Raw genomic sequence first — 72,089 nt, forward strand, 5'->3', positions numbered from 1 at the left:
CCAGATATGTTGATACTTTTTTTTTTTCTCTTCTGAAATGTGGTAAATTTCAGATCATATATTAGAGATGTCACAGATGTTTCCAAGTCGTCAAAGTTTGAGAAAAAAAAACATTTTTTGGGTAACCTGTGAAATGGGAGCTTTGTAGTCTAATATAACCCATCAAGGGTGTTTGGATGCTATAAAGATGTATTTTGAGAATGATATATGCCAGACAAGCAGAAGGTTTATTTATTGCAATTAATCAAATTTATTTAGCATCATAACTATTTTAGATATATAGATCATTTTTTTTCTACAGGTCAAGGGTACTACCATGGGCACCAGGGTTGCCCTCAGTTTGATTCTCAAAGGAAGGCAAACCTGGTGTTTTATGGCAGATATATAGACGACCTTCTGTTCATCAGGCAAGGAGGTAATTCATATGTTCCCATGTTCTTCACATAGAAAAATATGTGATTTATTCATAAATACATATTTCTATATATCTTATGGTATTTTGGTAATGTGTGTGTATATATATATATATATGTGTGTATATATATATATATATATATATATATATATATATATATATATATATATATATATATATATATATATATATATAAGAATACACAAATATCCAGACAGGTGCACTCACTGTGACATAAGACATCCGCCGGGGTGCTGCGCTGAAAACATATAGCAATATCCGTTCAACCCCTCAAGGTAGAAAAACGCTTCACTCTCCGGTCTCTTTCAAAATCCTTTATTAAGTATCCAACATCCTATGACAAAATTCCCAAACGTTTCGATACCAATTGGTATCTTTTTCAATGGGTAATCAGAACATATCTATCCCAAAAGAAGATTCCTAATACTAACCACAAACCACTCACCTATATACACCTGTAAAGCCTCTCTGTCACTTCCGGTACATCAGAAAACCGCCCCACCATGCGCATGCGTCCAGGAGTTAGCCAACCGCATGGCTAATTTGCATATTCAATAACGTAATGACGTTTGCGTTCCAACCACGCATAGTTACTCCTTACTGTTTTGGCAGCTAATGCGCATGCCCAGGTGGCTGAAGTTCTAATGATACCGGACTAACTCTTACAAGTATAACTACTCTAAAGTGTAAAAAAACTATCTATACCAAGTTAAAATCTAAAATCTATAATAAGACTACCTGAGTTCTCAGAACAGACTTTATTCCTTTATATTTATAGAGTATTAGGTAAGATACTTAGCATTTTTATATACAGTTTGCTAAGTTAATCACCGCCTCCTTAATTATCTTATCCACAATCTCCAAACTGTCTATTATCTAGTTAAAGTATGTTATACTATAATTATCAATATAACATATAGCTTCTATGCCAATTGGAGTGCAGTGAGAGACTTAGTTGTGGCTACCGCAATACACTAAACACCATATCTTCAGAGACTTTGTGAACCCATATATTCTGGACCAGTCCATCTTCCTGGGTGTTGATGACCTAGACCGATAAATCATGGACATTTCACTTAAAGCAAGACACCAAAGTCCATCTGTACATTCAGACCCTTGGGAGCCACTGTGTCTAAACGATAAATCCAGGAGGTCTCAACTTGGAGTAGTTTCGTGTTCCTATCTCCACCCCTTCGTAAGGGGGGCACATGATCAATCAACATAGTCCTTAAACTTGCCGCTGTGTGCCCAGCTTGAAGGAAATGTCTGGCGACCGGTTGATCAGATGTTTTCTTGTCAATCGCTTGTCTAATCGCATGGCGATGATTGGCCATTCTATCTCGAAATGTAGTAGAGGTCTTCCCCACATAGACAAGCGAACATGGACACATTAGTATGTATACAACATACGTACTCATACATGACAATCTGTGTAGGATCTTGTATTTTCTCCCAGTGTGTGGGTGGTGAAAGAACATCCCTGTTAACATACTATTGCACGTAGTGCAGTCCCCACATCTATAGCAGCCAACTTTTTTCCTGCTGTCCAGCCAAGTACCTTTTTCATAGCACTTCACAGGGTCATTCTGGACAAGTAAATCCTTCAAATTGGGTGCTCTCTTATAAGCCATCCGTGGGGCTGATGTGTGCAGGAATGGTAGTGATTTATCAGTATTGATAATGTCCCAGTTCTTCTTGACCGATTCAGACAATATTTTGGACACGGGGTTGAACGTGGTAACAAAGTTAATGATATCGCTATTGTTTTCTACTTTATCAGTAGGATCATGTGGTTGTAGCAGGGATATTTGATCATCCCCGGCCAGGTTGGTTTGCACCTGTGTTATCAGTTTTCTTGCATATCCTCGTTGCTCCAATTTCTTAATCATTTCATCCTCCTGTACTCTTCTAGTCTCTCTTAGTGTGTTATTGCGGGCCACCCGCGTGAGTTGAGAGGATACCACACTCTTTTTTTGATGTTCAGGGTGAAAACTTGTGGATAGCAACAATGAGTTTCTATCCGTCGGTTTTGAATATAAGGAGGTAGAAAATTTGTAACAATCATCCTCTGTATAAACAGATATGTTTAGATCTAGGAATGGTATGCTCATCCTGTTATGGGCCACTTTAAATCGAATAGTTGACTCAAGCTGATTTAAACTGTCAACCCACTGTCCTAGGGATTCCTCTGACCCTCTCCATACCAAAAACACATCGTCAATATACCTGACGTACAGTTTAATTTTATCAATTGTGCGAATGTGCATGACCATAGTCTCATACCAAGACATATACAGATTGGCGTATGCGGGAGCCATATTTGAACCCATAGCAGTTCCTGATATTTGTAAGAAGAATTCCTTCTCAAATTTGAAAAAGTTTTTTTCCAAACAAAACCTCAATAGTTCCAATAGGAACTCAATGGGTGGTCCCGCATACGCCAATGACTCACTTAACATGGATCTGACCGCCTGTACACCACCATCATGCGGGATGACAGTGTACAAGCTGTCAACATCCATTGTAACAAGTAGGTCATCTGGACCAAGTTCATTCCAGGCAAGTAACCTCCGAATGAGTGAGGGAGAATCCAGTATAAAGGAATATGACTCCTTTACAACTGGCTGTAGGTGATGGTCTATGAAAATGGCCACATTAGAACACAAAGAGTCCCTGGCAGACACAATAGGTCTGCCAGGCGGTTTAATCAGAGTCTTGTGTACTTTGGGCAATAGGTATAGTACCGGAATAACCGGAAATGCAGTAGTCATATATTCAAATTCATTTTCATCAATCATACCTGATTCTAGCCCATATTTCAATATAAGATCCAATTCCTTCTTAAATGTATTTATTGGATTTCCACTTAGTTTACAATAGATGCGATTATCAGTCAGCTGTCTATAGGCTTCCTCTCTATAGTCAACATAATTTTGAACCACTATAGAGCCTCCTTTATCCGCCGCATGAATAATGATCGTGGTGTCATTTTTTAAACTCTTTAGAGCCTCCTTTTCCCCTTTAGTGAGGTTGGGGAACAAATTTTCTACTTTTGCTCGTTCACACGTATCATTAATCATGCGTGAAAAACTACGGATAGAAGGGTTTAAGTTAATTGGATCAAACTTGCTCTGACTTTTGAACTTGTTGACACTTTCTTGTTCACTATTTTTAAAAAAATCCTTAATCCTAAGCTGTCTCTGTAATTTGTAGGTTTCAACATTCATTTTGAATTTGTCTATAGCTGGAGTGGGGACAAAGGACAGGCCCTTATTTAGCAAACTTTTCTCATCTAAACTTAAAGCTCTGTCACTTAAATTGTAGATAATATCTATTTTTTCTTGCCCGTTTTTTTCTTTGAATCCTCCCCTCCTCGTGTGCGGTCTTGCTCGTTTTGCTTTACTGGAAGCGGAGGTTTTTTGGAGGATCTGGTGCTCACCCCACCTAAAGGGTGACCAGCATTAACATTTGGGTTGGACTCATCATTATCTGGCCCAGATGAATCGCCTCCACTACTGTCAACAGTGTCAGCAATGTTTCTATTATTAAAGCGTCTCCTTCGTCTAAATTGTGGTCTATTGTCCTCCTTCCCATAGAGCCACCTATACACTCTTCTCTCCCTGTAATCAGTCTCTACAGTCATTAATTTGTTGTTCTTAAAGGTTAACAAATCGTTTTTATATTTGTTAACTTGTCCCTGTAATTTGTTAATCCAATCTTCCCCTGTATCTTCCGTTAGGATCTGGTAGCTCGTCTCTTTAACCTCATTGATTTCCACTCTAATTAGATGTAATAATCTATTGGATTCCTCAATTACCAATAAAATGAGGTCATATGAGCACTTGTTTAAGATTGAGCACCACTTCCTACAGAATTCAGGGTTTGCCCTACCTATCGTGGGTGTATTCTTAATACGAAAACCCCTTGGTATATTTTTATTGCGATGGTAATTGGACAAGTACACAGTATGTAGATGGTGATCTACCTCTCTTTTCTGTAAATTCAACAATTTATGATAAACATCAAGAGGTGTCTCCCCTCTCAACTCACGCAAGTCTGTACTTGCAAGGATGCGCTCTGCATCTGCTTCTGTAAATATAAAGGATTCCCTATTGACAGTGTCATCACCAATATTAGGAGTGTCAGTAGCAGCGGGTCCACTCACTTCCATGTCGGTTGATAAAATGATTGTATTGTATCCGCTTATAGGTTCAGCCTGTCCTTAATAGGTTAACCGGTCTATTGAAAACCCAGGTAGTATTCACCACACCATGTGATTTAAAAACAAACACAGCAGTAAACTTAAAGTCAGTATAGCTGCAAGTGAAGAAATGGCACTTCACAGGGATACCTTAAGCACAAGTAGTAATGTAGTTGATAGTAGTAATCATAGTCACTTATTTTCAGTCAAACAGAATTCACAATGTGCAGGGTGCAAACCAAATTAACAATATACAAATATCCAGACAGGTGCACTCACTGTGACATAAGACATCCGCCGGGGTGCTGCGCTGAAAACATATAGCAATATCCGTTCAACCCCTCAAGGTAGAAAAACGCTTCACTCTCCGGTCTCTTTCAAAATCCTTTATTAAGTATCCAACATCCTATGACAAAATTCCCAAACGTTTCGATACCAATTGGTATCTTTTTCAATGGGTAATCAGAACATATCTATCCCAAAAGAAGATTCCTAATACTAACCACAAACCACTCACCTATATACACCTGTAAAGCCTCTCTGTCACTTCCGGTACATCAGAAAACCGCCCCACCATGCGCATGCGTCCAGGAGTTAGCCAACCGCATGGCTAATTTGCATATTCAATAACGTAATGACGTTTGCGTTCCAACCACGCATAGTTACTCCTTACTGTTTTGGCAGCTAATGCGCATGCCCAGGTGGCTGAAGTTCTAATGATACCGGACTAACTCTTACAAGTATAACTACTCTAAAGTGTAAAAAAACTATCTATACCAAGTTAAAATCTAAAATCTATAATAAGACTACCTGAGTTCTCAGAACAGACTTTATTCCTTTATATTTATAGAGTATTAGGTAAGATACTTAGCATTTTTATATACAGTTTGCTAAGTTAATCACCGCCTCCTTAATTATCTTATCCACAATCTCCAAACTGTCTATTATCTAGTTAAAGTATGTTATACTATAATTATCAATATAACATATAGCTTCTATGCCAATTGGAGTGCAGTGAGAGACTTAGTTGTGGCTACCGCAATACACTAAACACCATATCTTCAGAGACTTTGTGAACCCATATATTCTGGACCAGTCCATCTTCCTGGGTGTTGATGACCTAGACCGATAAATCATGGACATTTCACTTAAAGCAAGACACCAAAGTCCATCTGTACATTCAGACCCTTGGGAGCCACTGTGTCTAAACGATAAATCCAGGAGGTCTCAACTTGGAGTAGTTTCGTGTTCCTATCTCCACCCCTTCGTAAGGGGGGCACATGATCAATCAACATAGTCCTTAAACTTGCCGCTGTGTGCCCAGCTTGAAGGAAATGTCTGGCGACCGGTTGATCAGATGTTTTCTTGTCAATCGCTTGTCTAATCGCATGGCGATGATTGGCCATTCTATCTCGAAATGTAGTAGAGGTCTTCCCCACATAGACAAGCGAACATGGACACATTAGTATGTATACAACATACGTACTCATACATGACAATCTGTGTAGGATCTTGTATTTTCTCCCAGTGTGTGGGTGGTGAAAGAACATCCCTGTTAACATACTATTGCACGTAGTGCAGTCCCCACATCTATAGCAGCCAACTTTTTTCCTGCTGTCCAGCCAAGTACCTTTTTCATAGCACTTCACAGGGTCATTCTGGACAAGTAAATCCTTCAAATTGGGTGCTCTCTTATAAGCCATCCGTGGGGCTGATGTGTGCAGGAATGGTAGTGATTTATCAGTATTGATAATGTCCCAGTTCTTCTTGACCGATTCAGACAATATTTTGGACACGGGGTTGAACGTGGTAACAAAGTTAATGATATCGCTATTGTTTTCTACTTTATCAGTAGGATCATGTGGTTGTAGCAGGGATATTTGATCATCCCCGGCCAGGTTGGTTGACGATGTGTTTTTGGTATGGAGAGGGTCAGAGGAATCCCTAGGACAGTGGGTTGACAGCTTAAATCAGCTTGAGTCAACTATTCGATTTAAAGTGGCCCATAACAGGATGAGCATACCATTCCTAGATCTAAACATATCTGTTTATACAGAGGATGATTGTTACAAATTTTCTACCTCCTTATATTCAAAACCGACGGATAGAAACTCATTGTTGCTATCCACAAGTTTTCACCCTGAACATCAAAAAAAGAGTGTGGTATCCTCTCAACTCACGCGGGTGGCCCGCAATAACACACTAAGAGAGACTAGAAGAGTACAGGAGGATGAAATGATTAAGAAATTGGAGCAACGAGGATATGCAAGAAAACTGATAACACAGGTGCAAACCAACCTGGCCGGGGATGATCAAATATCCCTGCTACAACCACATGATCCTACTGATAAAGTAGAAAACAATAGCGATATCATTAACTTTGTTACCACGTTCAACCCCGTGTCCAAAATATTGTCTGAATCGGTCAAGAAGAACTGGGACATTATCAATACTGATAAATCACTACCATTCCTGCACACATCAGCCCCACGGATGGCTTATAAGAGAGCACCCAATTTGAAGGATTTACTTGTCCAGAATGACCCTGTGAAGTGCTATGAAAAAGGTACTTGGCTGGACAGCAGGAAAAAAGTTGGCTGCTATAGATGTGGGGACTGCACTACGTGCAATAGTATGTTAACAGGGATGTTCTTTCACCACCCACACACTGGGAGAAAATACAAGATCCTACACAGATTGTCATGTATGAGTACGTATGTTGTATACATACTAATGTGTCCATGTTCGCTTGTCTATGTGGGGAAGACCTCTACTACATTTCGAGATAGAATGGCCAATCATCGCCATGCGATTAGACAAGCGATTGACAAGAAAACATCTGATCAACCGGTCGCCAGACATTTCCTTCAAGCTGGGCACACAGCGGCAAGTTTAAGGACTATGTTGATTGATCATGTGCCCCCCTTACGAAGGGGTGGAGATAGGAACACGAAACTACTCCAAGTTGAGACCTCCTGGATTTATCGTTTAGACACAGTGGCTCCCAAGGGTCTGAATGTACAGATGGACTTTGGTGTCTTCCTTTAAGTGAAATGTCCATGATTTATCGGTCTAGGTCATCAACACCCAGGAAGATGGACTGGTCCAGAATATATGGGTTCACAAAGTCTCTGAAGATATGGTGTTTAGTGTATTGCGGTAGCCACAACTAAGTCTCTCACTGCACTCCAATTGGCATAGAAGCTATATGTTATATTGATAATTATAGTATAACATACTTTAACTAGATAATAGACAGTTTGGAGATTGTGGATAAGATAATTAAGGAGGCGGTGATTAACTTAGCAAACTGTATATAAAAATGCTAAGTATCTTACCTAATACTCTATAAATATAAAGGAATAAAGTCTGTTCTGAGAACTCAGGTAGTCTTATTATAGATTTTAGATTTTAACTTGGTATAGATAGTTTTTTTACACTTTAGAGTAGTTATACTTGTAAGAGTTAGTCCGGTATCATTAGAACTTCAGCCACCTGGGCATGCGCATTAGCTGCCAAAACAGTAAGGAGTAACTATGCGTGGTTGGAACGCAAACGTCATTACGTTATTGAATATGCAAATTAGCCATGCGGTTGGCTAACTCCTGGACGCATGCGCATGGTGGGGCGGTTTTCTGATGTACCGGAAGTGACAGAGAGGCTTTACAGGTGTATATAGGTGAGTGGTTTGTGGTTAGTATTAGGAATCTTCTTTTGGGATAGATATGTTCTGATTACCCATTGAAAAAGATACCAATTGGTATCGAAACGTTTGGGAATTTTGTCATAGGATGTTGGATACTTAATAAAGGATTTTGAAAGAGACCGGAGAGTGAAGCGTTTTTCTACCTTGAGGGGTTGAACGGATATTGCTATATATAAGAATATATATTTAAAAATACTTAGAACATATTCTGCTATGTGCTTAACATTGGAATGTGAAATATTTACAGTAAGTACACAGTATAACACTGAATATTGCATAAATATGCTTTTACATGTTTTCATCTACTTAACTGCTAAGGGTTTCAATGCACTTATTTTTATGTCTATATATGTATACATATGTACTTATGTGTTTAAATGTGTATATATGCCTGTAAATACATATACACATATATATAGACATTTATATATACCTGTACATACATACAGTATCTCACAAAAGTGAGAACACCCCTCACATTTTTGTAAATATTTTATTATATCTTTTTATGTGACAACACTGAAGAAATGACACTTTGCTACAATGTAAAGTAGTGAGTGTACAGCCTGTATAGCAGTGTAAATTTGCTGTCCGCTCAAAATATGTATATATCTCTATGTTAAAGCCCTTTGCCTGCTTTTTTTTTAACACCTGAGATCTCATATGCTTGAGCCCTTATCACTTTTTTGTGCAATATTTTTTAGAAATATTTTTTTAGATAGTTTTATTATAAATGTAACTGTACTTTGTAATGTATTTTTGATGTGTTTTGTAACACTTTTTTGTTTCGCGAAACAGTTAACCACAGCATTGAGGACACATTAACCCGACGAGTGTTAACTTAAATTGTGCTCAAGCGATCGTGTTTACTTTCAACTTGTAATACCAGCACAATTTAACATGCGCGAAAACCGATGTCGATCGCACGCAAACGCTTGTGCTCCACTTGTAAAGAAAATCTATGGGGTTATATCTATTTCTTAACTCTGTATGTTTATTTTATAACCTTTTTGCTGTGAAGAAGAGGCATGAATATTTCTGCAGATTCAAATTCAAAGTTTTGAGAACTACAGTACCCAGAATGTGTGATATCCTTTATCTTACAGAAACTTCTGGCAGAGCATGACATTCTGGATGAAATAATGGAATTAATTTACTAATAAAGTTTAACATTACATCCATGAATATACAGCCTCATGCCTCAAAATTAAAATGAATCCTTATATCAAGATGAATAACCTTTTAAATCCGAATATATCTTAAAGGGACACTGTACCCAAAAAATTTATTTCGTGATTCAGATTGAGCATGAAATTTTAAGCAACTTTCTAATTTACTCCTATTATCAAATTTTCTTCATTCTCTTGGTATCTTTATTTGAAATGTAAGAATGTAAGTTTAGATGCCGGCCCATTTTTGGTGAACAACCTGGGTTGTCCTTGCCGATTGGTGGATAAATTCATCCACCAATAAAAAAGTGCTGTCCAGAGTACTGAAACCAAAAAAAAAAAGCTTAGATGCCTTCTTTTTCAAATAATGATAGCAAGAGAACAAAGAAATATTGATAATAGGAGTAAATTAGAAAGTTGCTTAAAATTGCATGCTCTTTCTGAATTACAAAAGAAAAAATGTGGGTTCAGTGTCCCTTTAAGCAGTTTAAATTAAAAAAAATCTGATTTAAAGGGACACTAAACACTAAGGGCTAGATTATAAGTGGAGCGCAAAATATTGCTTCTGCAAAAGCAATATTTGCGCTTCACTTAGTAATACCAGTACACACAAATGTGTTTTGGCATAACAAGTTAGGCGCAATGCGAAAAGCGCCCTCCCATTTGCATTGCACGGAATCTTTGCGCTCACAAGTGCGCACTTCCATAGGCTCCAACTAGCGCAACGAAGGGGGTAAGTCATGCAGCGATGGGCAGCAGACTGTAAAGGCACCTGCCAACTTTAAACCCTCATAACTGCTTCATGCAGTTATTTAATTAAAAATGCTATTTTTTTTATTTTAGAAGCTAACACTTTATTTAGGGGGTAATTGGGGTACATTTTGAAAATTAACCAGAGGTCTGACCTCTGGTTAATTTTCTGAGCGCTAATTGCTACCACAAGCTTGCGGTAGTAATTATCTTGCACCCATTTAGGGGTGCGATAAATTAGCGCTCCACTTGTAATCTAGCCCTAAATAAATGCTAGATAGAATGATGCAATCAAAGAATGATGGGAGCAGCCATGTTGTAACTTAGGATACCTTCTCTGCTGTGGCCAATTAGGGACCGTTATAAATAGGTCACTAGAGTGTGGAACTGAAAAGTTCACAATTTCAGAATGGAAAAAATAAATAATGAAAGTATATTGCAGAGTTTTATTTAGGTATACAATTTATCATTTTATATTACCATCTCAAAGTATTAAATGTCCCTTTAAATATCCAAAAAACATTTTTTTTTTTTTTGATAAAAAAAAGTAATTTTCCCCACCCTGCTTATTTTTCAGCACATTATCAATGTAGCTGCAGTGCAGGAGTCTGTCAGCAGGGGGAGCCTGCAATGAGCAGTCATTATCATCAGTGCTTTACTGTGATCTCATGGTATTTCACTGAAATCTCACGAGATTTCATATTCATAATAAACTCTGACTAAAACTGAGGAGGGAACTAAATAACTGTGCTGTGCATGCCAGATGCACACTGCCTTGTAATTCCTGGGGCAGGCATCTTAAATTCCCTTTACAATAGAATGTAAAAGCTAAATATTTGATGTAAAATATCTTCCATTTTAAAAAGAGATGTTCTGGTGATATTTTCCAGTCAGTTTTTCATAGCTATGCTGCAGAGCAATAAGTTTCAAGTGATTCAACATAGAAAGTAATAAAGCTCTCTGGGATAGGGAATCTAACAGGATATAAATTCTTAGTTTGCAGCAAACATTACTTTTCTGACATATTGTGAACTCTGAATAAACTTCATCTGCATACAGCAACAATTTTGCTTATTCTCAGAACTTGAAATGCACCCTGCAGACTTCTCAAGGCTAAATATCTGTCACTAATTGGTTTTATCAGATACAACTGCAAAACAATGCACTTTATTTTAACTTTCTCACAGTGATTTTCCTTATTGTCTGTGGACTGAAAACTCCTCCATATAAGGCAAATGTTGGGTGCTGTTTGGTTATTGAAAACCAATTGCAGTAAAAATTATGTTAAAGGGACATGATACTCAAATGTTGAAACACTAGAAAGTGATGCAGCATAGCTGTAAATAGCTTAGTGGACAATATCACCTGATCACCTCTATGTGAAAAGGAATCTTTTTTTTTTTACCTCAAAATGTCCTCAGTAGCCGCATCCCATTGTAAAGGGATTTTCAGCAGCTAATCAGGAGGCTAGTCCTGGGACTTGCAAGGGAGTGTGAATCTGGCATGTGTAGGCACAGTCATGTTATTTTCCTATTCAGTTTAAAGAAGTTTACTATGTGATCTCACTAGATTTCAGTAAAATCTCATGAGGTTACAGTAAAGCAAAGCACAACCTCAACACTGCTGGTGCTAATTGGATATTGTTTTAGTTTTTTGTTTTTTATTTCACTTTGCAGCTGGACAGTAACTGAATGATAACTGTTCACAGAGCATGTAAAGGGATTTTAAACTATTTGAGATATTAATATAAAATGTTTAATTGTATGTTGTAAAACAACTTTGCAATAATATTTATTTTGTTCCCTTTTCCTGTTAAGTCATTCTGAATATTGTGGGTAGAAGTGTAGACATAGCTGAATTCTACACAGTTATTGGTTGCACACTCTAGTAAGCCATTAATAACTGACCCTAATTGGCCTTAGCAGAAAAAGAAACCTACGTTATGCCTATTTTTCAATATTTAAACAACTAATATAATTTTTATTATTCATTATTCTCAGGCTAATCTTTGCTCTGAAAACATCATTCTAGCAATGATTTTAGTCAGGGGTCAAGTCCTACAAAAAAAAGTGTGGGAACTCGCTAAGACTTCCACCCCCCTTCATAATTAATATTGTTTTATATACACACCCACACTGTATTTATATGTATATAATATATACACTTGGGTTATTGCAAGCAAATTAAATCCAATGAAGGGTTGAATGGTTCCCTTTGGGCCTGAGAATCCTCCTCTGTCACAGAGTGTCACCCACTTAAGGTGCATTAGTCCTATTTTTGCTGAGGGGAGATAAATAACCCCAGAGCAAGCCACACGGAAATGTAAGCACCATGTGTTACACACAGTGTGGGTGATCACACAGCAGGACCACTGACAGGCTTGCATTTAGTGTATTGTAGGAAGTGTTACTACCCATTACTAGAGGATCTCACTATCCCTCTAAACAGACTGTGCTCCAGCTCCTCTCACCAGCAGTGTTTACTGAAGCATTTATGTTCTCTGTCCAGAGGGAACTTAGGTTCTCCTGCAAAAATAGTGCAAGAACTCCGTTTCCATATGTTCCCGCCCGACTTGACCCCTGATTTTAGTGTTTAATATCCCTTTAAGGGTCATAAAACCCGAAATTCAGATAGAAGTTTCCAATTTACTTCTACTATCAAATTTGCTTTGTTCCCTTGTTATTCTTTGTTGAAGAGATATCTAGATAGGTAGCGTGCACATGTCTGAAGCACTACGTGACAGGACATAGTGCTACCATCTATTGCTGCAGACACATGCGCACTCCTGAACTTATCTTCCTACTTTTCAACAAAGGATACCAAGAAAACAAATGAAAATTTGATAATAGAAGTAAATTGGAAAGTTGTTTAAAACAGTATGCTCTATCTGAATCATGAAAGAAAAATTTGGGTTTTATGTCCCTTTATTATTGTGAGATGAAGATATTTTCTTGTTAGCTTTTTACAGATATACTGCATCACTTTCAAGTAATTTAGCACATAAATATTATGCTGTTTTAAAAATGTTATGACTTGGCTGATATTGTATTCTATAGCAACACAACAGAAATGTCTTGTGATTACAAGGTGTTTACTGTTCCTTTAAATCAACGAGACCTGGAGATGTAAAATGCTTAGACAATTGTGAGAGAGTTTCAGCAACACCCACATAACTCCTCTGTCCAGAGGCGTATTTAGGTTTTGTGCTGCCCTAGGCACTCAAAATTCTGCTGCCCCCTCTCCCCCCAAAAAAAGGTTCTAGGCCTGTTTTCCCATTAATATTTATTTGGGTCAGTGTGTAAAAAAGGTTTATTATTTTTTTTTCATAATAATTCAAAAGAAAATGGCTAGCAAAACACTTGCATACAGGTGGCTTGAATTGCATGCATCACATACCATTTTCTCACTGAGAGAAGGGAGAGAAAAGAAGGGGAGGGGAGAAAAGGGAGGGAAAGGAAAGAAGGAAGGGAGGGAGAGAGAGAGGAGAAAAGTGGGGAGGGAGAGAAGAAAAGGGGGAAGGTAAAGAAAGGAGTGAAAGAAGGGAGCAAGGAAGGGAGTTGAGAGAAAGAAGGCAGAGTGGGAAAGAAGGGAGGGAAATAAATAAGGTAAGCAGTTGAGGGAGGAAGGGAGTTGAGGGAGGAAGGAAAGGAGAAAGGGACAGAAGGGAGAGAGGAAAGGAGGGAAAGATGAATACACTTTGAGACAATCACTGCCCTTCACATGCAACAACATACAGTAATTACCATCATTCAAGTAATTAAACTTTTAAGTGTCCGTTTACTATTTACTCCATGGGTTCATGAATGCAGAGAAAGCTATTAGTAGCTAACATAAATTAGCGCTGAGAGTTTATGATTAGACATCACAAGCTGATCGAAGCAGTGCACAGACGCAGCCAGTCTGTTACTAAGACCTGCAATAAGCACTTTGCTTGAAGAACCACCACAGCTCACAATGGGAGGCAGCATATCGGCACAAGGTCTTCTCCTCCAGCCTCACCTTGTAAGCATAGCCCCAGGCAAGTTTCTCAACAAGAAAGCTTCCACTGCAAAAATGCCGGCGGCTCTAAATGAAGCAACGGTTTAAAGGAGCACTGTCTGTGAAGTGCAACCTTAATCAGTGCACGTGCCTGGTTTTCTCTCTAAAAGCCTGCATTTTATCGCTCACTGTACTGTGTGTGACTTTTAGAGAGGATAGGGCAGATGTGCTGCCCCTCCCAAATCTGCTGCCCTAGGCACCGGCCTTGTTGGCCTAGGCAATAATACCCCCCTGCCTCTGTCCCTTTTGTTGATTCCTATCAGATATTTGCATTCAGTATCCGAAACCTCCGAATGCACATACCTAATTCCTATCTGCCTTGTGGCACAGTAGTGAAACATCTTAGGTCTGCCTTTAGCTTGAAATGGCAGTTGTTTTATATACAATCATCCTACTAACCTATATCCATATATATATATGATATACTGTATTAGTGCCGCTTCTTGCAGAATAAAATAATTTTGTTATTCATTTAAATTTAAAAAAGACGGAAATAGCATTTTTTTTCTAAAACGTATATTTAGATTATATTTGTTTTAAATTCTTAGTGAAAAATAAGGAAATACATTTTCAAAACAAAATTATGTTAAAGCCAGACTTTGTTTTCTATCAAATGTGTATAATCATGGAAATTCCTAGCTTAAACTGTCCCCTTTTCCCTTTAGGAGCTTTTTCACTGATGACATCACACATGACATTGTTGCTGACATTAACATCACTAGTAAAAACCACCAGTACTGAGCAAAAGTCTTAGGTCACCATTAGATTTGTTGTTTTAGCACAGTTTTAATGACCATCTATATTTATTTTTCAGTCTCTTTATTAAAGGGACACTGAACCCAAATTTTTTCTTTTGTGATTCAGATAGAGCATGCAATTTTAAGCAACTTTCTAATTGACTTCTTTTATCAAATTGGCTTCATTCTCTTGGTATCTTTATTTGAAATGCAAGAATGTAAGTTTAGATGCCGCCCCATTTTTGGTGAACACACTGGGTTGTTCTTGTTGATTGGTGGATAAATTCACCCACCAATAAACAAGTGCTTTCCATGGTCTGAACCAAAAAATAGCTTTGATGCCTTCTTTTTCAAATAAAGAAAGCAAGAGAACGAAGAAAATTTGATAATAGGTGTAAATTAGAAAGTTGCTTAAAATTGCATGCTGTATCTGAATCACGAAAGAAAAAAATTTGGGTTCAGTGTCCCTTTAAGATACAAACAGAAAATACATTAAATATGTACACAAAATATAAAAAGTCAGTATTTAGTGTGACCTCGCTTGGCACTAAGCACATCTTGAACTCTTTTGGGGAGACTGTCCTGAGGATTTCTGAAGTAATCTTCTGGTATATTATACCAGGTTTCTTTCAGCACTTCCAAGAGTTCTTCTTTAAATTTAGGTTGTCTTTTATCGCTGTCCAGGTGATCTTCATTCCAATCTATGTGAGGTTTAGCATATCTTAGCCTTTTCACCCTGTTCCCCTTCCGAAAAAGTGATTTTTTTTGGCTGCTACCCTTCCACAAAGACCATTCCTGATCAAGCTTCTTTGGACTGTAGAAGGGTCAACTTGGCATCCTGATGAGACCACTGAAAGAAGAAACTCTTAGACGCTTCTCATCAGATTTTGAAAGTTTTCTGGGCCTTCTAGTCTTTTTTGTCCTTGACCACTCTTGATTCTTCAAATTTCTTTATAACAGCTAAACTTCACAAAGATTGTAATGAAGATCAGCGGAAAAGAGTATTATCGAGTGACAAATCTAACTTTGAAAATTTTGTGTCCAATCGTCGACAATATGTTAGAAGAAAAGTTGGAGAGAGAAGAATGAGTGCTTGCGACCTTCAGTGAAACATGGTGGAGAGTCTGTCATGGTTTGGGGCTGCATTTCTGCCAATGGTGTTGGCGATATTGCCTGAATTGATGGGATCATGAATGCTGAAAAGTACAGACAGGTTTTAATTCATCATGTCATTCCTTCTGGAAAGCGCCTGATTGGAATTGGTTTTATTTTTCAGCATGAATAACGATCCCAAGCACACTGCTAATGCAGTGAAATCGTATTTGGAAAGAAAAACAGCTGCTAAAACACTGAAAGTCATAGACTGGCCTCCACAGAGTGGATCTGAATATTTTAGAGGCAGTATTGGATCACCTGGACCGAGAAAGAAAGAAAAGACAACCTAAATCTAAATAAGAACTCTGAGAAGTGCTGAAAGAAGCCTGCTATAATATACCAGAAGATTACTTCAGAAAACATCAGGACAGTCTCCCCTAAGGGGTTCATGATGTGCTTAGTGCCAAGAGAGGTCACACTTAATAATGACTTCTGCCTGAAAAAGCCATTTTGTTCTGAAAATTGTGGGTTTTTTTATATTTTGTGTACATATTTACTGTATTTTCTGTTGGTATCTTAATAAAGAGAAAATATGGGTGGTCATTAAGACTTTGCTAAAACAGCAAATCAAACAGTGGCCTAAGACTTTTGCACAGTACTGTGTGTATGTGTATATGTGTGTATATCAATATATATATATATATATATATATATTTTTAATATTTATTCTTTTTTATTATTATATCGGTCTTTGGTACAATGAAACAACAATGCTGTTACAATACAGTTATTTTCAAGCTAGTACAGGTCATCACATTGTAACGTGGTAAATCACAACCAGCTGCAAAGTCTGTTCAATCTGAATGTCCAAAGTGGTCCTACCTGATAACAGTAGGCTCACAGCGGTGATAAAAACAAATTCAATTAGTCTGTGATAAACAGTATCACTAAAATAACAAATAAACATATAACAATAACCATAACAATACAGAATCTCACAATGCAAGAAAATTTAATTGCATACATCTTCAGCTCTTCCTATACCCTTCAGACTTATCATTATGTATATGTAAGTTAATTAATGTGTCGGTCTAGGGATTAGGTATGGTGGGCGGAGGTAAGATCACCACATGCGATTCCCTCAATAAGCTCCATTGCAGGTATCAACTCCTCATGTCACCCCAGATATATATATATATATATATATATATATATATATATATATATATATATATATACACACACTTGTATGTATGTATGAATTCACATGTATGTACATTCATGCATGTATGCTTATGTATGTAAACACATGCATGACTGTACATGTATGTATATGTTTGTACATGTATATATGTATATTTAATTATATAAATGAAACATATATAGAAAATAAAACATACTAGAGAATACACTCAAAGAAAGAAGAGTGAAGTTTTTAATAACCTGGAAGAAATAGCAAATCAAGGGATTAGTGACCCACTGGACAATGTTGGGATATACATTCCATTGTAAAATAATAGAGCCTTTGAAAAGACTATTATCAAGAAATTTTATGAAAAAAGAGAAAAAAATGTACTTATAATTAGCACTCTTGCCACTAATGAAACACCATTAGTGACCGTGATATAAGAACAACTGTCACTCACAATGCCAAGGACTCAGCCAAATACAAACTATATCAACATCAATGCCAAATAATATATGTGTATATTAGCAGTCTCACACATAAAAAGAAGAATAAGTTACAACTTATCTAACAATCACCTAGATTACGAGTTTTGCATTCCGGCTTTTAATGCTGAAAAAATGGCAATTTCAGCATAAAAGCAGTAACGCAGCTATTGCGAGTCATGTCGGTATAGCTATACCGCAAGCATTTTAGCCTGTAACGCAACGTCCATTCCGCACTCAAAAAAATTAAGTTTTTGCGTGGGATTTTCATAGCGCTGGTATTACAGGTTGTGCGTTCAGACTAAAAAGCTGGCGTTACAGCCTATACCGACACGATCCATACCGCCATCTGAAAGCAGCAGTTATGAGTTTTGTGCCACAAAAATGTTTCACAAAACTCATAAAGTGTTACAAAGTACACTAACACCCATAAACTACCTATTAACTTCTAAACCGCCACCCTCCCGCATCGTAAACACTATATTAAACCTATAACCCCTAATCTGCCGCTCCCAACATCGCCGACACTAATAAAAATTATTAACCCCTATTCCACTGATCCCCGACATCACCGCCACTATAATAAAGTTATTAACCCCTAAACCTCCGGCCTCCCACATCTTCGACACTAAATAAACATATTAACCCCTAAACCGCCAGACCCCCACATAGCAAAACACTAAATTAACCCCTAAACCTAACGCCCCCCTAACTTTAAATTAAAATTACAATATAATTATATTTAAATAAATAAAAACTTACCTGTGAAATAAAAATAAACCTAACATTAAACTATAAATTAACCTTACTATTCTAATACAATAAAAAATACTACCAATTAAAAAAATCTAAATTACAAATTTAAAAAAACCTAACACTACGAGAAAAATTAAAAAATCTAAAATTACAAAAAATAACACACTAAAATTGTGAAAAATAAAAAACACTAAGCTTACAAAAAATAATAAACGAAATTATCAAAAATAAAAACAATTACACCTAATCTAATAGCCCTATAAAAATAAAAAGCCCTCCAAAATAAAAACACCCTCTAGCCTACAATAAACTACCAATAGCCCTTAAAAGGGCCTTTTGTAGGGCATTGCCCTAAGTTAAACAGCTTTTTTACCTGTAAAAAAAATACAAAGTCCCCCCCAACAGTATAACCCACCACCCAACCAACCCCCCAAAATATAAAAACCTAACTCTGAAAAAACCTAAGCTACCCATTGCCCCTAAAGGGGCATTTGTATGGGCATTGCCCTTAAAAGGGAATTCAGCTCTTTTTCTTTGCCCTTAAAAGGGCATTTAGCTCTTTTTCAAAAGCCCAAACCCTAATCTGAAAAAAAAATCCTAACACTAACCCCACAATATCTACTCACAGAACAATCTAATTTTACCATGTTTAACGCATGTAATGCAAGTGCAACTGAATTTTGCACCAAATTTGATGCAAAACTACGCACCAAATTGGACGCAATACTCAAACTCATAAACAACCCACAAACTAGTGAAAGTTTCCACCACTTTTGATTGGGAAATGCATAATTACATGATTTATTACATCAGCCAATCTGATTTAAATATACATTTTCTATTTCTATCACTACATTTTCTATTTCTATCACTAACGAATCAAATTGCTTGATACTTGTGTCATTGATCACTCATCAGAACTTGTAAGTGCCATTTGTTACATTGTGCATTATACTTTGAAGGTATGTATATGCGAAATTAGTATTAACGTTAAGCATTGATGATGATATTAGGACACACAGTGTAATATTTTTGACAATGATTTTAAAAATCGAATGATTTTTGATTCAATATAATCTTAAACTGATAGCTCAAAGGGATAGTCCACCTAACATTAAACTGTCATGAATCAGATACAGCAGAAATTAAAATCACCTCTTTACTGTCATGATATTTTCAGTGTTTTTCTTCCTTCTCTTGAATTTCATTTTCATTGGGAAATGTCATCTTATATGCCAGCCCATTTTGTAACACCTGTGTAGGGGTGGTGTTTAAAACTACACTGCAATCAGGAAGGGTTACACAGGTGCAGAGAGAAAACTGGCCCAGCTCTTAAACTATCCATTGATTGCAAATAAATACATATGATACCCTGATTAAATGTTATATTCGTAATTATTCTTGCTCAGAATAATAATATATTTACACTATATACATATTGTGGTATAAATAAACACAGAGATATGAAAGACAACATTGTTTAAATTAAAATAAAATTTAGGGACATGTAAATATGTTTGCAAAAGATTTCTGACATAACACACACACACACACACACACACACACACACACACACACATATATATATATATATATATATATATATATATACATATACAAGTATGTGCAAAGATATATGTGCAAATTCTAGCATTAATAATCATTTTTAAAAAAAAGAAAAAAACATGATATAGGCATATCCTGATTTCTAAAAAAATACAAATAATAAATAAATAAGTAGAAAAATAACTTTCTATAAGATATTATTGTGTGTTCAGGTATAACTCTAGCTATTTCTTGGAGATTAACAGATGAAAAATAAAAGATTAGCTTTAGAGAAATGTGCTTGTTCATGGACAGTAATGAAATGGTATAAATAAAGTTGGAAAAAACAGAATATCCACAATATCGATGACTCTTATTTATCAACAGTCTGATGCTCATCGCTCCGTACTTGATGCGCGTGTTTTTGACAGACTTTTTAATAAATAAGGGCGTTGTATGTAGATTCGCGGCAGCGATGTCTGGCATGCATATTGACTCCAGTGAATGCACCGAGATCGACGCTTTGATAAATCGGCCCCATTTTCTTTATTAGATACTGTGTTGTTCAGCTGTATGATGTACTGAAATGATCCACAAAGTTCTTTTAAATCAACTTATTTATTATATTTAAGCCATGACACCTGAGCTGCTTTCTGTCTACTGAGCTCTTCCTGACTGCTGCTGAACTAAGCACTTCCTGGGGCATCAGCTCCCTTCCTGTTATCTGACCCTTATGCATCTGCATTACAGGCTCAGCTCAGCACATCTCTCCTTTTCTAAACAAAATAAACAGCAACACAAACATTCATAATTAACAATAGAACAAGTTTTTTGCAGAAACAAGATGTCTACATTTTCTGGCATGACAATCAACCTAGAACAACTAAACTAAGTATAACACAAAATGCAGTAGCAATAAGTTAGTGTCAAATGCAGTTAACATTCTTCAATGAGTCTTTGTGGCCTTCTGACAGCTCTGCCACTTGAAGTATGTTGGCCCCCTTGTGAAGGCTGATGTAGTGTTCCTCATGGATACTGTACCGGGGCAGGAATGTCCTCTGTACTGTCAGTATCCTCAAAAGATGACCCATCGGGTTCATTTACCAGAAATGTATCCCAATCAATTACATTCTGTTGCAGTTCTTGACAAATCTTTTCTGAATCCTCAGCATTGCTTAACCAATCCATGTCCAATGACTGTGTTTGGTTCAGAGAATGATTAGGTATCTTTAATAAATGTTTCTGATTTCTTCAACACCACTCCCTGTTTTTTTTTTACTTCAAATGACCTGTCTGCAACTTTACGCAGCACTGCAGCTTTATTCATCCAGCGTTGACCTGTCCAGATCTTTACGGTGTCCCCAATGTGCATAATTTTTGCATTCTTTGCACTTTTGTCATAGTTCCTTTTCTGACGTTCCCTTATTTCTTCCTTCTTTTCTATGTAGGAAGTATGCAAGTTTTTTGGTAGCTTTGTCTTTATCTGCCGCCTGAAGAATAATTCTTCAGGAGATTTGCCCCCCTTCCAAAGGTGTTGCTACCTGTGGTTTCTCACCTGAGTGAGTAGCCTTGTAAATAGTCTCTTAATGATTTTAACTCCGCACTCGGCTTATCCATTCCCTTGAGGATATTTGGGACTTGAAGTTCTGTGAAGAAATCCAAACTCTTCAGAAAATGCATTAAAGTACCTGCAGGAAAACTGGGGTCCGTTGTCTGTTTTTAGGATTGTAGGGATGCCAAACCTTGAAAATATAGCTTGTAATTTCCTGCATACATGCTCTGATGACGTATACCTGAGTTTGGCAACCTCTGGGTACAATGAATAAGAGTCCAGTAATGCTAGGTAATCATGTCCATCAAGTGAAAACAAATCTACTCCCACTGTATGCCAAGGAATCTTCACCATATCTTCCTGCAGTAAAGGTTCTTTTGGACTGGCTGGCTGAAATGACTGACAGGTGGGACATGAAGCGACTGCAGCTGCTATATCACTCACCATTGAAGGCCAGAAAAGAACTTTCCTTGCTCTCCTCTTGCATTTTTGTATCTTAAATGGTCTTCATGCATTTTTTGAAGCATTTCTTGTCGGAGAGAAACTGGAATTACCAATCTCCTGCCTTTCTAGAGTACATTGTCAAGCACGGATAGTTCATCACTGTGTGCAAGGTATTGTTTTGGCATGTATATTTTCTTATTTGTCGAAAGTATGGCTTGTATCACATTTTGAAGAGTTTCATCTTCTGCTGTAGCCTGTTGCAGTTTTTTCCACATGACTAGTAAAATCACTCCCGACATCACAATGCTGTTAATATGCACATCCACATCACCATCCCTGCCATCATCCAGAAACCTGGTCCGCTCAGACCAAATTCTTGACAAGGTATCTTCGATTAACAGATGTCTGCCAGGGGAAAACTCCAATATATAGTCATATTTTATCAGCTTGAGCAGCAGTGTCTGAATTCTATGTGGAGATTTCCATAACTCCTTGTGAGAAATTGTTATTAGGGGCTTATGATCCGTTTCAATTACAAATGAAGTCCCATAAACAAAATTGTGAAATGCTTCACAGACAAACACTATGCCAAGTGTCTCCTTTTCTATCTGAGCATACTTGTATTCAGTTTCTGTAAAAGCCCTGGCCGCGTATGCAATAGGCCTCCACCCTGTGCCATCATGTTGTAATAGGACTTGCACCAAGTCCATCTTTGGATGCATCTGTGGAAATGTTTGTTTTACGTGAAGCATCAAAAAACTAATCACTTCCTGGGGCATCAGCTCCCTTCCTGTTATCTGACCCTTATGCATCTGCATTACAGGCCCAGCTCAGCACAGATACACACATACAAATAATTGAAAAATAATGGTTGAGCTGTGTGACAATATAATTTACAACAGAGCTGAGAGGGACAAAGCAGTCTGGCTACTAAAAGTTAAGTATTTGTGAAGTAGTGAAGCAAGAAAACATTTAGCCTTGATTTATGGCAGGTTATGGAAGCAGTAAGGCTCTATAATGATTTATAAATGCAGAGCAGAATAGGTGGAAGTAAACTCTGATGCTTGTGGAGTGTCAGGCAGTTCAGTCTGAGGGACTAAAGAATGGAGCTTTTATGAAGACTGAAGTAACTCGGAAAGTGATTTAAAATCAAAACTAATGAGATAATGTGCCTGGTCCCTTGAAGAGGGCTTCAGTGGGTTACTGTTGATAGTGGGAGTTAACTCCCTGGGATGCATAACAATTTGCTTGCAAATCAGAGCTGCATGAAAAGGGCGAATAACGAGCTCAAGGGAAAAAACAAGTCTTAGTGTGCTGATTTACTGTAGTAGTGTGTAGCCTCAACGTTATAATAGCTGACACACACCTTAAATCTCTGAAGCACCGTCTGTTTTCCTCACAACCGTGCTGGACTGAAGGGATCAGTGGCTACAGCACTGAGGGGGAGAGGCTGCCGAACAACAGGCAGTGAAGGAAATGTATACACGAACACCAATTATGTGCAGTTTCAGAAAAACTCAGAGTTTTCATTGTATAGTGACTGCTCCCAGTTTGCCACTAAATGTATATGGCTCTCCTGTCAGTAGACTGATTTGCCTGCCCCTTAAAACAGCCGTGGAGATGGCTCTGTTGTATAGGAGAACTGGATGCACATTTACAATTAGAGCGGCACTTCCCATTTTTTCCTAGTGCCTGTATGATCGTGCGGCCACCAAGGTTGGATGAATTTCCCTTTTCACGGCTTGTTTCCCTGCAATGTGTGGAAACAAGCTCCACAGTATAGCATATTTAAAAAAATAAAATAAAAATAAAGCTGCTCTCACTTTGGACCCACTGAGCCCTTGTGCAGTTGCACCTGTTGCACTGCTTATAGTTCCGCCCCTGGGCCTTGCGGTAATGGTGGGTGGGGGTAGGCTAAGGGAACAGGCGGGCCAACAGCCGCACCGATCAGGTAAAAATAAATAAAGAGCCACAGTGTAGCACTCTGTGTGTGTGGTAATCGTGGGCGAAGCTAAGGTAACAGGTGGCCCACCGGGTATGCCCTATGGTCAGTCCAGGCCTGCTCTACATGGTGGGTTTTCTGCTTCCTCTCTCCGCTTTGCTTGCCACCCTGTGCCTGCTCAGATGTATCCACTTGACTGTTGGAACCAGATGGTGCAGGAGAACCATAGATGGCATTTCATTCATATGTTTCCATGATATTGTATGAGGAGCGGACAAAGATGGTGAATTCATGCAGGAAATGGTCAGTGTAGTGGAGCAGAAAAAGCCTCAGGTCTGATGAGAACACTTGGCTCTCCATATCATACCTTGTCATGTTGGTTGTCATTATGTCCTGAATAAGGTTACTAAGGGAACCATTTGTAACAAACAGGACTTTCATCTAGCTCCCTCTTAAGCCAGGGAAACAGGCTGTATTTCTCTGAAAGAACTGTGCTGTAATATCATAGAAGTGACCTCCCTCGTCAGAATTCCTGACACGATGTCCTGATCGGTAGAGGTCCCTTCTAAGGTTAATTTTTTCCTGCTCTCTGAAATCTCTCATGGACTGGAGAGGGCGGAAAGATTTTTTGCATAGGGGCACACAGACTTGATTTTTGCCCACTTCTGTATGCATGAAACAAAACTGATGTGCACATCTGTCTAGGCAAGTTGTATTTCTACATTGCCCCATATAGATGGGCACATATCAAGTCTGAAGACACCTGTGCTGATGTCTTCATTCTGGTATCTGTAAAACAGATCTTCTGATGAAAATATTTTAAATACACAAAGCATGAAAGAAAACTGTAACTAGTAAGTAATCAGTGAGCATCACAAGTCTTGTGAACTATTATGGGGTAAAAAAAAAAGTTGTTTAGTTTTGAGGCGTTTGCTGGTTTGGAAACAGTTCTATATTAAATGTATAGGTTGCCCTCAGTTTATGCTGATTAACATTCTATGTTCTTATAGCAATCTGTAATTAATAAGAATTAATAAAACAAAAAAGGAACTAGCTTGCAGATTAAGTTCATCTGGTACCTTTAAGGTTTGAAGGTGCTACAGAAATGAATGGGGTGTAGACCCTAGACCAGAGCTCAATTAACCCAGGTGCCACAGCTCCAATGATGACTTTGAGATTTGCCCTGGTTCCCTGAAAATTACCCCAGCTCGGTTCTTAGAAGGAGAGTTGCAGGGCTCAATTATGCACTACTTAAGTTTACAGCGCTTACACTTCTGTTACAGCCGTTCCTCACTTCCACCCGGTTACTGCTTCCTCCCTGCAGTAGCTAACTCTGCACTCTCTTTACAGTACCATCCATAATTACTAACGTGACCATCACCTGGTTGCTGCATTTCCATTCAGTAGACAGAGTTGGTGCTCTATTCTCAAAGTTTTCTTTCTGCCTGGCTGCATTAGTGGGAGCAGTACTCGCCTTGTTCCTGAGGATTCATAGTTTCAGTTTACAAATGCATACTGATAATGTGATACTAGCATACTTGTCAACATTTTAAATATTTTCCAGGGACACTTTGCAGCAGATGCCCATTTGCAGTTTGCAAAGCTCCTCCCACTCCAAATCAACCCAAAACAAGCACATACAATTCTAGTAGTACAATTTAGCCATACTGATTTCTTAAAGGGATACGAAAGTCAAAATGAAATAGACATGATTCAGATAGAGCATGTTATTTTAAATTCACTTCTTTTACTAAATTCACTTTGTTCTCTCGGGTACCTTTGTTGTAAAGAATATGTATATATCCTCAGCAGCAATTCACTACTGGGAGCTAGCTGTTGATTGGTTGCTACATACATTTGTCTTTTGGCACTGGCTGTGCGCATCAAGTTAGTTAGTTTTACTTTAAACTTGTAATACACGCTCCACTTGTAATCTGGCCCTAAATGTTTACTCTTCACAAAAACAAAGTATTTTTTAATGAATAAGATAGATTAATAAAAGCTGTGTTTTTTTTCTCTTTTTCTTTTATTTAAAGTTTTTATTGCTGAAATCAAACAAAGAAAACATGAATGGTGAACAAGTATAGAAAAAATGGGGACACGCAGGTCCAGTTACAAGAACGGATGAAGTAGGGACACACAGGTCCCTAATAAATGTTATGACATTGAAATAGTTAACAGATGCTCAAAATTCCTTATGCGCATAGATCAGAGGGTTCAAGGCAAAGGATGGAAAATAAGAACCCAGTTATGTTGGTATGTTCCATTTAGGGGGAGGGGAAGGGAGAGTTGCGGGGGATGCAGAGTAAGGGAATGTATTCTGTTAGATTCGTGCAGTTAATTAAATGGGCGACAAGGTGGCAGAGGGTGCCCAGAATCTGGATGGGCTAGTGAATCAGAACACTCATGATGGAGTTGGCAACCACAAGGTATTGAATTTGTCTTTCCAATCAGCCCAGATGAGCTTAAACAAGTCAGACTTGTTAAGCGAGTAGAATATATATCTTTTCATTGAATATAGGTAGGCCATGGTATTTAAAATCACAGGCCATGCTGGGGGTGACTCTTTTTTCCACGCTCTAGCTATACTGGTCTTAACTGCTGAGAGAAGGAATATGCAAAGAAGGCTGTGATGTTTGGGTAATGTGTGTGTACCTATGTGTAAAAGGGCCAGGGCAGGAGATTTCTGGATTTGGATTCCCATTTTAGATAAGGTGAGAAAGCTTATATTCCAGATGGGTTTGATCTTGGGACATGCCCACCAAATGTGGAGCAGGTTGCCTGGGTGGCCGCAATTTTGCCAGCATAGGGGTGAGGAGATCTGGTACATTCTGGTTTCCTAGTAGGGACAAAATACCAATGTGACATGAGTTTATAGTATGTCTCATATATCGTAACGCAGTGTAGGGTTTTCTTTGTGAGCATGAGTGTGTGCTGCCAGGTTTGGGGAGGGATGAAAACATTCAGTTGGGTTTCCCACCTGTGTAGGTGGGGTGCCAACTCAGGTGGAGAGGTACCTTCTAGAATATTATAATGAGCAGACAGAGGTTTGCGTAGCCTGTCCCCTTTTTGCAAGATAGATTCCCAAGGGGTGAGGGCTCAGTATGACGAGGGAGTGAAACCCCAACTAGTGAGGAAACTTTTGATGCTCAGGAATTCAAAGTGGAGGTATGTGGGGATGCTGGCGGAGTTTTCCGCTTATACTAGACTGATTACTCTATCTGGTGAGGTCGGGGACCAGAAGTCAGACACCTGTTTTATGCCTAATTGGGCCCATCTGTTGGGGTGTGTTTCTGGGAGGCCTGTGAGAAGTCCCCCTATTGAAGTTATAGGTGACGGGTGTGGGGCTATTAAGACGCAATGTCTTTTATCCCAAGTGGAAAGGCATTCTATAATTATGGGATTAGTAATTTCAAGGGTTCTACGGCAATGGGCCAGGGTCCAAATTAGGTCTCGTAAATGGATATGGTAGGGGAGCAAAGCTTGTTCTATTTCCCTCCATTTACTGGGGGATTGTAGGACACCCCATTGTGAGATGTGTGTGTGCATCACCCCTTCATAATATTTAGTTACAGATGGGGAGGCCAGGCCCTCCAGATGCATGGGGAATTGTAAGGTTTTATGTGTTATTCAGGGAGTTTTGCCCTGCCAGATGAATTTGGTAAATTCACTTTGGAAGTGTAAAAGGAGGTGTCTAGGGACTCTGAGGGGTAGACATCGGAATAAGTAGATACGTTTGGGAAGGTAGGACATTTTTATTGATGTTATGTGACCTATCCAAAAAATGGACTTATGGTTCTTAGTTCTGCTAGTAACGGGAGGTAATTATCTCTAATTATCTGCAGAATGTTGTTGGAAATCTTGACCCCTAGGTGTGTTACATGCTCGTCTGTCCAGGCGAAATTGTACTTGTCTTTCAGTTGTTGTGTGTATTCGTTAGAGTACAAAAACTTTTAAAGACTTTGTCAGTATTTATACCATACATATAAACGGTTCCCTAGTGAAAACAACTCAAACCAAGAGTCCCACTAATGCGGATATCACAGGGTGTAGTAAGTGCTTACATCAATATCTTCCAAGATATGTAAAAAAAAAAGGCTTACCGCACCGATGGCATTCAGGATCAATAGAAATCCACCTTCAAGCTGCGCACTCCATATTACCGCAGCAAAACGCGCACCTCCATGTGTAGGGCAAATGTTGCCAAATCTACTTGCAGCGTGCAGCCTCTCAGATTCACCAGGTAATACCACAGGTGAGGGCTGTGTTGAACACCTGAACTGTTAGGGCTCTCCAAACCCCTTCTCTCAAAGTATATGTCATGCAAAACAAATTTTCACAGTCCCAGTGAAACAGAGGCAGGGAGAGATTCCTTTTGTTAATAATACATTTTATTCATTACTTGCATTAAAAAGCATTATCGGCACAGCAGACAGACAGAAACCACAGCTGACACATTTCCTGCCTTACGGGGAGTTCAAAATTGCGGCCACCCAGGCAACCTGCCCTATGAGTATATCTCAGTTTTGGATAAGTTAAGCTTATAAAAAGAAAGGTTTCCAAAGGACTCAAGGAGTTCCATGAATCTGGGCATAGTGTTTGCTGGGTCTGCTGAAAATATTGTAATGTCATCAGCAAATAACGCTATCTTGTGTGTTTTGCCAAATAGTGTGATACCCTCCAACCTTTTATCTGTCCTTATCTGTTCCATGAGAGGTTCGATGGCTAGTGCAAATAATAGGGGAGACAGAGGGCACCCTTGCCTAGTGCCATTAGAAATTAAAAATGAGGTAGAGTGAAATCCCAAGCCGCTCACTGTTGCCGTGGGTGCGGAGTATAGAGCGTGGATAGTGGATAGAACTGTAGGGGAGAATTTGAAAGCTTTGAGGACGACCCATAAATAATCCAGTCTAACTCTGTCAAAGGACTTCTCCGCATCCAAGGAGATGACTGAGAAGGGCCTATTTAGCCTTGTGGACCCGCAGAGAATGTTTTGGGGGTGCCTAGTGTTGTCAGGGCCCTATGAGGGATGAAGCCCACTTGGTCTGGGTTGATAAGGTAGGGAAAGAGTTTGGAGATCCGATTTGCTAGGAGTTTTGAATACATTTTTAAGTCAACGTTTATTAGTGATATGAGCCTATAACTTGAGCATGAAAGGGGATCCTTATTGGGCTTGGGAATAGTAATAATAGTAGCTTCTAAGACTTCCTTATTGAAGCTACCCTCGTCATTTGCTAGGTTATAAAGCCTAAGGAGGAGGGGGGATAGCTCCTGAAGGTATGTCTTATAAAAGTGGGCTGGGAATTCGTCAGGACTTGGGGACTTAAAGGGTTTCAAGTTCTTGATGACTTGTTTAATCTCAAGTAGAGTAAAAGGGGATGAGAGTGTCTTGTGCTGTTCAGTTGAGAGAGTTGGTAGGTTCAGTGAGTTCAGATACTTGCGTGTAGTGTGCTGTGAGGCTGGGTTTGGGTTTTCTGTTTGTTTAATATTAAATAAATTTGAATAGTATGTTGCAAAGCTTTCCCCAATTTGTGTATGGATTTGGAGAGTCTTATTTTCCTGTTTGATTTGGTGAATTCGAGTAGCATTGGTACAGTGGCATAATTTGTTGGCTAGCATAGTATCCGCTTTGTTACTTTTGTGGTAAAATAGTTGTTTTAATTTGAAAAGGTTTCTATGTGTTCTGCGTAGTTTGAGGTGGCTGATGTAGTTTCTAAGGTCAGTAATTTGAGTAGAGAGGAGATCCGATGGGTTTGAACGGTTAGAGGACTCTAACTTTCTAAGTTTCCTAAGTGCTTGGGCGAGGGATAGACCTGATTGTTTTTTTTATGTGGGCCTGTTTACGCATGAAGAAGCCTCTGATTGCAGCCTTGATTGTGCCCCATAGCATGTTATCTTTGGTTTGTGTGTCGTCATTGAATCAGATTAGGTCTGTTATGTCTTTTCGTAGTTCCTCGCGAAAGGGGATATCAGAAAGGATATGGTGGGGTAGATGCCAGGTGGCTTTTGGTCTGTTAGTGTTTGTGGAGTAGATGTCAGCAGACACTTGGTGATGATCTGCCCATGGGCAAAGAGAAATGTCAGAACAGTTAATTGAGTCCAGTGTTTCTACAAAGCAGAACATGTAGTCAAGTTTGGAGTATGTTATGTGTGAGTGAGAGTAGTGGGTGTAGTCTCTGTCATTTGGGTGGAAAGCTCTCCATATGTCGTAATATCCATATTGGGACATGATAGTTCTGAATTTGAGGGCCAAGTGTTCTGCATGAGGGCTCACCTTAGTCTGGGTAGCTGACTTCCTATCTATTTTGCTGTCCCGTGTCATGTTAAAGTTGCCCACAATTATTACCCTGCCTTGCCTAGATTGTTCCACAACTTGGAGTATTTTTCTCAAGCATTTGGGCTTATGTACATATGGCAAATAAACAGAAGCCAAAGTATGAGTAACGTTATCTAACTTGCAGACTAGGACTACTTATCTAGCCTACTTAACTTAAATTTGGATAGTAGTCCCTCTTGCTTTTTTGGAGAATGAGGAGTGTTCAATGGTCGTGTAATTTTTGGAGTACAGTCTATGGGGGTTATCTGTCTGCCAGTGAGTTTCTTGAAGAAACACCACATTGGGGGTTGTGAAAATTGAGGGAGTGAGTTAGTAGTCTTCGTTTATAGGGGGAATTTATGCGTCAGGAATCTAATCGCATCCATGTGGAGTTATAGGAATTATGTAGTTCTTTTATGATTACAAGGAAGGGGTGAGGGCAGGTGGGTCAACAAGAGTGTGTGTACGGAAAGAGAATCTGAGGTATGTAGTGGAAATAGTCCACCTCGGCGGGAGCCTGGTGTGGGCTACCTTAAGGAGGGGAGAAAAGCAACAGGAAACAAAATCGGGAGCTAGAAATGCCAGCCCCGCTACATTATATAAATAAAACATTATTAACATGAAGTAATCTTGCCCCAAATGGTAATGCTTATATTAGGGTTCTACAGAGAGTGAGTTCATAGTTGTGGAGAATGAGGCATAAAAGCCTCCTGGTTCACCTAGTACTTTTCATCCATTTCATCTCTGGTTCCCATACCTACAGCTAAGACATGCTATAACAAACAGTCCTGCCACTAAGGACCTCACTAGACCCCTTAATCCCTTTGAAACATTATGTACAACCCCCGCCATGATAAGATCCCATATCTCCATAATATAAAAGTTACTTAGAGGCTCCTACCCAGCTGAGAGACCCTCCTATATTCCTAAATGGGAGAAAGAACTGGATACTGTCCTCTCTGAGATGCAATGGAGCCATATTTTTATGGAAACTAAAAAGTCGTCCCTTTCCTTGGTGTTCGCTAAAATGAACTACAAGCTATTTATCCAGGTGGTATCTAACCCGCAGCGGCTCCATAGTATCTTCCCAAATTCCTCCTCTCTTTGTTGGAGACACTGTGGGGGATCGGGAACTCTGTCACATATTTGGTGGTCATGCCCTCTCATACAGACTTATTGGACAGACATCTCAAAGTGCATTGTGTCAGGGTTGTCATCATATATTTCACTGTGTCTTTAAATTCTAATTACCACAGCAGTATTTAAGGCTCCACCTAGTGTTACCCTTTTCTTGGTAATTTAATTCAGTACCTTTGTGTATGCTGTTTGATATTGACCCAGCCATTCCTTGATGGCTAAGTGGGGATTCCTCTTTGTATTACATTTACCTGGATATCTGAATCTCTAGTATTCTGTGACATTGCAGCATCTCTCCTGAGTCTCCTCTGAAAGATTGTCACATAACTCCAATTCTGGATATCGTTTGGTTTTGCCTGCTCACAGATCTCTACTCTCTGCACTGCAGCCTGGCCTGTGACATCACTCCCAGCTCCTCTGTGTACTCAAACGGCTGCTGCAGCTCACACACTGCCTTTCATTACAGATAGCTTGCCTGTCTCTCCGGATTAGCTCACAGGACAACTGCTAGACAAGTTTCTGATGCCGGTCTGTACTCACCTTCACACAGCATACTCCGGTCTGTATAATAACAATATCACTGTGGATTCATATGTTACTCCTCTCATGCTTATACACAGCTTCTGGTAAACAAATTTGTCTGCTTGTTATTGCTGCTTGTTGAATGACTTTTACTTGATTGCAAACAACTTATCACACTTCTCACATTTAAGCATTTAACCATAAGCTTGCTGTTTGTGCCTGAAACTAACCCTGCATAATTCTCTTAAGACTTATATTGCTCATATGAAGATAAATCAATTACAGTGCTAATAGCCTGCACAATTAAGGCTGAAGATAGTGTGTCTGTATGAGAGTGTGCAAACAACTGTATATATTTTATATGTCTGGATTTGAAGACTGAAATTTACTCTGGGAACAGATTTTCATTTATTCTGATTGTTACTTTTTCTGGAATTAGAGCAATCCTATTTCATCTGCCATATCATAGGATTGACTAATTCCTTATATTTTCTCTAATAACATCTTCACACTGTATCCTTACAGTAGTGACCCTCAGATCTATGAGCACAACAGGGTTCTATAAGTTAGATCTTAATGAGCCTGAGGTAAGGTATGAGACTGAGTGGTCCTATAAAATATCAGGATACTAGTTTATACCAGAACATTACATATTACCAAGCCTAAGAAAATTACTAGTATCCTGTACAATGGATGTTACAGAACTTTCCAACAGGGTTGGCTCCCTTGCCCAGAGCATGACCACATGATACAGGGATTAAGGGAGATACAATTGGAAAATCAAAACATTAAGAAATGTATTAATGAACATCTTGCTAATAAACCTCCTGTAGTGGAAAACACTCCTGAACCTATCATCAGTCCTCCATAAAAATTCTCTGGTGATAGAGCTATGTTCAGAGACTTCAAAAATTCTTGTACATTAATGTTTACTTTTAAACCTAAATCATACCCAACAGATAAGATTCGGGTACTAACTGTTATTTCATTCTTACGCGGTGAGGCCAGATCTTGGGCTAACACTTTTTATGAGAATGAAGATCCTATTTTGAATTCTTTGGATTCATGTTTTGCTGCTATGTCTCTGCTTTATGAAGATCACAATAAACAGAACACAGCAGAAACAGCTATTAGGCCCCTGCGTCAGGGAAAAAGAATGGTGGAAGAGTATATAACAGATTTTAAGCGTTGGGCACCTGATACTCAGTGGAACACGCCAGCTTTGAGGAATCAGTACCGGTTAGGTCTCAGTGAAGCTGTAAAGGATGAGCTCGCACTTGGTATAATTCCAGATGATTTAGAAGCTCTAATGACACTCAGCATTGGTATTGATCGAAGATTAAGGGAGAGGAAGTCAGAGAAATCCTCTATTGATTCTAGTTTCAGCAGAATTCCTACATTCCATTCAAACCCTTCAACTATACCAACAAGGTCTTCTGATGAACCAATGGATGTGACAATTATAAGAGGCCCTTTGAAACCTGAAGAAAAGGCAAGGCGCAAATTATTAAATCTTTGTTTATATTGCGCTGATAAAGATCATGGTGTCAAAGATTGCCCATCACTTCTTCGTCAAAAGAAGGGTAAGATACCTTCCGATGATCATATAGTAAATTTGGTACACAATTCAATTTCTCATCACTTCCTTTCTCCTTACAGTGGCATCGTCGGAAGATAGACGCACAGGCCGTAGTTGACTCTGGCGCATCTGGGAATTTTTTGGATTTTTCTTTTGTTGTTAAAAATAAGATTCCACTAATAAAAAAGAGTGTTTCACTGGCTATACGTTTGGTTGATGGTTCTCTGTTTAGTTCAGGCCCTATAATGCATCACACTATTCCCATTACTTTAATATCAGCCTCTGGACATATTGAGCAGTTATCTTTTGATGTACTTCCTACTTCTGTTTATCCTATGATACTTGGCTTAAATTGGTTGATAAGACATAACCCCTCTATTTCTTGGAGTAATGGTTCAGTGACCTTTGATTCTGATTTTTGTAAACAGTCATGTTTCAATATACATCACATAAACCATATATCAGTACATACCCTGCCTGATTGTTACAAAGAATTTGTTAATGCTTTGATAAAGTTGAGGTGGAAACTCTGCCACCTCATAGGTCTTATGACTGTCCTATTGACCTTATACTGGGCAGTACCATTCCCTATGGCCATGTATACCCACTCTCTGAGCCAGAATTAGTTTATTTGAAAGATTACTTAGACGAAAACTTAAAGAAAGGTTTTATTAGGCCTTCCACTTCTTCAGCTGGAGCAGCTATGTTTTTTGTCAAAAATAAAGATGGTAGTTTAAGACCTATCATTGATTATAGACAACTCAATAAATGTACAAAAAAGAACAGATACCCCCTGCCTCTCATCCCTGAACTAATTGAACGTTTACGTGGTGCCACAATTTATACAAAATTAGATCTTAGAGGAGCCTACAATTTGATCAGGATGAGAGCAGGGGATGAGTGGTTGACAGCTTTCCGTACACGCTACGGACTTTATGAATACACTGTTATGCCGTTCGGGCTATGCAACGCCCCGGCGACATTTCAGTGTTTCATAAATGATGTATTTCACGATCTTTTGGATGTCTGTATAGTCATTTATTTACCAAATAGTGAAGCCAAAGCTTCAAGATAGAGAAAGTGCGCTAACAAGCTGAAAGTATACACACCATATAAGGAATTGAAGTGAAAATTTAATAAACATATAGAATAAGATACACAAATATATACACTAAAAATAGGGACGTCTCCCTGTAATGTAAATACAACTAGGAAAAAATCCTAATGAAAAAACAGGTTAAAACCTATAAATGATGAGTAATGCAGATACTAATTGATAATCTATGACATAAAAAAGATATAGCATAAAAATGATAATTAAAAGATATGTCATAGATTATCAATTAGTATCTGCATTATTCATCATTTATAGGTTTTAACCTGTTTTTTCATTAGAATTTTTTCCTAGTTGTATTTACATTACAGGGAGACGTCCCTATTTTTAGTGTATATATTTGTGTATCTTATTCTATATGTTTATTAAATTTTCACTTCAATTCCTTATATGGTGTGTATACTTTCAGCTTGTTAGCGCACTTTCTCTATCTTGAAGCTTTGGCTTCACTATTTGGTTATTAACTTGTATTTGATACATACAGAGATTGTATCTTTAGAGTAGTGTTTAGCAATACCTTCCTTTAGCGCGCACTAATCCACCCAATTTGATTTGTAGTCATTTATTTAGATGACATTCTCATATTTTCAGATTCCTATGAAAGACATTTGTCCCAAGTTAAAGAAGTTTTGTCACGCTTAAGAATCCACCGTCTTTTTGCTAAATGTATATTCAACACAGATACAATTTCATTCTTGGGTTATCACATTTCACTTCTAGGTATTTCTATGGAGTCTAATAAAGTAGATGCTGTAACAAAGTGGCCTGTCCTCAGAAACAAGAAAGAAATCCAGAGATTTTTAGGATTTGCGAATTTCTACAGGAAATTCATTAAGGGTTTTTCACATATCGTTCATCCTCTCACTTATTTAACACGTAAGCACGTAAAATATGTTTGGAATCAATCAGCTGATGATTCCTTTAAAACTCTTAAACATAAATTTATTACAGCACTAATTCTGCAATTCCCAGATCCCAGTCGTCAATATACGCTTGAGGTTGATGCTTCCGAGTATGCCTTAGGCGCAATGCTGTAGTGACCCTCAGATCTATGAGCACAACAGGGTTCTATAAGTTAGATCTTAATGAGCCCGAGTTAAGGTGTGAGACTGAGTGGTCCTATAAAATATCAGGATACTAGTTTATACCAGAAAATTACACATTGACACTACTTTAGGGCTTACTATCACACTCTCTCCTATTATAGTTCTGTTACAAGATACTCCCCCTGTCCCCTGCATATACCATAAGCATCTATTTTGTGCCCTACTTAATTGCGGTAAGAGCCTAATACCCAGATTTTGGAAGTCTACACAGATCCCTAATTTTTCGATGTGGTTGAGAGAAGTGGACCACATCTTAGCGCTAGAACAAATACACTATACCTTCCTGGGTAGGCAAGATTTTATTGCAGACATTAAGTACATTTGGGAACAGGGGAAACCCTAACTGTAAATTGTTGATACGGAAGTGTCATCTTCCAACATGCGAAATACTGTATCACTTTTTACTAGACAAGGTTTAAATTGGAATATACCTTTTAGCTTATTATTAACAAAAAAAAAAAATTGTTAACTTCTTTAAATAACTGAGGCCTCTCTGAGAGCTCTGAGACAGATTGCTATTAAGTGCCTTGGACACTCTTAATTCTAAGTTGATATCTACTGAACGAAATGTGGACTAATACTGATGTAATCGTATTTTTTAAAATTCTTATCTCTGTTATTGCTATGATGTAAATTGAGATGTAAAATATCCATGCATGTGCACTCTCTGTACACCTAGTTGAAAACTCTTAATAAAAACAGTTGATTTAAAAAAAAAAAAAAAAACCCTAGTTCTGTAAAGTCCTTGGTCTTTTCACTCTTTGGTCTTTTACAGTCCATTCAAGTGCTGACGCACATATTTTGGGTTGTGATATGGGTTGAGCCTGAGTAGACTCCTTTTGAAGCCCCCATAGTGTAAGAAGGATGATGCCCTGAGGCAGAGTAGATACAACATGGGCCTGATTGTCTTGTGTAATTATAAGTTTGGTGGGGTAACTCCATCTGTATTTGATATTGGCTATGTGTAAAACTGTAGTGACAGGTTGGTACATTCTGCGCTGCTGTAGGGTGTGAGCAGACAGGTCTGGAAGCAGTTGAATGTCACAAAATTTCTCTGATAGAGTTGGCTTCCTGAAGGCAGCCTGCATCAATTTATCCTTAAAGGTAAAGCAGTGGTTTGTCTTGTGAGACTGTCTTCAGACGCAGCGCTCTGTGTGCTCTCTCCATGGTGCTTGTCATGTCGTCCAGAGTGCCCAGCAGCTCATTAAAGAGTTCTAGTAGATAACCCTGGAGATCTGCAGGGGAGACATTTTCCGGGACACCTCTGAACCAGAGCTTGTTTTCGGCGTGCCCTGTCCTCTAGATTAAATTTATGTTGGGCTACTTGCTTAGCCAAAGATTTGGCATATGATAGGAGGTTAGTTTGGTCTGTAGCCATGTCGTCTTGTTTGCACTCAAGTGCGTTCACTCTCTCGCCTATTTTGGATATATCCTTCCGTAGTTCAGCTGAGCTGTGCTGGATCTCCTGAGTGATGCAGCGTGTTTGTAAAGCTAACATTTTTTTGGCGTTGTTTCAGTGATAAAATGTTAGGATTGAGTAATCAGGCGTAGGTTAGGATGGGAGTCTTCACCATATGATTCTGGGTCACTAAGTCCATCATTGAATCCCTCATCCAGGTCTTTAGCTGGTTGGGTGAAGTGGTCAAAGACCGTCTTCTTAACATTGGTAGGGTTCTTTGTATGTTTTCTAGAGGTATGAAGCATTTTCCAGGTGTGACTGTGAATAGGTGGGCTCAGGTTCAACAGCTGTTCTATGTGAAGGATAGCTAGTGGCTTAAAGTAGCTAAATGGCGGCAGATTGTTAATCTTAGTTCACATATCAAAGTGGAGCGGGGCTGGGTGACATCTCTCTGGCACTACCACATCACACCAGCCTGGGTTGGGCAGACGGACCTTCCGACGGGGGCATAAAAAAGAAATGGGTGATGTGGTGAAAGAGAACTAAGAGATCTGTTTTATCTAGGAGGACTTTAGTTAAAGTTAAGTAAAATAAGGCTAAGATAGAGTTGTCCCAGATAGGGGATTTAATTTTTTTAGCGTATATAGCTCTGGAATCTGGTTAGATACCAGACATATGTCACACAGTTAAAACAGAAGGTAATAATAACAGCACACAAGTGCGTCACCTAAGTGGGCACAACTATTGACACACCCTCTCTCCCCAGGTAGAGGCATACGTCCGGCTCAAGAGGGAAAAGGGGTGATGGATAGTAACCCACTCTGAGTGGGAAAGGGGGCGAGAGAAAAGGCCAAGTTCAGCTCCGAGTACACTTCTTAGACAGCAACTTTTCAAAGAACAAGTACAGTTATATCACAGTTCCTATGCAGTTTAATAAATAAGAGTAGAACCTAGTTATGGCAAAAAAGACACAGTAGATCCCTATAGCCTATCTCCCACCTCAGGGAAAGGGGGATATGGCCCAGGGGAAAGGGTAAGGGGAGTTGACCCACCCAGACAGGCTGGGCATGAAAGGGGGAGGTGAGAGAGCAGCTGCACAGTGGGATTATAAAGCTAGTTCAAGTTGTGTCAGATAAGTTATGTAAGAGTCCTTGAATTATAAAAAGGAACAGACAGTCCCTTCTTTGTGTGATTTAGGGCAGATGGGTCTCAGAGAAAGTTAATCTATTATGGAATGTCCACTCTCAATGCCCCAGGGGTTACTATTAAGGGTGCTTGGTAAGAGTCCCACTAGTGCTTTAGATGGATTTTAGGTCTTCTTTTGGCTGGTTGCAAGTCCCGAGTTTGTGGAGCAAAGTGAATGTGCGTCTGCTCCTGTTGCAGGCTAGCTCCGCCACGCTGTGTTTTCTTTTTAACAATGCCTATTAACATTAAAGTTTTCCTATGATCCCATTCAAGTATTCCTCAGGGGCATTTCCAAACAATAACATTTTGGCGGTGCAGATTAAACTACAATGCTAAATATCTAGAGTACGGGGGTGCAGGTGGGGAACTCGTCTTATGCTACTTCTTACTAATTTTTTTCTAACCTTTTTCTCCCTCTTTCACATCTATCCTTGCTCTGTGTACATCACAAACCATGTAAAACAGACTTTACCATACAAATTCCAGGGCAGCTAGTACCTTTGTGGTGTTGGGGTGCTGCAGAAATAACATAACATCGTCCCCAACACCACCTAGAACTGACACTGGTGTTCCTAAGATAGAGTTGGTTTGTCTAAAAAGAGAAGGAAAATGTGTATCCTTGTGCTGATCAATACTATAAAGCTGGTGATAAGAACCAATTCACTTCCCAATGTGTACAAAAAAGCAGGCAGAGATCTTGCAGTGTCACTGATTCAAGGCAACTGGAAACCTGCTAACAGCTGTGGGGAAATTATAGCTATCCCCAAAAGACAAGTCCTTAAAATCTCAGGATAGTAATAAAAATATTTATTAAAACTTTAAAAGCTTATTTAAAAAACATATAAAGTACTGATATCGCTACATGTTTCTCGGCCCTCTGGCCATTTAATCAGGTGTATTAATGCATCAAAACCTGAAAGTATTTAAAAAGGACTTAGACCAATCAAATCCATATTCTAAGACACACCTGTGTGATCACAAACAGAAGTATGGCCGAAAATATTTTATTTGGAGGAGGACTTCTATATATCTGCCTAGCAGAAAGTCTATTTAATAGAATTGATATAATTTATCTTATATCACAACTATTTTAAATATTTGGAGAACTACTTTTTACAGGTCAAGGGTATTGTCATGGGCACTAGTTCGCCCCTAGCTATGCAAACCTGTTTATGGGTAGGTTCGAGGATTTATACACTATGATTTGAAATGGGGGGGGGAGAACCTCTTCATTTTTTAAACCAGTGGATAACAACAACTTTTTGGAGTTCTCCAGCAACCATTTTACAAGCTGGAAGACCAATATTCCATATAGCCAGTTTAGAAGGATCCGCAGTAAGTGCTCTCATTTACAAACCTTTGATGATCAAAGTTTAATATTAAAAGAAAGATTCAGAGAGAAAAGATATCCTGAGAACTTGTAGAATCTGGCAAAGCTAGAAACTTAAATAGAGATAATATGCTGTTGCCATCCAAAAAACATAAGAAAGAAAATGAATTCCTAAAAATTCCAATGTTTATTACTTAATGTAACTGAAACTATAGAGCAATTAGAAAAACCATAAGAAAACTGGCCAGTTATGTTGAGAAACTCTAAAGCCTAAATTCCAAGTCTAAATTGGTGTTTAGAAGAGCGACCACTCTAATCTCTAATAGCTATTCCTGAAAAAGACATGACCATAATGGAAATGAGTGAAATGGGTCAAAAGGGCAACCTTAAATGTAAACATTCTACATGTTCTATGTTTAAGTTTAATACACATGGCTCTTCGTTCATATCATCCTTTGTTACATGAGTGAAATTTACGATCTTGGAGAGACTTACATCTAACCATAGTTATGTAATTTATGTGATATCCTGTGGAGTGCAATAATTGGGGTGCACTACCAGGAATATTAGAAGGAGGTGGAGCAAACACTTTAGGAACATCAAAAAGGGCTCACTCAAACATAGTGTATTTCGTCATCATTTTTATAATCATGCGAAAATGGACTGCAAAATGAGATTAACTCCTCTAGAAAGGATCCCGGCTGTTGCTGGGGCTTACAGATTTAAGAGATTTGGATTTTTAAGTTCTGGACTCTGTTTCCCTCTGGCCTCAATTAAGTGATTGATTTGGCCACTCATGAAGATTATTTTTAGGTATTTTGTGTCAACACATTATAGTCAGATTTAACATCAATTTGGGCACTTAACAATTTGTTAATTGTATGTTATATTTTAATTAACACTAAAATTCATATTGCAAATTTTATTACAGCCAAAGGTGTATTTTCTATCATCACCTTTAAATATAGTATATGATTAAAACACCCAATTTGACCAGGTTTTCAGTTGCCTTGAATCAGTGAGCAGAGATACAGCAAGATCTCTGCCTGCTTCCATCAGCACAACGAAGAGCTGCATCCTTTTGTGAGTATTTTGTACACATTTTGAAGTGAATTAGCTTATATCACCATCTTTATAGTATTGATCTGCACAAGGATGCACCTTTTCCTTTTCTTTTTAGACTTTTTGATCCAACTTTGACTGTGATGGGGGATAAAAGAAGAAAAGAAGAGTGCAGCTCCTTGGTCATATTGAAGTATACTAGTATTCTCCACTGCTGAGACTCTTATATATTGCTTTTAAAATGTTTACTTTGTATAGTGTACTGATACATTGACATTTATACTATATGTAGTATATAGATATATTTTAAACTTTTGGATTGGTATATTTGGTACATATATTATATCATCATTAGCGTTACTTGTGGCGGCCCCCTAGGCTTGGAAAAAGATTTTGTTTTTCCTTATTGTGTATATATAGTGTTGGTTTGTGCGGCACATTATTGACCGTAACAACATAAGGAACTTGCCTACTACATTCTTATTCTGTTATTCAAAACTATTCTATATTTTTTTTAGGTTTAACACATAAATATGAGTAAAAAAACATATTTACATGCAAAATGACACTTTATACTGTATAAGTATTTTTAACCAGAATTAATTAATATTTTTCATCAACTATATATTGATAAAATAACGAATACTCTTACAGTCATGTTCTTGCAATGTATATTTTATTTATAGATGTTCACATCATTGCAAAACTACACCAACACCTTCCTGTGAGCCCTCTAGTGGCACGTTCCCTTTGCTATCCTGGGTTTTTTATTACCCTTGGTTTCATTCTGTGGCTCTACATTGTGGGTTTTCCTCCTCCTCTTCCCACTTTGCTTACCACCCTGTGCCTGCTCAGATGTATCCACTTGACTGTTAGAACCAGATGGTGCAGGAGAACCATAGATGGCATTTCGGTCATATGTTTCCATATTGTATGAGGAGCGGACAAAGCTGGTGAATTCATGCAGGAAATGGTCAGTGTAGTGGATCAGGAAAGGTCTCAGGTCTGAAGAGAAGGCTTGGCTCTCCATATCATACCTTGTCATGTTGGTCATGATTATCTCCTGCACAAGGGTACGGAGGGAACCATTTGTAACAAACAGGACTTTCAACTCCCTCTTCAGCCATGGAATAACCCTGCGGAGATGAGCTGGATTTCTCTGAAAGAACTGTGCTGTAATATCACAGGAGTGACCTTCATCTTCAGGTACTGCTGACACAATGTCCTGATCTGTAGAGGTCCCTTCTAAGGTTAATTTTTTCCTGCTCTTCGATATCTCTCATGGACTGGAGAGAGCGGAAAGATTGCTTGCATAGGGGGCACAGAGATTTGATTTTTGCCCACTTCTGTATGCAGCGGAAACAAAACTTATGTACACATCCGTCTAGGCAAGTTGTATTTCTACATCTGCCCATACAGATAGCACATGTCAAGTCTGGAGACACCTGCACTGATGTCTTCGTTCTGGTATCCATAGTACAAAGCTCTTCTAATGAAGATATTGGACCCAAGTTATCAAAGTCTGGCGGACCTGATCCGACAGTGTGGATCAGGTCCGCCAGACTTTGCTGAATACGGCGAGCAATACGCTCGCCGTATTCAGCATTGCACCAGCAACTCACAAGAGCTGCTGGTGCAACGCCGCCCCCTGCAGACTCGCGGCCAATGGGCCGCCAGCAGGGGGGTGTCAATCAACCCGATCGTACTCGATCGGGTTGATTTTCGGCGATGTCTGTCCGCCTGCTCAGAGCAGGTGAACAGGTTATGGAGCAGCGGTCTTTGTGACTGCTGCTTCATAACTGCTGTTTCTGGCGAGCCTGCAGGCTCGCCAGAAACACGGGGCATCAAGCTCCATACGGAGCTTGATACATATGCCCCATTGTATAAACACGTAGAAATTAAGAAATCTGTAACTAGTAGCCAGTGATCCTCAAAGCAAATAGTGATGAGGTTCTGCTGATGTGCTCTTTATATACATGTGCAGCCTCTGTGATGTCATACTGGGCATTGTCATGCTAGGTACTGCACTGTCATACTGCCTTGCTTGTAGCCCATAATAATCACTGTGATGTCATACTGGGCACTGTGAGCTTGGCTGAGTTTCTTTTGGTCAAAAAGCTACCAGTTATAATTCAAAACAAATTTACAGAGATTTAAATTATTAACAAATGTCAATCATATTAATTAGCTCCAACGTGGCCCCTGATTAGGAAATATTTTATAAACCAGTATGAAATAAAAACCTTTGGGTGAAAATATCATGCATGTCACAGGCAGTTTACAGACTTGGGAGATATTATCCTCTGATTACTCACTGACATCCTCTTAGTGGGTTTTAAGAAAGGTAAAAGAAAATTAGAGGAATATTAAAGGCAAAGTTGACTTTATTGTGTCTAGAACCACATTAACTAAATATTTATTAAATTTTTTTCTTCAGTGTTTACATTCCAATATAAGTAAAATCAAGGGTTACTTTTTTATTTTTCCAGACTAGATACTAACCCCAACACTTATGCACTCAAAATTCACCAAAAAATGACAGACTACTTTATGTGTTGGAAAAACCCAACACCCTCACAGCAGGGGAGAGGGTTTAAATGTGTTAAAAAATATATAACTTTATAAGCTATTAACCATTACCAACTTAACAACATTGGGTGGTTAACCTCCTGCCCTAAATCTCAAATAATGTAAAAGGAGCAACCTCCCTAAAGGAATGAAGGAGCCCTCATTCTGTTACCCTGACAGGTTAACGGGGAGATTGTGCAGTGGGACAAATACCCCTAGCCCTCCGGAGACTAGGTTCCTAATTGCCAGACTTTTCCCTCCCCTCTATCACTGTTCAGACTGCCCTATATCTTGACGCCATGTGTCCTACCACACTACAGGCTTAAGGTGCCTCCTATACTCTAGAGTCAACTGTACTTTAGCCAAAAGACTGTTAGTCCCGAAGGGAGGCCCTATGCTGCCAGTTAAAAAACATGGGCTTACAAAGGTCTGAATGATTATTCTGCCCCAGCCAGGGTAAACCTAAAGCAGGCTAGATCACTTTCATCAGAGATAATGTATTCTTTTCTGCACCATCTGAAAAGAGAAGAAAACTGCAATGAAAGGGAGGGATAGGAGGGGAGACAAAAACATGTTAGTGACCCTACTTTCTGCCTACAGTCACTAATATAACCTTTCTTTCCTCCTCCACACAGCCTGCTTAACCACTTCCAACCTAGCCTGCCAGCAAATGTTCTTTCAAATGACAGTTCTTTACTTACCAAAGAGTTATTTTTTTTAATCTATTTCCAGACTATTTCCCCACATGTATATACCCATAATTCACCATAAAATGACACAGACAACTTTATTTATGAGGGGAATAAACACAACACCCCCATAGCAGGGCAGAAGGGTTACATTTATTTACAAAATATATAACTTTATTAACTGTTAACCATAAACACCTTAACAACATTGGCCAGCATGACTTCTGTGCTGGAGCAGGTGCCAATGTTCCTGCAGCAACTTATAATTTAATGTGTTTTTTATATACATATATTTTTGTAGATAATAAATTAAAATATAAAAACTAGATTGCAGATTTAATGCATCTGGTACCTTTGAGGTTTATAGGTGCTACAGAAATAAATGGGGTGTAAACCCTAGAATAGAGATCAATTAACCCAGGTGCCATAGCTTCAGTGGTGACTTACAGATTTGTGCTGGCACCCTGGCGCTGTCCTTAGAAGGAGAGTTGTAGGGCTCAGAAGTCCACTTCTCAAGTTTATGAAGCTTACACTTCTGGTTCAGCTGTTCCTCACCTCCACCCGGTTATTCTTCCTCCCTGCAGCAGCTTACTATGCCCTCACTTTACTGTACCAGAATTACTAACATGACCTTATGCCTGGTTGCTTCATCTCCCTCCAGCAGACAGATTTGGTGCTCTGTTCTCAAAGTCTTCCTTTGGTTCTGGCCTCCTGTACTTCCTATCACTTCCACCCAGTTGCTGAGTCTCCCTATATTAGTTGTATTTAGTGCTCCTTTTACTCAATGTCCTCCTGTAACAGAGGATCCATTAGCGCTACTGACAGATGTCTGCCTGGCTGTGTTACTGAGATGCAGTACTCTCCTTGTTCCTGTAGATATGGGGTGCAGATGGGGACCATATCTTCTGCTAACTATTCCTAACTTGTAGTATATCTTCCTCCCTTCTATACCTCTCTCCTTGCTCTACATACTGCACAGATCATGTAAAACAGACTCTACCTTGTAAATTCAGTGCAGCTGGCACCTTTGTGGTTTGGGGTTGCTACAGAAATAAACAGTGTATATAGCATCATCCCCAACACCCCCAAGAACTATTACTGGGGTTCCTTAGATAGTGTTAGTTGTTGTGTACATTGTTATGACTGGGACAAGATAAGCAGCTTGCCTATTATATTCTTATTCTGTTATTTAAGCTATTTTATATTTTATCCTTGATCTAAACACATAAATCGAAGTAAAACCATACTCTGTACAAGCAAAAGGATTTATTATACGGTATCAGTAGTCAACTTCTTTCATATGAACCAAATTTCCCTTATATAATCATATGAAAAGCTTAACTATATATTAGTAATATAATAATAAATAATCTTATAGTCATGTTCTGTCAATGTATATTTTATGTATAGATGTTTACATAGGACTCCATTTATCATTCATTCTTGAAATACGACTTTCAGTTTTCCTATCAGTTCTCCACAGCTCGCCTTTGGAGAGGCGCACATGTGCACCCATATTTATCATGAAAACAGTAGTATTTTAACACCAATTTCCAAAGGCGAGATGCAGCGGATTAATGAATAAATCTCTCCATTAGTATTATATATGGGCCTTATTTATCATTAGAAATACTTCCAAATAGACTTGATTTTTGTATAGAACCTGTCTAAGTTTATTTCTTAATTGAAATCTAACTTGTTTAAACCACCCTTCACTGTGTATTTCATTATTTAAATACAAATCTAATTTAATTTTAATGTAATAAAATAAATATATCATTATTTTCTTTTTAAATTATAACAAAACATGTAACTGAATACATGTAATTTAATCAATAAATGCATTTTTTGGTTTTAGTCATGTGTAAGAAAGCTTTATATTTTTTTACACATGCTACAATTATAATAATAAAAACTGATGTTTTAAATAACACCTTTATCTTATTCCACACCCCCTGCAGTACTTATGACGCCTATAGATATGCAAAAATGTCAGTGGTGACCCAAAATATGTTAATAACTACGGACATGTATCACATCTCTACTTGATATAATTTATTGTTAGCTTTAGACTGATAACCTTGTCTTCCTTTACAAATAGAAATTAATAGTACTCCACATTTTTATTTTCAAATAATATATTTATTATAAAACATAAAATAAAAAAAAATTATGTTATCTTCACATTCATTGATTTAAAAAATATATTATCAAAAGAAAATTTACATAATTAATTCATATTTTATTCTTATAGCTGCCAAAATTAAGAAATATTCCTTCTCTCGAGAAAAAAGTGGAGTAAATTCAATGTTCTCCACAGTGGTTATGGAGAACTTTCATGGTCGTATTTGTAGGAGAATTTTAGGTCCTCCTAAGGCGCAAAATAATGATTAATCTGAATTTCGGCAATTAGTAAGGCGTATTTTTAAAAATAGGACCAAAAAATGACTTTTTTGTGCTCTCTTTGGCGCGAATGTGCACCTAGGCGAGAGAGAATAGAGTGGGAGAATTTTGCGGTCATCTTTGCTTATCTTTAGGCGTATTTTGCTTTGATAAATAGGAGAACATTTCCGACAGCGTATTTATAGGCGTAAATGTGGGAGAATTACAATGATAAATGGAGCCCATAGAGTTCAGTTAGTTGATCAAAACAAGAACATAAAGTCCATTTAAACTTTTCTTCCACAACTGCATGAACACTTTCCTGTGTGCCCTCTAGTGACACTTTCCCCTTATGAGCCTGTTTTTTTTTTATTACCCTTGGTTTAATCCTGTGGCTCTACATGGTGGGTTTTCCGCTTCCTATTCCCACTTTGCTTGCCACCCTGTGCCTGCTCAGATGAATCCACTTGGCTGTTAGAACCAGATGGTGCAGGAGAACCATAGATGGCATTTCAGTCATATGTTTCCATATTGTATGAGGAGCGGACAAAGCTGGTGAATTCATGCAGGAAATTGTCAGTGTAGTGGATCAGGAAAGGTCTCAGGTCTGAAGAGAAGGCTTGGCTCTCCATATCATACCTTGTCATGTTGGTCATGATTATCTCCTGCACAAGGTTACAGAGTGAACCATTTTTAAAAAACAGGACTGTCAACTCCCTCCTCAGCCATGGAATAATCCTGCGGAGGCGAGCTGGATTTCTCTGAAAGAACTGTGCTGTAATATCACAGGAGTGACCTTCATTTTCAGTACTGCTGACACGATGTCCTGATCGGTAGAGGTCCCTTCGCTGGTTAATTTTTTTCCTGCTCTTCGATATCTCTCATGGACTGGAGAGAGCGGATAGATTGCTTGCATAGAGGGCACAGAAATTTGTTTTTTTTCAACTTCTGTATGCAGCGAAAACAAAACTTATGTACACATCCCTCTAGGCAAGTTGTAGTACTACATCTGCCCATAAAGATGGTACAAGTCAAGTCTGGAGATACCTGTGCTGATGTCTTCATTCTGGTATCTGTAGTACAAAGCTCTTCTTATGAAGATATTGTATAAACACGAAGCAAGTGAGAAAACTGTACTTAGTAGTCAGTGATCCTCAAAGTAAGTGAAGAGGCGTTGCTGATGTGCTCTTTATATACACTTGAAGTCTCTGTTGTGTGGCCTTTGATATAGAATTAAGAATGAAATAAAAAAACAATTGGGTGACAATAAAATGTGTTTGCTCACATCAGTTTATAACGCCCATATCACAAACATGTCACAAGCAGTTTACAGACTTGGCGCATATTATTTTCTGATCACTCACTGAAAAAATCTCTTGGTGGGTTTCAAGAAACGTAGAAATTTCAAAGGAACATTAAAGTCATTTTAAAGATTTATTATAGATGTTTTGTTTCAAAAAAAATATTCCTTTTCTAAACTAAACGAAAACTTGTTTTTTATTTCGTTTTGTTTTTGCTTTTGTGGAGGCTTGTCACCACTGTCCACCAATAGCACTAAAGGAGTTGTTCTTATTCGTTAAATGAGCAATCTGTTCTGAAGACAATCTGTGAACAAACTTACGCCTAGATTACGAGTTTTGCGGTAACAGGGGTGCGTTGCTAACAAGCCTTTTTTTTCTCTGCTTCCTTAAGACAACGCTGGTATTACAGGTTTTTTTAAACCTGACGTTAGCCGCAAAAAGGTGAGCGTAGAGCAAAATTTAGCTCCACATCTCACCTCAATACCAGCGTTGCTTACGGTAGCGGTAAGCTGGCTAAACGTGCTCGTGCACGATTTCCCCATAGGAAACAATGGGGCTGAGCCGGCTGAAAAAAAAACTAATAGTAAAAGGCTAAGGAGCGCCAAGACAATTAGGCAGAGATAGTGTATTTAATAAACAATGGATATACAATAGTTAAAATATATGATATATGATAAAAATAAAGCTTACGGTATGGTATCGCTAAAATGTACAATCACTAAAATTCATGGATCCATGATGAGAAACATAAACATAACAATAATAAACAAACAAATGAATCACCATATACCGTGGGTGATGTGGTTCAAAAACTAATAACAATATTGAAATAAATATACAGAATCAAAACATAAATATAAAACAAAAAATGGAAATGGGTGGTTAGTCCATGGATGTATCAAATATGAAAAAATGATAAATTGAGTCCCAAAAGAGGTGAGAAAAAATTAGTGGTGTCCTGTGAATGTGTTTAAAAATGGAAAATTAAAATTATATAAAAATAAATGCGCAAAGATGATGTGCAAAAAGGGAAGCTAGTACCTTTACGGTGTGGGGGTGCTTCAGAAATTAACAGGGGTACATAATATCATCCCCAACACCACCTATAACTGACACTGGTGTTCCTTAGGTAGTGTTGGTTTGTCTAAAGAGAAAACAAAAAGGTGCATCCTTGTGCAGATCAGTACTATAAAGCTGGTGATAAGAACCAATTTCCCTTCCCCTAACAGCTGTGGGGAAAACTGTAGCAATCCCCAAAAGATAAGTCCTAACTAAATAAGGATACTAATCAAAAAACTTGTTAAAACTTTAAAAGCGTATATAAAAAACATATTAAGTACTGATTTCACTACGTTTCTCCGCCCTCCGGCCGTTCCATCAGGCGTATCAATACAATTACGGATAGCAATTACTGCTCAGAAAATTAACCAGAAATCTGATCTCTGGTTGATTTTCTTAAAGTGCCCCAAATGCCCTCAAAATAGAAGGCATTACAGTTTTAAGGGCTAAAAGTTAGTGGGAGTGGTGTGTTAGAAAATAAAACATCACTGAAAAGTGCCTTTACATTGCGGTCTATGGGAACTGTGTGTTCCCAGTAAATATATACGTATATGCTTATATACATATATATTCATGTGTTAATAAGTGTATATACACATATTAACACATAAATATATATGTATATCAGCATATACATTTATAGTTATATCTGCTGCCATCACTGTGCAACTTGCCTCCTTCGCTGCGCTTAGGTTCTGTGCCGTCTCTGACGGCTTGAGAACAAGGCTCCCATTGGAGCCTATGGAAGCGCTCTTTTGTGAGCGCAATGCTTCCCAGCAATTCAAACGCGAGCTCGCGTTCACATTGCTGTAAACTTGTTATACCAGCGCACATTAGCGTGCACTGGTATTACACAGTGGAGTGCAAATATTGCTTTCTTGAAAGAGATATTTAGTGCTCCACTTGTAATCTGGCCCTTTATTTGGAGGATGACTTCTATATACTTGCCAAGCAGAAAGTCTATTTAATAGAATTGATAGAATGTATCTTATATCACAACTATTTTAAATATTTGGCGTGGACAACTACTTTTTACAGGTCAACTGTACTGCCATGGGCACCAGGTTTGCCCCTAGCTTTGCAAACCTATTTATTGTTAGGTTCAAGGATTTATACATCTATGATTAGAAATGGGGGGCAAACTTGGTTTTCTATGGTAGGTACATTGATGACCTGCTTTTTATTTGGCAGGGTGATGAAACATTGGCCATTTTGTTTGTTAATAGTTTAAATGTAAACACTATGGTTTTATCTTTCTCTTATAATATAAAAAAGAGAAAATTGCGTTTTTAGATGTTAAACAAACCTGAGGTCAAGAGGGTAATGTTACTTCATCCACATTTTTTTTAAAGCAGTGGATAGCAACAACTTTTTGGCGTTCTCTAGCAACCATCTTACATACTGGAAGACCAATATTCCATATAGCCAGTGTCGAAGGATCCGCAGGAACTGCTCTCATTTACAAACTTTTGATGATCAAAGTTTAATATTGAAAGAAAGATATCCTGATGACTTGTAGAATCTGCTATTGGAAAGCTAGGAATCTAAAAAGAGATAATATGCTGTTGCCATCCAAGAAACATAAGAAAAAGAATGAAAAAAGTCCAATGTTTATTACTCAATTTATCTCAAACTATAGAGCTATTAGAAAAATCATAAGAAAACATTGACCAGTTTTGTTGAGAGACCCCATTCTTAATAGAACTTTGGGTCACAGGCCTAAATTGGTGTTTAGAAAAGTGACAACTCTAAAACAGAAATTAGCTCCCCAGAAGGTAGTCTTCTCCAAAACATTTTTTAATAGCTATTCCTGAAAAAAGACATGACCATTTTGGAAGGAGTGAAATGGGTCAAAAGGGCACCTTTAAAAGTAACCATTCTAGATGCTCTATGTGTCAGTTAAATACACATGACTCTTCGCTCATATCATCCTTCATTACAGGAGAGAAATTTACAATCTCTGAGAGACCTACATGTAACCATAATTATGTAATTTATGTTATATCCTGCGACTGTGTGGTTGAATATTTGGGACGTACTACCAGGAAGATTAGAAGGAGGTGTATAGCAAACACTTTAGGAACATCAAAAAGGGTTCACTCGGGGGGGGGGGGGGGGACTTCTGGGCAGCGGCTAAGTCTGAGATAGATATAATTTAAATCAAGTGACACTGTTCTTCTATCTCATACCAAGATTTCCGTGATTGCTGCTAGCCCAGTATTCTGGAACTTACTTAGAGGTTGCGGCCTCTTCCAAACCCCCCTGACAGAGTACCTGCGGGTCTCAGTCGTTGCACAGTGCCATTTGTGCGCTGATACTATTTTTGCCAATATTACAGCCCAGAATGCTATACTATAATCCTGAAAGCCACCAAAGCAGAAAATTTGGAACTAAACTGTATGCACCACGTAGTGACGATGCTCCCTGAGGAATTACTTGAGGCACTACAGGCCCTGCTGAAAGACAGCTAGATGAGAAATTTGACAACCTCTCAGTCCTTATACAACCAGTGTCTAAAAAACGAGCTAGCCCACCACTGCCACCGGTTGAGATCTTGAGCGAGGACTTGCTGATTACTGAGGAAAACCTCATCTCTCCTGCCTTACCCCAAGCAGAATTGGTAGATTATGTGAGCAGTATGGAAAACAGGAGACAGGTTTCTACCTCCTTGACGCTCCTGTATTCCGATTGTTTTCCAAGGTCCAGATCTGACCCCATTAAAGATGAAGGAAGTGAGTCTGCTGACCCCCGTGGTGACCGGGATTGTGCGGCTGGCTTCCCGGAGCCGGGGGGATCTCACCCTCCACTTGAATTGAACTTGCAGCGGGACAAGCCGTACAGGGCAATCAGAGTGTAAGACACTTCAGACGCATAGCGGCACTCCCTAAGGGCTACTAGAGCGGCTGGGGTTTCTTTGTTAGATGTTAAGTCTGGCCCAGCGAGTAAGAATCCCGGGCTGTCAGGTGAAATGAGGATATGGAGAAGGCCAACTGCGTTGCTCCAGACAACACGGATGACTGTCTTATACCTAGCCTTTGGACTTAGCTTTTTCTCAGAGGACTCCTACTACAACGAGAAACACAGCATGTATAATACCTTCCCGATAGCTGGAGTAGGTTGAGTATATTATTAGCAAAGTGAGACTACATCGAATCTTACTATGCTCTCACTTGGTATACAGAACATATTGCCATTAATAAAGGAGTTATAACAAGCAAGTGGTCTCTTTCTACCTACAAGTAGACTATGATGTTAAAACATTCCTTTTATACAGTCAGTAGCATTTGTTATTGAGTTATAACCTGCTATTGTACTATGACAACTTGTTAATTCATGCTGGGATATATCTAGCTATGTTTCCCTACCCCAGTTATTTAGAGGTAGACTTTACATTTAACACTTGACATTGAGGATCATAGGTCCCTACTAAGAAGCTCTAGTTTCCTCAAGTAGACAACAAGCTCAACTAAGCTAAATGACACAGACATAATAGCAGGGACCATATAAATAATAATGCATCAGTTTTGCTATACGTGTATACCACAGGATGCAAGCTAAGATCACCCCTATTTCTCCTGAGTGAAGAAAGGTTAAACCTATTTCCCCCTTAGTACCCCATAATAGACAGACACAAGATTGCTGTAGCCTAGACTTAAGTCTATCTAAATGCTTTTCCCACATTAGCTGTTGTTCCCAGCCTTTAGTATCTCTGGAGATACAGTACATATTCATTTTAGCCAACAGGCTTATTCAATTGAGGCCATGCAGTAGCCTGTTATATTTCTTCCCCCTAGCCTATTTACCCTCCAAGTTTGTTTATGATTTGAAAGGCCCAAAAGCAGTTAAGTCATTCAAACTGAGGAAGGACTAGTGCTACTCCATCATCTTAGTGTCATTTTGTGGTTTCTTTTTCATATAATATGTTAGAAGTCCTGCATGTTTGGCTGTAAACTCATAGTCTAGTTAATATAGCATGTTTCTTTTTACTATTTTTATCAGTTTCTAGTAATCAGTATACTCTTATGTTATTATCATTGTCTCAAAGGGGAAATTATGTATTTATAAGGATCAGAGAGAGAACTGTTAACAAACAGAACATAATCACCTCAGCTACTGGTTCAATTGTATTTACATACTAATGAAACAATCTACTACAAATGTTCTAAGGTCCAAGAGCGAGCATTGCGTTACAATAGAATTCCCCCCTTAGGGTATATAAGAATTTAGGGGCCCAAAAGTGACCCACTCAGTGCTTGGGGTCCTTAATCATTTATCTGTTTATAATTTAAAAATGAGGTTTCATTTAAACATGTTCATCACACAACTCTGTGGTTCCTTGGAACCACAAAGAGAAAAGATCAGGTCAGAAGATACCTTTCAAGGAGTGGACAATCTCAGTGCTGACTGTAGGGAAAAAGCTGAAACCTCTTTCCGAAATCAAAGACAATATGCCCGAGGTCGACATGAATTGGCATGTCACACTCTCAACTTAATCACTTCTTAGCGACGCACAAATACAAACATAACCTCACAAGACAAACGACCCCCTTTGAGAACTCATGCTTACACAACACACCAACGGCTCACACAATATCCCTCATGTGTAGACTTTTATTGGTAGATGATACACACCTGCTCCCTTCATACACAAAAGCGTGGGAGGCGGAATTACAAACAGACATTGACTTTCACGATTGGCAGAATGCATTCCAGACCTCAAAACAAACATCTATCTCATCTAGAATACAGGAGTCCAGCTACAAATTCTTATCCAGGTGGTATCTCACCCCCAGTAGGTTGCAACGCATATACAAAACCACATCGGGGAGGTGCCGGAGAGACTGTGGGGGGACGGGGACGGAACTCTTACTCATATTTGGTGGGACTGTCCTAGACTTGACACATATTGGATGGAGATCCTACATCGCATTGAAACAGCAACAGGGAAGCCAGAACAATCCAAAGACACTTCTATACCTTTCACTGCCCAAGCTTGAAAGTAAAGCGAGTAGAGCCCTAAAATTGATCATGTTGAACAGTACCAAGATGCTAATTCTGAAACTTTGGAAATCTAAAACAGTCCCAACAGTTAGGGAATGGCAACATCAGGTAGACACATTAATACATTTAGAGAGGTACCACCACATCCAGCGAGGAACTACAGGCACACATGAGATCATGCTGGAACAGTGGAACAAATGCAAATCTCACTCAGGACGGGGCGTACAGGGGATCTAGTCAAACCAGGGCAGGGACTAAACGCCACTGACCCCCCCCCCCCCTTAGGAGGTGTGTGATAGTTTGAGAGGAACACCTTTTCATTTCCTTTAGACTGTTTTAGGAACAATTTTTCGAACATGTATCTTTGTTCATAATATTTTGCAAATTGTTTTTTCAACCCATGTTTATAACGAAGCATAACCTAGATTATCTATATGGACATTGACTTTCAATATTAGTCTGGAACGGTCGAACTTAGATATGATGTAATTTCACAGATAACTTTACTATGTAAGGCACTGCGTGCCAGCACTCTGAAAATCTTGTGCAAATGTGACTTGTGGAATATCTTGTAACATACAATAGATCTACAATAAAGCTCTAAAGCAATAAAGACAAGTGTGTTTACTCTTATTACTTCATATATTGTTCATGATATATATATTTTACATTATATACACTAACACCAGGCTTCCTAGATCAGATTCCTATATTTAATATTGATAGTATAAGCTTTACTGTATGATGAGAAATAGAGCTTTTCATATTTACATATCTCTCAAAGACTTGCTGAACTGTGTTTTACTAAGCTTGTCATCAGTTCCACTATTTGTTTGTTTTATTTATTTTTTCTCTGAGAGACACTGTATACCTGTATACCTCATACGCCTGATGTAAATGTGAGTGAACATTTATTTTATGTTGTGATTTCTAATTGCCTCAATAAAAGATTATTTAAAAAAAAAAAAGGGTTCACTCAAACATAGTGTATCTCGTCATCATTTTCATAATCATGGAATAATGAACTGCAAAATGAGATTAACTCTTCTAGAAAGGATCCCGGCTGTTGCTGAGGCTAACAGACTTAAGAGATTGAGGCAGATGAAACTTTTTGGATTTTTAAGTTCAGGACTCTGTTTCCTTCTAGCCTCAAAGAAGTGATTGATTTGGCTGCTTTCTCATGATGATTATTAGAATTATTTTTAGTATTTTGTGTTAACACATTATAGTCAGATTTAACATCAATTTGGGCACTCAACAATTAGTTAATGGTATGTTATATTTTGAATAATTAACACTAAAATTCATATTACAAATTTAATTACACTCAAAGATGTATTTTCTATCATCACCTTTAAATATAGTATATGATTAACACCCAATGTTTTCTTTTTTAGACAGTTAGTTTAAGGGCAGCCATTACTCAGGTTATTATTTGTTTTATTCAAACAATTCACTGTTTATATTGGGAAATAATTATGCCTTTTATCTACATCGGCATACAAATTAAATTACATAAAACTAGGGGGTGAATTGCCAATGATCAACAATAGATGTATTCATTTATATTTTATTCAGTGGGGTGTATGTAATAAGTGAAGGACTATTTTTAAGGGCTATTTGTAATTTAGTGTACGCTCACTTTTTTGTGGTTAACATCGGGTTTGTAAAAACCCGTAATACCAGCGTTGTCTGTAAGTGAGCGGTGAGCATAAACTGCTCATTTGCACCGCACCCCTGTTAACGCAAAACTCGTAATCTACCCATAAGTATCTTAATTTGAAATGCAATAATGTAAGTTTAGATGCCCGCCCATTTTTGGTGAACAACCTGGGTTGTTCTTGCTGATTGGTGGATAAATTCATCCACCAATAAAAAAGTGCTGTCCAGAGTCTGAACTAATAAAAAAGCTAGGATGCCTTCTTGATAGTAGGAGTAAATTAGAAAGTTGCTTAAAATTGCATGCTCTATCTGAATCACAAAAGAAAAAATTTAGGTTCAGTGTCCCTTTAATTAACATTAAAATTGATATTATGGGGTAGATTTATCAAGTGCTGGGCAGAAATGATTCGTATTGGTTCTGGATGATTACTGTCCGCCACCTAAAAGGAGTTGGACAAGTTAAGGAGCAATGGTTGTACGACCGCTGCTTCTTAACTTACTTTTTCCGGGGAGGTGGAAACCTCAGGCGTAGAAAGCAGCATCCGCTGCTTGTTAAATCTACCCCAATGAATGTTATTACAACCAAAGGTATATTTTTTATTATTACCTATAAATATGATATATGATTTAAACACCCAATTTCAAACATTTAGAGAAATCAGTACTTATTTTTTTATATACGCTTTTAAAGGTTTTTTTTCCGGGTTTTTTTTTTCAAACAAACTTTATTGCGCTTTTAAAGTTTTAATATATATTTTGATTACTATCCTTAGAGTTTAAGTACTTATCTTTTGGGGATTGCTGTAATTGTCCCCACAGCTGTTAACAGACTGTGTTCAGGAAGACTACCAGGTTTCCATTTGCCTTGAATCAGTGACAGAGACACTGCAAGATCTCTGCCTCCTTCTATCAGCACAACAGAGCGCTGTAACCTTTGTATTTTGTACACATTGGGAAGTGAATTAGCTCATATCACCAGCTTTATAGTATTGATCTGCACAAGGATGCACATTTTTCTTTTTAGACTTTTTGATCCAACATAGGGGCCTATTTATTAAAGGTCTATCGGACCTGATCCGACAGTGCGGGTCAGGTCCAACAGACCTCACTGAATGCTGAGAACAATACGCTCTCCGTATTCAGCATTTCACCAGCAGCTCTTGTGAGCTGCTGGTGAAACGCCGCCCCCTGCAGATTTGCGGCCAATCGGCCACCAGCAGAGGGTGTCAATCAACACGATCGCACTCGATCGGGTTGAATTGCGTCAATGTCTGTATGCCTGCTCAGAGCAGGTGGACAGGTTATGGAGCAGCAGTCTTTAGACCGCTGCTTCATAACTGGTGTTTCTGGCGAGTTTGAAGGCTCACCAGAAACACGGGCCCTCAAGCTCCATTCCGAGCTTGATAGATAGGCCCATTTGACTGAGAAGAGGGATAAAAGAAGAGTGCAGCTCCTTAATCATATTGAAGGATACTAGTATTCTCCACTGCTGAGACTGTTATATATTGCTTTTCAAATGTTTACTTTGTATGGTGTATAGATACCTTGACATTTATACTATATGTAGTACATAGATATATTTTTAACTTTTAGATTGGTATATTTGGTACATATATTATATCATCATTTGAGTTACTTGTAGCGACCCCTAGGCTTGGAAAAAGATTTTGTTTTCCTTGTTGCGTATACATAGTGTTAGTTTGTGCGGCACATTATTAGCTGGAGCAAGATTATAAACTTGCTTACTACATTCTTATTCTGTTATTCAAAACTATTTTATATTTTTTTTAAATTCAACACAGAAATATGAGTAAAAAACATATTTACATGCAAAATTACACTTTATACTGTATAAGTAGTTTTAACCAGAATTAATTAATATTTTTCATCAACTATATATTGATAAAATAATGAATACTCTTAAAGTTATGTTCTTGCAATGTATATTTTATTTATAGATGTTTTCATCATTGCAAAACTACACCAACACCTTCCTGTGAGCCTTCTAGTGGCACTTTCCTCTTGTGAGCCTGGATTTTTTATTTCCGTTGGTTTCATCCTGTGGCTCTACATGGTGGGTTTTCCGCTTCCTCTTCCCGCTTTGCTTGCCACCCTGTGCCTGCTCAGGTGTATCAACTTGGCTGTTAGAACCAGATGGTGCAGGAGAATCATAGATAGCATTTCGGTCATATGTTTCCATATTGTATGAGGAGCGGACAAAACTGGTGAATTCATGCAGGAAATGGCCAGTGTAGTGAAGCAGGAAAGGCCTCAGGTCTGAAGAGAAGGCTTGACTCTCCATATCATACCTTGTCATGTTGGTCATGATTATCTCCTGCACAAGGTTTTGTAGGGAACCATTTATAACAAACAGAACTTTCAACTCCCTCTTCAGCCATGGAATAATCCTGCGGAGACAAGCTGGATTTCTCTGAAAGAACTGTGCTGTAATATCACAGGAGTGACCTTCATCTTCAGTATTGCTGTCATGGTGTCCTGATCGGTAGAGGTCCCTTCTCTGGTTAATTTTTTCCTGCTCTTCGATATCTCTCATGGACTGGAGAGAGCGGAAAGATTGCTTGCATAGGGGGCACAGAGATTTTATTTTTGCCCACTTCTGTATGCAGCGAAAACAAAACTTATGTATACATCCGTCTAGGCAAGTTGTATTTCTACATCTGCCCATACAGATAGCACATGTCAAGTCTGGAGACACCTGCACTGATATCTTCATTCTGGAATCCATAGTACAAAGCTCTTCTAATGAAGATATTGTATAAACAAGTAGCAATTAAGAAATCTGTAACTAGTAACCAATAGAAGAGAACAAATAAGCAGTAACGAAAGTAAGATAAAACGTAGCTTTTAATTCAATATAAGCTTAAAAAGGTCCATGGAGGAACAGGATACAAAGGAATAAGCTCAGTATACGCGTTTCGGCATTTCGCGTATACTGAGCTTATACCTTTGTATCCTGTTCCTCCATGGACCTTTTTAAGCTTATATTGAATTAAAAGCTACGTTTTATCTTACTTTCGTTACTGCTTATTTGTTCTCTTCTATTGGTTGGATGTTCTATGCCCTAATAAGCAGTAACGCTTCCTGAGGTGGCAGCCGTGGAGTCGGCCCTTAAGGGAGATCATATCCAGCAAAGACGTATCCTAAAACTGCATTGGTTGAGACGGACAAGCCCCCGGACGCGCCTCTTGTTTCCAGCATCCCCATTGGTTTACACAGTAAACGCTGTCACTTCCGGTCTAGTGGCTTCAGTGTGGAGAGGAGCCAGGAGCTGCACATCGGTGTAGCGCTCCCTTACCGGAACGAAGAGAGACGAAGCCTGGTCTTCGGGGGGACGTCTGGAGAGGCGTTTGGAACAAGCACAGGAGTGTGGCGACTCTCAACCGGAGTTATCTGTGACGGAGCCTGGTCTTCGTGTGGAGAGATCGGTGAGTGCATTCTAACTAGTCCACCATTCGGCTATGTCCGCAGCCAGCAGGCATTACTTTTTACCAATTACATACAGCGATTGAACTTTCCCATGTTTTATGATATCACGGACACTAGTCATTTTTTTGGTAATTATTTATTTATTTATGTGGAGCAGTTAATTTGTTGGAACTTTCTCCCTGATACACTGACAATTGCGTCTAGACAATTGTGTCTAGCCACATTAACCCCTTCATCATCTAGCACATTCCTGGTTTTATATCTGTAACTAGTAGTCAGTGATCCTCAAAGCAAATAGTGATGAGGTTCTGCTGATGTGCTCTTTATATACATGTGCAGCCTCTGTGATGTCATACTGGGCACTGTCATACTAGGTACTGCACTGTCATACTGTCTAATTTAAGCCCATAATGAGCACTGTGATGTCATATTGGGCACTGTGAGCTTGGCTGAGTTGGTTTTGGTCAAAAAGCTGCCAGATATAATTCAAAACAAATTTACAGAGATTTAAATTATTAACAAATGTCAATCACAGCTATCAGCTACAATGTGGCCCCTGATTAGGAAATATTTTATGAACCAATATGAAATAAAACACCTTTGGGTGCCCATGTTATGCATGCCACAGGTAGTTTACAGACTTGGGACATATTATACTCTGATCACTCACTGACAAAATCTCTTGTTGGGTTTTAAGAAAAGTAAAAAAATTTTGAGGAATATTAAAGGCAAAATGTACTTTATTGTGTCTAAAATCACATTAATTAAATGTATATACATTTTTTGTCTTCAGTGTTTACATTCCAATATAAATAAAATCAAGGGTTATTTTTTTTTTTTCCAGACTAGATACTAACCCCAACACTTATGCACTCAAAATTCCACCCAAAATGACAACTTTATGTGTGGGAAAAACACATAAGAAGCATTGCGCTCACAAGAGAGCGCTTCCATAGGCTCCAATGGGAGCCTCATTCTCAAGCCGTCAGAGACGGCACAGAATTTAAGCGCAGCGAAGGAGGCAAGTCGCACAGCGATGGTAGCACAGCAGGGGAAATAGTTTAAATGTATTAAAAAAATATATAACTTTATTAGCTGTTAACCACAAACAACTTAACAACATTGGCTGACTTGACCTTCTGTCCTACAACTCAAATAATGTAAAAGGAGTAACCTCCCTAAAGGAATGAAGGAGCCCTCATTCCATTAGCCTGACGGGTTAACGAGGAGATTGTGCAGTGGGACAAATACCCCTAGCTCTCCAGAGACTAGGTTCCTAATTGCCATACTTTTCCCTCCCCTCTATCACTGTTCAGGCTGCCCTAAATCTTGTCACACCCCTTTGCACCACAGGAAACACATAATGCCATGTGTCCTATCACATTACAGGCTTGAGGTGCCTCCTATACTCTAGAGTCAACTGTACCTTAGCCAAACGACTGTTAGTGCCGAAGGGAGGCCCCATGCTACCAGTTAAAGAACATGGGCTTACAAAGGTCCAAATGATTATTCAACCCCAGCCAGGGTAAACCTAAAGTCGGCTAGATCACTTCCATCAGAGATGCTGTATACTTTTCTGCACCATCTGAAAGGAGAAGAAAACTGCAGTGAAAGGGAGGGCTAGGAGGGAAGACAAAAACATGTTAGTGACCTCACTTCCTGCCTACAGTCACTAATATAACCTTTCTTTCCTCCTCCACACAGCCTTCTTAACCACTTCCAACCTAGCCTGCCAGCAACATTTTTTGTTTAACCCATAGACAGTTTTTTACTTACCAAAGGGTTAATTTTTTTTATCTCTTTCCAGACTAGAAACTAACCCCAACATTTATACACCCAAAATTCACCATAAAATGTCACAGACAACTTTATTTATGATGGGAATGAACACAACACCCCCACAGCAGGGTAGAGGGGTTACATTTATTTACAAAATATATAACTTTATTAACTGTAAACCATAAACACTTTATCATCATTAGCTTGCATGACCTTCTTGTGCTGGAGCAGGTGCCAATGTTCTTGCAGAAACTTATAATTAAAGGTGTTTTTGTTATGTTTTCTGTCAGGTCTTTTGCAATTTATGAATAAAGTTCAGACAATGATATGAACTAAAATGTTGTATTTGTAGCTATTTAAATAATCCAAAACTCTTATTGTCAGAAGAGTAAGGAAAGGGATTAAATAGCGTATTTAATCCAAATTAACAGGCTAAATAATAATAGCACAACTCACAGTTAACTTTCACTGTAGTTGTAAAATAGCTCTTCTTAAATGAATACAATCTTTAAATGGTGCTGCTGAGAAGGCAGTAAGTGGTTAAATTGTTGTTAGTATGCAAAGTTAATAAATCTCAAGTTTAAGCAAAGAAGAAGTCTGATTATGCAAACAGAGTTGTTCCGGTATTTGTATAAGCAAAGTCTTTATGAGGAGTTAAGCAAACATGCAATAGAGTATTAATCAAGGCTTTTGATACTTGCGGTTTGTAGATAACTCCTCCGGTTCTTAGTTTCAGAGAGGTGATAAATCCTTTAAGTTTCTCCGTTGAAACCAACTGTTTGCTGTTAGTATTCCTTGAAGCAGTGTAGGAAGCAGGGTTAAAGGCTATAGATGCGGTAGCTTGTGTAAACAGTTTGGCGTCTGAACGCTGTCTGCATATGCTGAGCTGGTGTCGGCTTGAATGACGTCACAGAGTTGCTATTCAGGAGCGGAGAGCAGTTTGTAAGCTGAGAGGTGAGAGTTCAGAATACAGATCTTCTTGATATGTTAAAGTCCTTAGAATATGCGAAGAAATCTTAATTGAAACAAAGTCCCAATGTGGATAAATGTTGAGACAGTTGAAGTGACTTATTTAATCACTAAAGGCTGGATAACAGGATAACAGTGGAGAGTCCTAACAACTAACTTTCCCTGTTACACTAAAATAATCAAGCAAGCAAATAGGGATCAGATGGTCCTTTTAAGGGTTGTGGAAAGGGAGGTGTCAGAAGGATTTAAAGAGAAAGGAGATCATAACAGATCCCCCCGTTCAAGATCGCATCACAGGGAGTCCTGGACCAGGCTTCAGGGGATGTCGAGAATGAAACGCAGCCAATAGACGTGGAGCATTCACATCAGACACAGGAACCCACGAATCCTCAGATGAAGCGTAACCCTTCCAGTGTACCAGATATTCAAGGATTTGATCACGAACTCTAGAATCCAGAATACGACCAATTTCATACTCATCCTCTGCTTCTATTAATGAAGTACAGTCAGAGACATCAGCATCCAGAGAACCTGCATCCCCCTTAAATGGTTTCAAAAGAGAGACGTGGAAAGATGGGTGGATGGCTAGAGAGGTAGGTAACTTCAAAACAACAGCATTCTCATTTATGACCCTTGTGATAGGGAAGGGACCAAGGAACTGGGATGCTAATTTCTTGCTGGGGACCTTCAATTTGATATTTTTGGTTGACAACCAAACCAAATCCCCCACTTTATACGAGGGTGGCAAAGCATGCTTCCTGTTATAGTAGATCTTTTGGGTCTCCTTTGCATTCTGTAGATGTTTTTGTAGGGTAACAAAGTTGTCTCTCAATTTAATTGAGTAGTCCAGAGCTGAAGGAGAATTCGAACTGAAACCCATCTTCGGGAAACTAGATGAATGATACCCATAGGTGGCATAAAAGGGGGAGAAACCAGTTGAACTGTTGACTGAGTTATTGTAGGCAAATTCTGCCATCGAGAGCCAATCTGCCCAATCATCTTGTTGTGTAGAGATGTAACACCGGAGATATTGTTCGAGGGTTTGATTAAGTCTCTCAGTCAACCCATTTGTCTGGGGATGAAATGCCGTGGAATATTTAGGAGAGATCTTTAATTGAATGCATAAATTTCTCCAGAATTTTGAAGTAAATTGTGATCCTCGATCACTTACTATGGAAGTAGGTAGTCCATGAAGTTTTACGATATGAGAGAGAAATAACTTAGCAGTAGTTGGAGCAGATGGTGTTTGTTTTAGGGGTATAAAGTGAGCCAATTTGGTCAAGTGGTCTACGACCACCAAAATGGCTGTATAACCATTTGATGGAGGAAGTTCCACTATGAAATCCATACCAACGATTGACCATGGCCTATCGGGTATGGGTAGTGGGCTAAGTAACCCGAATGGTTTATAGTGAACCTTCTTTTTCATGGAACAAATCCGACAATGAGATATGTATAATAGAAGATCTTCTTTTAATCTAGGCCACCAAAAGTATCGTTTTATTAGATCATAAGTTTTATTTAATCCTGGGTGCCCAGAAAGGGGTGAATCATGATACTGCTGCATAATCTGTTTTCTTAAATCAGTTGGTATATATATTAAATTATTAAAAGTGAAGAGTCCAGTTTCAGGATCTTTATGACATTCTTCAGGAATAGAAAGATCCTTTTGTTGACTTGATAAAATTTCACTCTGAAGAGTAGATATTATTCCGAGGATTTTATGTGGAGGAATAATACTAAGTTTCTCTTCTTCTTCTGTTGGAGCTTGAAGAGATCTGGAGAGAGCATCTGCTTTTGTATTGTTTTTTCCGGGTCTGTATTGTAAGAGAAAATTAAAACGGTCCAAAAAGAGAGCCCATCGTACTTGACGAGATGATAATGTCTTATTTCTTTTTAGATATTGAAGATTACGATGATCTGTGTAAATTGTAAATGGAGTTGAGGTGCCTTCTAAAAGATGACGCCAATGCTCCAATGATGATTTAATTGCCAATAGCTCCTTATCGCCTATTGAGTAATTCTTTTCAGCTGAATTTAATAGCCTAGAATGGAATGCCACAGGATGTAACTCTTTTGATTCTTCGTCTTGTTGAGATAGTATAGCCCCTATTGCTACATTAGAAGCATCCACCTCCAATGTAAAAGACCGAGTAGGGTCAGGTAATCTTAAAATGGGAGCATTGATGAACTTCTCCTTTAAGAGTTGAAGAGCATTTTCTGCGTCTTCATCCCATTTGAACTTTTGTTTGCCTGTTAGTCTAGTTAGAGGTTGTACTATAGCTGAGTAATCTGATATAAATTTCCTATAAAAGTTAGAGAATCCTAAAAATCTCTGTAGAGATTTAGTAGTATGAGGAGTTGGCCAATGAAGGATTGCATTGACTTTTTCCGGATCCATTGATATCCCAGATGGTGTGATTATATAGCCAAGAAATTTTATGGTGTGTTTATGGAATTCACATTTTTCCATTTTTGCATATAGGTGATGTTCACGTAAGGTTGAAAGGACCCATCGAACATGCCTCACATGTTCCGTGATATCCCGTGAATAGATGAGAATATCATCGAGATACACTACCACACAGACGTCCATGAGGTCTTTGAATATTTCGTTAATGAAATATTGAAACGTTGCGGGTGCGTTAGTTAAACCAAATGGCATAACATTATATTGGTATAAGCCATACCTTGTCTTGAAAGCAGTTTTCCATTCATGACCTGATTTTATGCGGATGAGATTATAAGCACCCTTAAGGTCGAGTTTGGTAAAGATATTGGCACCATTCAATCTTTCAAGTAATTCTGGTATCAGTGGTAATGGGTAACGATTTTTGATAGTGACTGCATTTAATGCTCGATAATCAATAATAGGACGTAAAGTCCCGTCCTTATTTGTTACAAAAAATATGGCTGAAGCTGTTGGAGATGATGAGGGTGATATAAAACCTTTGCGTAAATTTTCATCGAGGTATTCTCGAAGGTGTTGTAATTCCTTTTGTGAAAGTGGAAAAATAAGGTTTGTAGGTAATACAGCCCCGGGTTTCGTGTCAATCGGACAATCAAACTCTCTGTGTGGAGGTAATACTTCAGCTTTTTTGAGGTTAAAAACGTCTGAGAAATCCTTATACTCATTTGGAAGAAGGAGGTCTAAATGATTAATGGTTATATATGGGTGACAAGTATCAGTACAGAATTTAGAATTAAAAGTGATCTGATTGGTAGACCAGTTTATGGTGGGATTATGTTTTTTAAGCCAGGGATACCCGAGTATAACTGGGTGAACTGAACTAGGGATGATGTCATATGTAATGTATTCCTTGTGTCCAGTGTTGGTGATAGTGAGTAAGGGTATGGTCTGGTGTGTAATTGGACCTTTGAGGAAATGTGATCCATCAACAACACGCACAAACAATGGAGTGGTTTTTTGCACACAAGGAATTTTATTAAGTGACACCAATGCTTGATCAATAAATGTTCCATAAGCCCCGGAATCAATTATGGCCACTTCCTGGAACTGATGTTGATCCCACTGTAACGACAAATTTAATGAGAGATGAGTATACTCTTTTATGGGAGGTTTAATAGTCATAAGTAATATTTTACCCTTCTTTGGACGATTGAGTTGAGGACAGGTTGATACATCGTGGTCTTCATTTGCACAGTACATGCATAATCTTCCTATACGTCTTCTCAGTTTTTCTTCACTGGTCAGAGGTCCCCTAATAACTCCTATCTCCATAGGAACAGATGAACTGGTAGACCTTTCAGGGGTTGAGGGATAATGTTTTCTCAAACTTGAATCACTATGTACTCTCTCTTGTTTTCTCTCTCTGTAACGGCGATCCATTGTTATGCATAATTTAAATAAACCTTCTAAAGTATCAGGGAAATCCACCTTTGAGAGATCATCCTTTAGATGCTCAGAGAGTCCCAAACGGAACTGATTTTTTAGACTGACTGAATTCCATTCAGAATCCGTTGCCCAAAGTTGGAATTCAGCAATGTAGTCTTCTACAGCCCGTTTACCTTGTTTTAGGGAGCGTATAGTGTTCTCGGCTGTCTGTTGTTTGTGTATGTCTTCATACAATACTGCCATGTTTTGGAAAAAAGTATCCAGGGAGTTTAACATAGGATCGTCAGATTCAAAAAATCTATCCGCCCAAGCTCTAGGCTCTCCAGATAGAAATGAGATAGCGGTACATACCTTAACTTTATCATTTCGGTATGTACGTGGCTTCAAAGAAAACATTAGCATACAAGCATTTTTAAATTCTCTGAATTTAGAGCGGTCACCAGAGTAAGTGGCTGGGGGGTTAACTTGTGGTTCAGGAAACTCCGTTGCCTTTTGAGTGAGAAAGTCATTAATAATCCTCCTGAGAGTGTTGTTCTCATTTTGCAGCGCAGTCATTCCCTGAGCTAATAAGTCAACCTTTTGATTTAGAGAGGTTATTTGATTACTCATCTCAACTGGATCCATATTAAGTTACAGTTGAGACTCTTTTACAGGCTTGATTATTCTGTTATGTTTTCTGTCAGGTCTTTTGAAATTTATGAATAAAGTTCAGACAATGATATGAACTAAAATGTTGTATTTGTAGCTATTTAAATAATCCAAAACTCTTATTGTCAGAAGAGTAAGGAAAGGGATTAAATAGCGTATTTAATCCAAATTAACAGGCTAAATAATAATAGCACAACTCACAGTTAACTTTCACTGTAGTTGTAAAATAGCTCTTCTTAAATGAATACAATCTTTAAATGGTGCTGCTGAGAAGGCAGTAAGTGGTTAAATTGTTGTTAGTATGCAAAGTTAATAAATCTCAAGTTTAAGCAAAGAAGAAGTCTGATTATGCAAACAGAGTTGTTCCGGTATTTGTATAAGCAAAGTCTTTATGAGGAGTTAAGCAAACATGCAATAGAGTATTAATCAAGGCTTTTGATACTTGCGGTTTGTAGATAACTCCTCCGGTTCTTAGTTTCAGAGAGGTGATAAATCCTTTAAGTTTCTCCGTTGAAACCAACTGTTTGCTGTTAGTATTCCTTGAAGCAGTGTAGGAAGCAGGGTTAAAGGCTATAGATGCGGTAGCTTGTGTAAACAGTTTGGCGTCTGAACGCTGTCTGCATATGCTGAGCTGGTGTCGGCTTGAATGACGTCACAGAGTTGCTATTCAGGAGCGGAGAGCAGTTTGTAAGCTGAGAGGTGAGAGTTCAGAATACAGATCTTCTTGATATGTTAAAGTCCTTAGAATATGCGAAGAAATCTTAATTGAAACAAAGTCCCAATGTGGATAAATGTTGAGACAGTTGAAGTGACTTATTTAATCACTAAAGGCTGGATAACAGGATAACAGTGGAGAGTCCTAACAACTAACTTTCCCTGTTACACTAAAATAATCAAGCAAGCAAATAGGGATCAGATGGTCCTTTTAAGGGTTGTGGAAAGGGAGGTGTCAGAAGGATTTAAAGAGAAAGGAGATCATAACAGTTTTTTATATACATATATTTTTGTAGATTATAAATAAAAAAAAATAAAACTAGATTGCAGATTCAGTGCATCTGGTACGTTTGAGGTTTGGAGGTGCTACAGAAATAAATGGGGTGTACACTAGGGATGGGCGAATGTGTACATTTTTTGGAATTTCGAATGTTAGAACGAATGTTATTACCGAAATTTGAATTATAAATCCGAATGTTGATAAGAACGAATGTTCTTAAAAATTCTATAATCGAATGCTATTTACAGTTTTCGAATGTCACTTTCGAATTCGAATGTTTATAATTATATTGAATGTCCACATTCGAAATTTCGAATTTAACATTCTATTTAACAAATACTATTCAGAAGTTCAATAGTTAATGTGGTAGGGAGGGAATCTAGTAAATTGATACATAATAGATACAAATATATAATTTCAAATGTTTCTATATAGAATATTGCATAATTCGAATATTACATTTAAAGAAAGCTTTAGAAATACTATTACAAATCTAAATTCGAATTTTTCGAAAATAATATTTTCGAATGTAATCATAAAATTTGAAAACGAACATTCGAAAATCGAATGTTAGAATGTTATGTATACATCCGAAATTCGATTTGAACGTACAAATGTGTTAAAATTCGTGCCGTTTTTCGAATGTTGCGAAACATTCGCCCATCCCTAGTGTACACCCTATATAATGAAAACATTTGATGATACTCAGTCTCGCTGAAAACAAGGGTTAGAAGTAAAGCAGAGGCGCCACTGGTAGTCATTTCAAATATATAGAAACAATCCCACGGTCTGCTCTTCAGGAGAAGGGAAATCTGTAGATCAGGAAATAAGAATGGTAGAAGGTGCTCCAATGGCACAGTAAACTCAGGGTATAATGTCCCCTCAACAGTGTATTCCCCCCTCTGTAAACAGGGTACTTACAATAGGATGGCACTTATCACAAAGTGCAAGATAGTGCAGTCTGGGACTTAAAGAGCTGTCCATCTAGCTCACACACGATTAATTAGTGCACAAACTGTCAATCAATTTAGCCCACTTCGATATAATCCCACAGCAATGTTATATTACCATACAGGATGCAAAAAAAGAGGCTAATAAAACTTTACCAAGCTAATACTTGGAAGTGATATTATTAAAATGATTAAAAACATAAAGTTAGGGAGGTGAAACGAACTGAGGCAACACTCAGGTTTATGAACACAAAATTAACTCTTTATTTAAAAGCAGCACACATATTTATACATCCTGGCATCCAGAGCAATAGAGCTTCCACAATGGGCACTCACACCCTGTACCCATCCTGTATCTATGGATACAGGGCGACATGGATTGGACATAAGACAGAGTTACGAAAGTACATGGGGTGTCCAGCATATAAAATTCCACATTTCCATGCAGTCTCTGGGTATCTTTAAGCCCATGTACCCCCTGCCCAAAGAGTGTTCCATAACAGGCCCCCAGATCATGGTGATTCACGTCACACATATAAAAAGTTAGCTGAGCTCGTTTTGCAAGGATACCCCTTGCTTCCTCAAGCAGCAATACAATGACCGTTTGCAAACATATATACAGTATATACACATTTACAAATCAAACAACATGATACACAATTAGCAGCACCTGAAAAACATAGGATAGCCATGTTAAATGATCACATCAAGTATCAAAGAACACAATTTAAAACATCCTAACCTTCATTCAGATGTAAAAGGATGTATTCCTCATGTCCTTGAATCACTTAATGATATGACATCATTATTTGCGCCAAAGTCAGTTCAAATGTAAGCCAATTAAAAATTGCTCATTTACAATACACTTTTACCTTTTCTAGACCTACCTCTAATGGTTTCTATGTGTAAAATATACACCAGACGCATCTACAAAAACAACATAGTAATAGTTCCGGACACGTGATACAGTTATATGACTGATTAGACACGGAGTCTAAGTAAACAGGCATGAAGAAAAGATAGCTATGTGCATAAAATACAGTATGCAAAGCAACCCTGACACCTGGTGGTGTAACTAAATATTACATGATGAAAAAAAATTAAAAATAAAATAAAATATATACCCGGTTTTAAATAAATATACTAGTAAATACATGTGGGAAAAATAACAATATATATACAAAAAACAGTCTTGTCAATACAGAATAATAAAAGAAATATGTATATAATACTGATGTAAAATTACATAAATAAAATACTAATAATACAGAAAAAATTATTATTGCAATAAGTACTACAATAAAAAGAGATCTTAATCAAAAGCAGCTAGATCAAGGTTTTCATTCAAACCATCCGGATTCAATGATCTTAATTTCCAAATCCAAAATGTTTCTCTTTGTCTGAGTCGTGTAAAACTGTTATAGAGATTGGAAGGGGGAATAAACTCTATGGGGCCGATTTATTAATGTGTGGGTGGACATGATCGGCTGTAGTGAATCATGTCCGCCCCACATTGATAAATGCCGATAGCATACGCTGTCAGCATTTATCATTGCACAAGCATTTCTAGTGAAATGCTTTTGCAGTACCGCTCCCGGCACATCCGGGTCCAATTGGCTGCTAGCAGGGGGTATCAATCATCCTGATCATATCTGATAGGGATGATTGCTGTCCGCCACCTCAGAGGTGAAGGCTCGCGTGGAAACAGCTGCATTCGCAGCTACATGAGTCGGCCCCTATAGGTAGAATCTTATAAATACCCTTTTTACCCTCATGTTTACACATACTATGCAAGGAAACAGTATGTTTAGGGAATTTGTTTTTAATGTTTCTTAGATGTTCTCCCCATCTAGTTCTAATCAATCTACTAGTTCGCCCGCAGAACTGTAATCCACAGATGCAATTAATAAGATATATGACATAACAGCTACCACAACTCATTCTTGATTTGATAGGAAAAGTTTCGCCGGTAATATTAGACCTGAATATTGTACAGTTATCATCAATATAAGTGCACATTCCACACCTAGGTTTACCACATCTAAAAACACCATTAGCTAAACCAGAGAAACCTTTTGAGCCATTCAAGTTTATCCTTTTCTTTTTATTCTTTTTACATCTATTAATCTTAGTGGAAACCACCTTACTAGGGGCTAGAGCATTTTTCAGAGTAGGAGCCCTCTTGAAAATACATATAGGTTTATCACTTATCAAATCTTTTAATACTGGGTCACAGGACAACACTGACCAATGTTTGTTAATACTTTTGTAATTACTTTTAAATTTGGTGATAAATTTAGTTGTATTTTCAAATTTCTTATTACCAATTTTTTATTTATTTTTCAATAATGTTCCTCTATCAATATTAAGGGCCCTGTTTTTACTGATTGAAATAGAGGCACTATTGTATTTCTTATCTAAAAATCTCTTTTCAAGAATCTTGGATTCATCTAAAAAATCTTCTAGGTTAAAACAATTACGCTTAATTCTACAGAATTGGCTAAATGGTACATTATCTAGCCATCTTGGGTGATGGCTGCTATTTCTGTTAATATAATTGTTAGAGTCAACCTTTTTAAAGAATGTTTTTGATGTCACTGTGCCATCTTCATTCCACTTGAGGGATACATCAAGGAAATTGACACATTTTTTCTCAATCTGATGGGTAAAAAATATACCCCATGTATTGGTATTCAAATATTCAACAAACTCTTGGGCCAAAGAACTGGATCCCTCCCAAACAAACAGCAGGCCATTGATGTAACGGCCATAGAAAACAACATTTGTCCAAAAATGAGAAGGATATATAAAGCTTTTCTCAAAATAACCCATAAACAGCTTCGCAAAGCTTGGGGCAAAATGTGTTCCCATGGCCATTCCACATACCTGTAAAAAAAAGTTATCCTGATAAATGAAATAATTATGGGTGAGACTAAACCTATATATATAATTAATAAGAAATTCCTGCTGTTTGTAGGGAAGATATATATCAGCTACAAGGAAGTGATTCACTGCCCTAATACCAAGTTCATGTTTGATATTAGAATGTAAGGCATTGACATAACAACTAATCCACCATCTATTTTGTGGACCTTATCTAGTTTAGTAGTATCTCTCAAATAAGAGTCTAAATGTATCACATATTTATTTAAGAAACCAATCTATATAGAGTGATAGATTACTGGTGAGACTATGTACACCAAAGATTATCGGCCTCCCTGGTGGGGGGACCAGGTCATATAACACCCTATAACAGAGCTCAATTTACCCAGGTGTCACAGCTTCAGTGGTGACTTACAGATTTGTGCTGGCGCCCCGGCACTGTTCTTAGAGGGAGAGTTGCAGGACTCAGAAGTGCACTTCTCAAGTTTATGGAGCTTACACTTCTGGTTCAGCTGTTCCTCACCTCCACCTGGTTATTCTTCCTCCCTGCAGTAGCTTACTCTGTGCTTACTTTACTTAGCAGAATTACTAACATGACCTTTTGCCTGGTTGCTTCATCCCCCTCCAGCAGACAGATTTGGTGCTCTGTTCTCTAAGTCTCCCTTTGGCTCTGGCCTCCTGTACTTCCCATGACTTCCACCCAGCTGCTGATTCCCCATGTTTTAGCTGTATTTTGTGCTCCTTTAGCTCTGAATGTCCTCCTGCAGCAGAGCATCCATAAGCACTACTGACAGACTTCTTCCTGGTTGTGTTACTGAGATGCAGTACTCTCCTTGTTCCTGAGTATAAGGGATTAAATGCCTATCAGTTGTTACCAGCAGAGAGGGGCATAACATAACAACCTTTAAATAACTTTTTTAACTTTTTTAATAAGACACAAACACTGATTGTGGGTAAATTTTTGACCGTCACGGGTCAAAACATTTATTAAATAACTTCTATAACTGAACCGACAGGCAAGATGGCGGCAAGAACTTATCACTAAACATAACCCAGCGCTGCTGGAGGTAAATGGCCCAAAAACGGAAACTGCAGCAGAGAGGCTCTCT

The sequence above is a fragment of the Bombina bombina genome, chromosome 8, assembly GCF_027579735.1.
Source record: "Bombina bombina isolate aBomBom1 chromosome 8, aBomBom1.pri, whole genome shotgun sequence".
Taxonomy (NCBI): domain Eukaryota; kingdom Metazoa; phylum Chordata; class Amphibia; order Anura; family Bombinatoridae; genus Bombina; species Bombina bombina.